Here is a 72,089-nt window from a genome sequence, read left to right as displayed (position 1 = left end):
CTATCTTCAGGTACATTTGCCTCTTCATATATGTAGAAATTGAAATAATTAATTCAGAGGAAGTACAGGGCAAACATTAACTTTAAAAGATTAGATCATGTTGTTTCTAAGGAGCCACACTCAACTTGGCCTTGCACACCTCCAGGGATGGGTCATCCACCACTTTTCTGGGCACCTTGTATCAGCGTCCAACCACCCTTGGAGTAAAGAATTTCCTCCTAACCTATGGCTACAGAGGTGAAAAAGGAAACAATTCACTGGTGACTGGAAGAAAGGAAACATTGCACCCATTCTTAAAAAGCATAAAGGATGACCCCAGGAATTAGTGACCTGTCAGTCTCACTTCTGAGAGGGGGAAGATCATGGAACAGATCCACAGTTGAGCAATGCTAAGACACCATGGAAGGCAAGGAGGTGATGCGGGAGAATCAGCATGACTTCACCAAGGAGCAAATCCTGCTTGACTAACCTAGTGACCTTCTCTGATGGCCTTTTATCAAAGGACAAGGGAAGAGTCACTGATGTCATCTATCTCAACTTCTGTAAGGCCTTTGACACAGTACTTCACAACATCCTTCTCTCCAAATTGGAAATATATGGATTTGATGGAGGAACTGTTTGAAGGACGAAGAACAGGCTGAGAAGTGAATCCAGAGAGTTGTGGTCAATGTCTCAGTGTCTGAATGGAGACTGGTGATGAGCGGTGCCCTTCAGGGGCAGTGCTGAGACCAATACTTTTCATAAGTGACACGGACAGTGAAATTGAGTGCATTCTCATCCAGTTTGCTGGTAACACCAAGTTGTGGGTTGCAGTCGACACACCAGAGGGACGGGATGCCATCCAGAGGGACCTAGACATGCTTGAGCGGTGGGGCCCAGGTGAACCTCATGAGGTTCAACAAATCCAAATGCACAATCTTGCACTCCAGTTAAGGCAACCCCCCATTACTGATACAAGGTGAGGGTTGAAAGGATTGTGCACAGATGGTAGATTTAGTCTAGATATAAAGGAAAATATGTTTGCAGTGGGAGTAGTGAGGCACTGGAACAGGTTGCCCAGTGATGTGGCTGATGCCCTGTCCCTGGAGAGTTTCAAGGTGAAGCTAGGTAAAGCCCTAGGTAAATTGATCTAACTGTGGATGTCCTTGTTAATTGCAGGCAGTTGGACTAGATGGCCTTCAGAGGTCCCTTCCAACTCTAAGAATTCTCTGATTCTATATAAACTATGCTAGTGAATACACACAAACCTTGATAGGTATAGCTCAAATCATATCTAGCACTTACATATTTCTAACCACGTCTCCCTGTCCACCAAGAATTGTTAATGTCTTGATAAGAATGCTCCTGTGACTTTGCGGAACATTTACTTTCAACAGTTTAAACTTTAAAAGAACATTTGAACAAATGCTAATTTTCTTAAGAATTACAGGACTTAAAGACAGTGTGATTCTGTCCCATATATGCTGGGATGCTGGGATCAATATATGCAGCAATATGCCTAGAAGTATGCTGTGGTCACTATGTTTACAAGAAGATAAAGAATCAGAAGTCTTACACAAATAGAATTTATTAAAGTTTAATTCTCATGAGCTTGATCTGCAGCAAAAATTTTGGAGATTAACCCAGGTGGTTGCAGAATGAGCATGCTCAGAAACAGACATAAAAACTACTACTGATCTGAATGACTCCCTGTAGCTCATGCTGTACTTTGCTGTTTATGCACAAGATTGTAAGGCAATACTTCCAGACACTGGGGAAGAAAAGAGTCCAAAGGCAATAAACAACACTCAAAAGTAATATATGCTCAGTATAATTTCTCATGCCAGAATTGTATTTCAGTCCTCTTGGGTCTATTTTGTGGAATTTGCATTGATTAGTTTTTATAGGTCTCCAAGAGGCTATCAAAAAATACTTAAAAGTGAAAGTTTTGTATTAAAGAATATTGACAAGTTTACAGTATTTTTCATGATATTATATTTTACTTATTTTGCAAATAATTTTTATGATCCATCCAACTGTTATACAACAACTAACGCATGTTTTGAAGTTGAGAATGTTAAGAGGAAACAAAGAAAACATAAATCTTAGAGACTATTTAGTTTTGAGCAAACATGGATATATTATCATAAATTATTTGTATTTCAGTTCTGAAAGCACACAATGAATGTATTTTAAAGTATGTGTTTTTAAGCCATTGCTGCTAATCAAGTTTTCATAAAACAAAGACACAATCCATTAAGTTTAACTTTTTCTAAATTCTTTCTAGTGTTCATACTGACTATGTAGTTAATAAGTATTTCACACTCACAGTAAAGGACTGTGATTTTACAGCTTTCTGGTAAACAGATCACTGAGAAAAGTCTAATTGTTCAGGAATAACAGAAAATAGAATCACAGAATCATAGAATGGCTTGGTTTGAAAGGGACCTTAAAATTCATCATATTCCAACTCCTTGATGTGAAAGGGCTTGACATCTACTAGGTAAGGTTGCCCAGGGCTTCATCCAATCTGAACATGTTCAGGGATGGGACATTTACAACTTCTCTGGGCATCCTGTTTCAGTGTCTCACAACTGTCTCAATAATGATTTTTCCTTTAACATTAACCTAAATCTCCGCTCTTTTAGTTTAAGATTATTCCGCTCTCTTCTATCACTATAAGATCATTTAAAAAGCTGACCTCCACCTTTAATAAGCAGTTCTTAAGTAATGGAAGGCCACAGTGAGGACTTCTAGGAACTTTTTCTTCTTCAAGCTGAACAAGCCCAGCTCCCTCAATCTTTTTTGTTAGGAGAAGTGCACAAGCACTCTGATCATCTTTATGGCTCTCCTCTGGACCAGCTCAAGAGATCCACATCTCCATGTGCTGGGAGCTCTTGTCCTGGAAGTAGTACTCCAGGTGTGGATTCATTAAGACAGAATGAAGGGAGACAATCGCCTCTCTTGCCCTGTTGGAAACCCCTCTTATGAATACAGCACGGGAGACTGTTAGCCCTTTGGGATCCAAGTGCATACCAAATATTCAACTTTCACATCCCTTCAGTTTAGAGAGAAAAATATCATATAAATTGATGCAGCCACTCCGTCATAGAAGGCCACTATATTGATCAGGTGAAGCCATGCTGGCTGTGTCAGATCAGCTCCTCATCTTGCATTGGTTATAACACAACAGATCCTGGAAGATATGCTCCACAATTTTCCCAGGCACAGAGGTGAGGCTCACTGGATGTAGTTCCCCAAGTCTTCCTTGCTACTTTTCTTCAAAAGAAGAGTCTTGCCTTTTTACTCTCACCAGGGACTTCACCTGACAGAAATGGCTTTCAAATACTATGGTGAGTAACTTGGCAGCCCCATTATGCAGTTCCTTCTGCATAATGCAAGGACTCCTGCATACACTTCATTGGGTCTCATACAGCCTTGTATAACCATGAATGGTTCGTAGTATTTATATGTTTTCCAGAATGCTTTCCATCAGTGCACCCTGATTAATATCAGCACTTGAGAGGATTACTTTCCTAAGAGCTTAATTTTTACTGCTTTTAAACTGAGATTTTCAGTCATCCTTAAGATATCTAGAACTCCTAAACTGACTCAAGAATTTAATATCAGACATCAAAGATACTGTTTTAATTTGAGATTTCACTTGACTCGCACCCTGACTTTGAGAATATCTACATTTTTGTAGGTTTGCTATCCACCATTAGATATTTATGTTCAGGTTGTTGGATGATTAGAAATTGTGCAGAAATGCATTTTATTTTCAGGAAAAGAATTTCCAAAAGAAAGACTTTATTTTTCCTCATTCCTGATATCATTTAATATACTACTTAGTAATAGATTCAGTAGACTTGTATTTTATTCAAATACTTTAATAGTACTTCTGAAATCTTTTACAGTCTTAAAAATGAAGTATATTAAGCAAATGGAATATATAAATATTTATGATTATTGTCGTTTCCTGATATTAATATTTTATTATCTCCAAAGGACAAATCATGAATGAAACTATCAATGATTTATTAACAGTACTCTAATGACTAGAGGCTAATGGCAACATTTGAAACAATCCAGAGTGTATTTCAAACAGCCACCAAAGTATAGGAATTACATTTAGAGATTATGGAATTTAATTCAGAGATTGTGGATTTTATTTCACTACAGTTTAAGCAGAAAATTAAGACTATTTTTTCTTTCTTATTAATTTTTGCATCCTTCCCTGTTGATTACTGGCATCATAGAAAGCAAGCCTCAAACTACTTACTACTTCCTGTCCATTCCTGAAACATTTCTAATTCACATCAAGGGAACTCAATATTCCTCCTAATTATGATCTAGCACTTTACAGAAACATGTGACAAAATCCACTCATATTGATGCTCATTGGTGCAAAATGTGAAACTTACATGCTTTTACATTTGTTTCTTAATCATTTCTTAATCATGCCATGATGTACAATTAAAAGGAGTCAAGCAATAGTAAAATCAAATTAACTCTGTCTGCATTTAAAATTTTTATCTCATTATCATAAAATAAAAAGAACACAAATAAATGAGCAATACTGAGATAAAGGAAAAGTCAAAGGTAATTCCATAGCAGAGCTAACTTTGGAAGGACTTAGAGGAATAAGAAATTGAAAAGTATAAGAAGAAAGCACAACAGCAGACTTCTGCCTCTGCTAGCATATCATGTTAATAAATTTCCTGATAGATTTAATATTCAGCAACAACTGTGAGTTTAAACTGGAAAAAAAAAAAAAAAATCCAATGCAGCTAATCTGTAACTTGTATTAAAAAAAAAAAAAAAAAAAAACTATTGTCTAGTCAACCTTGGTAGATATGTTTTCCCCCTCTCTGGAGAGAAAAAATGCTTAGAAAAAGATTTAAACTTTAGCCCCCACATATTAAGCAGAGTTAATGATCTATTTGCTTTGATGTCATATATTACTTCTAGTTTATCCATCCACTGGGTAAACGAGAGGCATTATTTGGTCACGATGATAGATTTGAATGCAGGCTGGGACATCAATCAGTGCTGGCAACTGATTAGTTGTTTGTGTCTTTGACAAGCTCTTCCATCTAACTGAGTGAAAGCTTGCTGATTGCTCTACCTTCTCTCCACATTCATTGCTCTCCACTGCCACTATATTATATAGTTAATGCTGATGGTGAAAATTCTCCTTGACAGGTAACAGTGAATTTCTCCCATTCCCTTATCATATACATTATTGTATTTTCCGTTGGGGACTAGAATTTCTAAGTGAGGTCATCTATGCTATCAGATATACACAGGGATGACTCAGTAAGGCCAACATCACAGAATCATAGAAAGGCTTAGGTTAGAAGGGACCTCTAAGATTATCTAGTTCTAGCTTCCTGCCAGAAGCAGGGTTGCCAACCACTAAATCAAGCATTATATGTGGTTGCCCCAAGTTCCATCAAACTTGGCCTTGAATGCTGCCAGGGATGGGGCATTCTCAACTTCTCTGGGCAGCCTGACCCAGCATCTCACCACCTTCTCAGGGAATGATCTTTCCCTGACATCTAATCTAAATTTTTCCTCCTTTAGCTTAAAATGGTTCCCACTTGTCCTATCACTACTGATGTTAAAAATAAAAAATAAAAATAAATAAAAAATAAATAAAATAAATTAAAAAAATCCCATTTGTTTATAAGCTTCCCTCAAGTACTGAATGGCTGTGATGAGATCTCTCCAGAACCTCCTCTTCTCCAATCTGAACAAGTCCAGCTCCTTCGACCTGTCTTCACAAGTGAGGTACTCCAGACCTCTAATAATCCTTGTCAGGACCTTCTCAAAAGCTCCACATCTTTCTTTTTTTCTGAGCCCCATAGCTGGATGCAGAACTCTACACAGGGCCTCAGGAAAACAGAGTAAAGAGGAACAATAATTTTCCTCTTCCTGCTGACTACCCTTCTTTGATGTAGCCCAAGATAATTCTGCTCTTCCAGGCTACAAGCACACACTGTTGTCTCATGTTAAGCTTTTTATTGAGTTCTTCTCTCAGACTGTAGACATACTGGAACTGCCGTGACACAAATACAACACCTTTCACTTGGACTTGTGAGCTGATGGGAACCAAATGAAGTTCACCTTCTGAGCTTTTTCATGTCCTCTGATGATATCTTATCAGCTACACCACCCAGCTTTGTGTCTCTTCAAACTTACTGAGGATGTACTCAATCCTATCATTTATGTTAGTGATAAAGAGTACTGATTTCATGGTGGACCCCTGGAGGACACCTCTTGTCATTGGCCTTCATTTGGACATAGAGCCATTGACTACAACCCTCTGACTGCAAACTTCCAACCAATTCTTTATGCACAAAATACTCCATCATTTAAACTCTTCTCTCTCTGATTTAGAGAGGAGGTTGTGATGTGGGACGAAGCTCTTAAAGAAGTCCAAGTAGACAGTGTCAGTGTCCCTTGATTTGTCCACGTATGCCAACACCCCATCATAGCAGATGAAATAAGTATTCTGTATAATTAAATTAAAAAGAGGTTGAATAATGGCATAACACGTGTATGATTGGTTACCAATTAGGACTAGGAAGCTAAGATCTAGTTATGAAAACCAGAAAATTCCTAAAAATTGTGCAATAGGAAGGTTATGCAGCAGGGTACCTGTGCAAGATGTGAAGAGCACAAACAAAATTTTAGTTTTCTCAAGTGGCTACAGGCAAAATTCAGGAATCTTGACTGAGATTTTCAAAGCTGCTTGCAGGACTTACTTAATTCCTATCAACATTTTACAGCAGTGGAACAGATTTAACAGATAACTTCAGCATTTCTACATTATCATATCTATAATTTTCTGCAACAGATGGAGAGAATACATTAGCTGAAGTGTTTGAGGAAGTACAGAAAATACAAGTGTTGACTTTTTTGAGTTCTGACTTTGTCTTGCACATGTTCAACATGTGTGATTAAGTACTGGGAGGAATGGAACACCAGTAATCGAGACCAATGATGTTTTAATCAGTTATAAAGTGCTTGTTGAGGACAAGACAGCAGCAGCAGGTTGTGAAGATTCTTTGATGCTTGTGATAAGAAGTACAAAGTGTATATTTACACATAGTTGGATGATAGCAAGTAATATTTGGAATAAGCTTTTTTGTTTTGCTTTTTTTTCCCCTTTATGGTAATCTTTCCAAGACTTACACCCAAAATATCAAAATCTTTTTCATATATGGAAGCATAGACAACACTGACAATAGACCACAGTTAAAAAAAGAGAAAAAAATGTCTTACAAATAATTGAGTATTCAAGCAAAAACAAGCACAAAAAAAACCCCACAATCTTTGCAACATCTTTCAGATGCTAAAATCAGTCTTATGAATAAAGTGAATAATATTCCATTTATGCAAAGGTAAAACTAAAGGGAACAACAAAAAAAGAGAAGCTCAAATCCATATATGCAAAACCTTGCAAAGAAGTGCATGACTTTTAAAGATAAGTCATAATTTAATGCAAGATCACACTTAGGTTTACAGTCCTGTTTTCACCATAATAGACACACGCAAAAAATATTTCACAATTAGTCACAATTAACGTGCCTTCTTATTCCAGGCACATTTAGAAAAACAAGACTAATGCTAAATCCTCTTTTGTTGACATAGCCTACCTCACAATTTGCTTGCTTATATTCTGGTTGTTCTACTATTGAAACTGAAAAAAATAAGATCTTTGTGAAGAGAAAACTATCTGATGGTGATTTCTGATTTACCACAGTTCTTTTTAATATATTGGATTATTGAAGGCTGCATAGCCCTTCAGAGTAGATGTTCTCACTAGATGATAGATTTATACAGACATTTTATGTGATGAGCTATTTGGACATAATTATTTGCTCTAGTTCATTTAAGATCCAACAGAAGGTCATGAAAATAAACTGACTGCAAGAGCTTTAGAATATAAGATCCCATTTCGTAAAAAAAAAAAGAAAAAAAAAAAAAAGGGGACTGAAAAATAGCAAAGTAATTAATGGTCAGGAAAAGAAATCAACTCTTGCCCTGTATCCCTATTTTGCACAGCATTAAATAAATAGACAACAGTCTACGTACTTTCTGTACTTTCTATATTTTCTGTATTCTGTCTCGCTGAAGTCCAGAAACTCAAACATTTGTGTGATAGTTTTTTCTTAGATCTATCTTTAATAAAATGTGGCAATGATTTTATACAAGACATTATTTTCCATTAAATGTTTGGATATTTTCGATTTTGACTGACTCTTATGTCTTTACTGAAAGAAAAGAAGGTTCTTGAATTCTGCAGGCAATGTAAGAATCACAGAATCACAGAATGGTTTGTGTTGGTTGTGACCTCGAGGGTCATGAAGTTCAAATTCCTTGCCACAGGAAGCATTGCCAGCTGCTAGATCCAAATACTAGATCAAATTGTCCAGAGCCCCATCCAGCCTTGCCTTAAATGCCTCCAGGGGATGGAGCATCCACAATCTCTGTGGGCAACCTTTTCCAGCATCTCACCAATCTTTCAGTAAAAAACTTCCCCCTGATATCCAATCTAAATCTCGCTTCCTTGAGCTTAAAACCATTCTCACTTGTCCTATCACTATCCGCCAGTGTAAAAAGTTGATTTCCTTCATGTTTATTAACTTCTTTTGTAAGCCACAATGGAGTTTCCTCACAGCCTTCTCTTCTCTGAATAAACCCAGCTCCTTCAACTTATCTTCACAGGAGAGCTGCTCCAGCCTTTGGATCGTATTTGTGGCCCTCCTCCACAGACCTTCTCCAAAATCTCCATATCTTTACTGTGCTGGGGACTCCAGACTTGGATGTAGTACTCCAGTAGGGGCCTCATGAGGGCAGAGTAGAGAGGGATAATCACCTCCTTTGCACTGCTGGCCATTCCTCTCCTGATGGAACCCAGAATACCCGTGATCCTCTGGGCTGCAAGAGCACACTGCCTGCTCACGTCAAGTTTTTAATCAACCATGACCACTAAGTCCTCCTCAGCAGGGCTATTCTCAGGGAATATCTGGGATTACCTCAACCCAAGTGCAAAACCATGCTCTGCTTTATTGAACCTCCTTAGGTTTACAGGGGCCCATCCTTTGAGTTTATCAAAGTCTCTCTGGATGGAATTCCTTCCTTCTGTTGTATCAACTGTACTGTTCAGCTTGGTGTCTTCACCAAACTTACTGAGGGTGCATTCATTCCTATTATCTATGTCATTGATAAAGATACTGAAGAGTACTGGGTCCAAGACAGAGTTTGGGGGACAATGATTGCTACCAGCCTCTTCCTGGACATAGAGCCACTGACCACAATCCTCTGGCTGCAACCAACCAACCAATTCCTTATCCACCAAGTAGTCCACCCATCAAATCTTGATCTCTCCAATTCAGAGACAAGAATGTCGTGAGAATCATGTGATAGATGACATCACTTGTCATCCCTTTGTGCATCGATGTCATCACTCCATCACAGAAAGCCTCCAAATTGTTGAAGCCATGCTGCCTGTCTTTAATCTCCCACTCATCCCTCATATGCTTTAACATTTCTTCCCAGAAGATCTGTTCCATGAACTTCCCAGGCACAGAGGGGAGGCTCACTGGCCAGTGATTCTTTGAGTTCTCCTTCCACTTTTTCTTGTAAAGGGGAGTGATTTTTCTCTTTGTACAGTCTGAGACCTTTCCTAACAGCTACAACTTTTCAAATATGATGGAGAGTGGCTTGGCAAGCACTTCCCTTAGGGCTCTAGGATGCATGACATCCAGCTCCATGGCCTTGTGTACACTCATTTTTTTGAGTCAGTGCAATGGTTTTATGATTTATTGTTACAGGTACTCCACATCATAATATCATGTAGTGCACTAGAAGTTAAAGAGTTAATGCGCCAGTTCCATGGACTGCTGATATTTCTGGGTATGTGGTTCTGAGAAAAGAAGAACTCTATACCCCAGGGAACTTTGCATTTCCGTTTTCAGTTCAGAAGGAAAGATAAAACTTTTAACAGATCACAAAATGTTCTCTCTTTTTCACTTTCCGCTCATCTTGGCAGTATGTGTGTTCCCTAGATGACCTTCGGCATCAGAATAAGGCCTTTGGTTTTTGGACACTATCTCTCATCTTATTTGATTTGCTAGCCTTGATTCTAATTATATTGTATTATATTGTGTTATCTTACATTTCTGTACCTTATTTAGTAAATCAGTTTTCCTCCTCAGATTGCTGCTGCTGTTTTGTTTTCAGACCCATCTCCCTACCTTTTCCCCTTTTTACCCTTTCCCCTTTTCTGTTGGTCAGCCCACTCCATTAGTCATAGAACGAGGCTGAACCAGCGCGAACCAGCCTGTAAACCATTAACAGTCAGGCTTGGACTTGCTCTACCCTTACAGTGAGGAGGAGTTTTCTCCCCCATTTCCTATCTAGAGGTTCAGGTTCAGGGATGTGAGGTTCTGGAAATTGAGAATCCTGGCTGCCAGTGAAGTCTGAAGCAAAGAACTCATTTAGTACCTCATCCTCCTCCTGTGGTAGCAGTTGTTCTTTCTCATTTAGCAGAGGTGGTATGCTTTCTTTGGCCTGTCTTTACAGGCCTTTATGTACCGTAGAACCCCTTCTTGTTGTTTTTAACTTTCCTTGCCAAGTTTAGTTTTATCTGTGCCTTGGCATTCCTAATCCCATCTGTGGAAGTTTGGACAGCATCCCTGTATTCTTCCCAGGCGACATGTCCTTGCTGCCACTGTCTGTACTTGCCCTTCTTTTCCTCAATTTGGCCAGCAGGTCCTTGCCAAGCCTTTCTAGTTTTCAGCCTCATCTGTCTGCTTTCTTATTCTGAGAGATGGTTTGCTCTTTTGCTCTCAGAAAGGCATTCTTAACAAGTAGCTTTGTTCCACTCCTTTGCCCCTAAGTTCTTGGGTAAGTTATTGGTTTCCTGATCAAAACTCTTGGTGTCTCGGCTAACCTGAAATGTACTGGCAGACTGGAGACTAGCAAATGCAATGCCCAAAAAAGGGCCAAAAAGATTATCCTGGTAGCTACAGACATATCAGTCTCACCTCAGTGTCAGGGATGGTTATGGAATGCAAAATGAGTGCCCTAATTGACCAATTAAAGGACAACCAGGGGATCAGGTCCAGTCACTATGGGTTTACGAATGGTAATGGAATGTCCTGTTTGACAAATCTGATTTCATTCTATGACAAGATGGCCGTTTAATGGATGAAAGTAAGGTTGTCTGTCTGGTCTACCTGGATTTCAGTAAGACCTTTGACTCATCTCAAGTACTGTGTTCAGTTTTTGGCACCTCAGTACAGAAAGGACATTGAGGTGCTAGAGCAGATCCAAAGAAGGGCAAGAAGGCTGGTGAAGGGCCTGGAGAAGATGCTCTATGAGAACAAACTGAAGAAATTGGGGCTGTTTAGTCTGGGGACTTGAACCAGAAAGTTATCATCAGTGGATACCAGGAATCAATTTCCTTCTCTGACTGCCAAATGCATCTCAGCCTGGCGACCTCCTCTCTCAGTCTGATCATCTGCTCAAGAAGATGATGCAGTTGGGCCCATGTGCACCTATGACACCCCTTGCCTGCTTTGGTCCTATGGATGGCCTCTAGATTCCAGAGGTCTCCAGGGTCAAAGGTCTGGGCAGCCTTCCCACTCCTTGGGAGATCTGTCTGGGTATATGTGTCAGCCCAGAGAAGTTATGGGCCTCTCCATTGCATTTCTATGTCTGCCTGTCTGTCATGCCAGATAGTAGCCATGGTGACACTAATAGAGAGCTTTACCATAGCAGCATGGGATGAGAAGAGCAGTGAGCAATTCTCACCCCCTATCTGAAATCCCCATGCAAACTGTCCACACAAACTGACACACACCTTTCTCACGTGCCATGCTCTGCTTGTCTGCCCAGTTTGTTGTGCTCTTGGGTTACTCTCCTTCCTGCTAGCCACTTTTCGATGTGCAGGAATTGACCCCGCCTCTGTTTTCATCAAAAAGGCTGTTAGTAGCATTTTTTCCAGGCTTGAATCCCCTGCCGCTGTTCCTGGTTCTGTCTCTGATGCGTTAGGGTGCTGCTGCCATGAGGCATGCAGTGGTGCCAGGCTGCTACTCCTTGACAGGGCTACCCCTCAGCCTTTTGAGGCAGTTCCTTGCTTCTGTGCAGAATGTGCTGAGCTTGAACTGCTACACTTATGTGTTTTGCATACTTCCTGTGTACTCTTGAATCCATTTTATTTCTATTTTCAGCCTCTGAAAACTCCAATTACATTTTTTAACAGGAAAAATATGGCATAACTCAAGCAGTTGTTTCATTTTACATTCAGTCAATATTGGTGTCTTTATACAGTGCTTAGATAGTCAGCTCTGACATTCTTTGTAGTAGTTGATGTGAAGTATGAGGAGACGTGCAGATTTTGAAACCGGAAATGATATGTACAAGTGTCTACCTGGGATAACTTAATGTCATCATCTGTTGAAAAAAAGTTGTATTGATTTCTTTTGTATTGACTTCTTTAACAATCTCCTAAGACACTGAATTCATGCCATATAATACTTCCTACATTCCAGTGCACTGCACAACATTACACAGAAATTGGACACTTAAGATTTATTATTCTAGTGTTTGTACAAAAAAGAATAATATGAAACTGAAGGGAAAGCACTAAAATGTGCCACAAAGAAACTGCTGTTTAAATTACTAATTGACTAATGTTTGCAAATTAACAGTGTCACTGTCTCTCTATACATATCCAGGTAAGGCATTATAAAGTGATTTTACAGTCATTTTTAATCCAACTTCAGTTAAATTATCATTCTTCTCTATTGTATCTTATATGAAGGAATATTTATGACTTTAAATTTAGAATTCATTTTGGATAAAACTGAAATTCCATTAATCACTTTTACTGGCTCTTTTAAAATCTGCCTTAGGTTTAAAAGCTCTAGGACAAAAACCAGAAAGAGAGCCTTCCTTTTATAATAATCGTATGGATTATCTACTTAATAATCCATATTTATTAAACTATACTTATGGAATGTTGAATGTTATCAGCTACTTTGGTGATAGTACTTTGCTTAACTGCTGTTAATAAATTAATCCTCTGCTGTTCTTTAGTAACATTATAGATCTGGTACTGAGAGGAGAGGCATTTAGAATACAATTTTTTCAAATGATCAGTACTTTTATTATTTTGTACTGTGTATGGAACAATTAGAAAGATTCTTATTATAAGGAAAATAATAATAATAATGTATAGTGAGCATTGAATAAGAAGAGTTATGCAATCATTTTAAAGGTTTAACAGGAATGAACAGGGTAATTTATTTGAGTAATTATAACTTTCACTAGTTTGATATCAGGTCAGTGTTTTGTTGTTAACTTGGGGATCTAAAAGGAACAATAAGAAAATACTTTATGTACAAAACATATTTACACATATAAAACAAATAATGTATAAATAAGCAATAGCACTGACAAAAAACAACAACAACAACAACAAAACCACAAACCATATGTATTTATACTTTTATTCCTGGCTGCTATCAACCACTACAAATTAAATGTTTAAGACATTGAAGTTCAAAAGCATCACAATGATGATTCAGTTAACATAAACAGCACAGGAATACAATGCAGTATTAATGTTCAGAAAGATAATTGAGAATTGTCTCTCTCACTGGGATGACTGGCTGCTACCTTAGAACCACATTCTACATGAAGTTTAAGAAACTGAAATTTGTTTCAATTGTTTGACAGAAATAGGCCTGTGTTTTCAAAAATTGATTGATGCTGTAGTAGTAACACAAATACCAAGGAACCATGAAGCAGCTCTCACTCCTGTGAAAAGTTAACTAAAAGTAACAACAGTCTCTATGAGGAATAATATGTGGCAACGAACTCTGATAACGAACTGCATGGTGAGCTAGTTGGCACATCTTTTTTAAGAGATACAAAAGCTGAAATCCTGCATGCTAATTTACAACCATAATGTACATTTCAGCCAGTGCATATCAGAAAGAAACACAGACAGCAGTGTAGTTGCAAATTTTATACAGTTTATCGTAGCCATTTTTTGTGAATGACATTTTCAGTTTAATGTCTTTGTGAATGGAAGAAACATTCTCATGAAGAAATTGCTATCTAAAAGTTAACCTCAATCACAGTGAAGTCAGTAAAATTCAAACTCTTCATAATAAAATCAGGGAGCTATTGTACACAGTGCAAACGAAGAATTGCTGAAAATTGTCCCAGTGCTTTTATTCATGACAGTATATTTGCCATTGTCTCTGTCAGTTGCTAACACAAGTCAATCAAATCATAGACACTCCTTTTGATAGATAGATTCTGAAATACTTATTGAAAGGGTATTTATCATTTTCAGTAGAATTACACCTCTGAGTAAAGTCTATTTCACTAAAGAATCTCCTTCCAGCTGTAACTCTAGCTGTAATTTTCCTAGCCAGGAACAAATCATAGATAACTACAGCACTCACTTTCCTCCTCCTTCAAATGTAGAGATACTTTATTTGCCATTGGTCCAAGACATATTGTCAGTCAAATCCTTCACAATGCCTAAACTCATTCTTTTTCTAAATCCCACTCCATGTCAGATATCCAGCTGTGCTGTTGTCAAAATTGTCAGGAGGTATCTAAAACAAAAAGATCACGTTGCAGAAACAAAATTTTTCTATGCTAACACTGTCTCATAGAGAAACGTAACAGTTATATCTAAGTCCTCCTTCCTACTGCCTTACTTGTGGAGTAAACATTTATTAAATATAATTCTTTCCCATAGTGTTAAAGTAGCTACAATTTCTGATATCATTAACAATGAGAAAAGGGATCAAAACTTAAAAATATGTATTTTTCTTAAATCAAGAAGTGTTTTTTTTCTTCCTATTATAAGTTAAATTTAATGATACACCACTTCAAAAAAGGCAATTAATATAAAAAGTTGAGAGATTAGAAAAGGTGATAATATACATCCTCGGGGTACATACTAGTGGTTTTGATGCTTTTTGTACAGTTTAAGTCTTTACATCTCTTTCACTTATGGAAGAACAAAGGACAGGTGTCATTTGATAGGTGCAATTTGAATACTGTAAGAGAGAGATCACGATTGATAGTTTTAGGAACAACACACCAATTATGCTATGTAAGATCATCATGAGAAAAATGGGAAAAAAAAGAAAAAAAAGTATAAAGACTGCTTTTACTTCTTACTGATATAGAAGAAAGAATCAGAGAAAAGTAAAACAAGTCAGAGAAATCTAAATAAACTATGAAAAGCCTGGACTGAATGAGCAAGAAAAACAACAACAGCAACAACAACAAAAGGGCATGTATGATGAACAATCCAAAGAAAACCATATTTTGTTTCTCTTTTAATAGCAAGCAAATTACTTAGCAATGGCTGTTCAGTATCAAAAAGAGATCAAAATTTAATAAATACCTGATTGTCATTGTTGATACTGTTGAAGGAAGTCATTGTTCCTTGATCTGGGTCAGAGTCAAGGCAAATTCACATCACTGTTAAGGGCATGACCTGCTTGCTGATAATCCAGCACAAAGTCACATTTCTGTTAAAGTTATTTATATGCACACTATCTATCATGATAATGTACAAGGACTTCACCTGAAATTGACAGCAATTAAGAAGCTTGAAAAAGAGCTGCAAAACTCTAAGGAATTCAGAGAAATGTGATCAAATTAAGAGTGTAGGAGACCATCATTTCTCTCAACAGTGCAGCTCCTGTGATAATTCTAAATACTGCATTTATGAAATACTGAAGAAGACTAGCTCAGTTCCTGAAAAATCTGTTTTCCATGCAGTGTTTGCTTTTGTAACTGCTATTCCAGAGTTAACTGTTCTACTACAGGTAAAATTGAGAAGCTTAACATAAGGGCTTGAAACAGTGTATTTCTATGATCATGATTAACATTCATTTGGATTGTTAATGATTAATTTAAATGGACTTTACACAAGTAACATCTGACTCCATCAACAAAAGGATCAGTTTTGCTCTAGGATGACTATCTCCTGTAAAGCTAGAAATACAGAACTTCAAGACAAACAGTTTCAGGTTCAAGTGAATCCAACTCACCTTACAAAACAATTTCTTATATGAAAAGGTGTCTGAACTTCCAACTAAACCTATCATTATGTTTGATGGGATATCTGTGCATCTTTCTCAAGATGCTTAATCCAGAGTATTGAAACTGAAAAAAAAGAATACTTTTTCTTCTGCCAGGTTCCCATGGGAAGATAATGCTGCCTCTAACCATGTATTCACAATGTAATAAGTTGAAACAGATCTCAGGAGAACACCTAGTCTAATCTTGTTTGAAGCCAGTCTAATCAGGTTAGGTAGCTCTGAATCTTACCCCTCTGCATATTGAATATCTCCAGGGATGAAAATTTTACAATCTCTCAGTCCAATTTTGTAAAAAAAAAATGCTTTAAGGAATGGAAATTTCCTTGGAATTTCTCAGAATGAAGCATTTTACTTTTTTGTCTTTTCACCACACATTCCTAATTAGAGACTTGCTCTGTTTCTTCTGGGTCCTCCGGTAAGATAGTTGTAGACAAAAATAAGATCTCCCAGATGCCATTTCTTCTCTAATGTGCATGGTTCCAGGTCCTCCAGCCTTTCTCTTTCTGGACCCTGAGGGCATTAATAGGCCTTTAAAGACCCTGGCTCACTTCACGCAGAGCTTCCTTCACCCTTACTCAAGGCCACTTCCACAGCTCAGTCCAGGTCCACCAGTTCATGTCCCAGCAACACTTCAGCAGTGCAGGTCTCTAATACCATCTCTTGCCCTAACTTTTCTGCTCTTACCTGATGGCCATGGTATACTCACTAATTTGACTCATCTCTACTTCTGCCTGAGTATGTTAGTGTCCCACTCCTCCTACTTCCTTTTTTCTTTAGCAGGTCCTCCTCTACAGTACAGGCTTAAGTCTTTGCATCTAGCTTTTCCATTGGTGCTAAGTTTCTGGGATTGATGAATTTGGTTCTCTGAAGGAGTCAAATTCTATTCAAGAAAGATTTGCAACTGCAGACACTTGGCTCTTACTTCACTGGCCATTTAATCCAGATCTCCTTTAATTGGATCACTGACTCCCAAGGGCTACAGCAGCCAGGGTAATAATTTGAAGACCAGACAAGCCTCATCGGCCTTTTCATTACATCCTTCATCAAGATTATGGACAAACAACAAACAGAACTGAATTGTCCTGCCATGTTTCCATGATAGTAAGTAGGTTATAATTTCCTAATTACACCATGATTTTCATTTCTTCCTGCTTATTTCTCATGCCAGGTGCATAGGAATAGATGCACCTCAGCTTGGCTATTGGTCTCATTACGTTATTGGAGGAGCCTTCCCAAAAACCTCTAGGGCAAATCTGAGGTTTTTCCTCGCTGCTTCTTAAACTAACAGTGTTCTCTTGCCATAGCTACTGTCAATGTGCAATATTTATACTAGCGTGAACACTACCACTAGATCTGGAGGGGGAATGACTGTTTACATGGGTTGACAGTGATAGGACAAGGGGAAATGGTTTTAAAACAAAGCAGGAGATTTAGGTTAAATATTAAGAAGTTTTTCACTCAGAGGTTGGTGACAGACTAGAACAGGTTGCTCAGAGAAGTTGTGGATCCACCATTCAAGGCAAGGCTCTGGGCAGCCTTCTGTGCTGTACCACACATTGTCTCACATAATTTGTACAGTCTTGTCTTCTTTGTGCTATGTGGAGAGATGTATGCAGCTTTCCTTATTACTCAGAGACAGCATTAGGAGGCACCATCTGTTTATCAGGTTTTGCCATTAGCTTTGGTGCTTCAGAGGTAGTTTATCAAAAAGTAAGCAAATTTGCTCACTAATAACAAAAACGTATAATCAAGAATAACCTGAGGAAAAAAAATGGAGAAAAAGGAATAAAGGAAGAGAAATAGAAAAGGAGAAATGGAGAAAGGGAGAGAAAGAAAGAAAGAATGACAGAAGGACAGAAGAAGAAAATGGACTTCTGGGGGATTATATATGTATATTCATAAAAGTATACGTACACACAAGTGTGCTCTCCCACAATTGGCTCAAAGTTCTGCTAGATATAAAAGTCAGCTGGACTAAAATTTACAAATTGATAATTTATATTTTCAGACAGTGAGCACAAGAGCATTTAGGTTAGACTAATTTTCAATGGTGTGCATGCTGGGACATTTGTCTCTGATCAATTAAAGTGAAAATGTGTCAGATGCTATTGAAAACTATGAAATAGGGGTTACATGCATCAACACAGACAAGATAATGAATCAGTTATGGAATCATAAGGAGTTAGGAAGAGATATACCAGCCAAAGGGGGAAAAAAAAAAAAAAAAAAAAAAAAGGAAGATATGGCTTAATTAAAATTTGACCTTCAGTTCTATTTGTGTGTGTGTGTATGTGTGTGTGTGTGTCTTTTATGTCCTGTGTCTCATTTAAATATTTTAAAATAATGATGCAGAAAGATCAGCAGTTACTGGGAGGCTTTTGCACTTAAAAATAATCTATCCACACATCTCTGCCTTTTAAATAATATTATCAGGCATTGTGAAATAAAAGCATATCGATTGACCCAGTAGTTCTGAAATGTAATCTCTGCTTGTGTAGCAACACCTTCCTCCTATTATGTCTTCTCCATTTTCCTCACCTAAACCCTCCAGTCAGTCCAGGAAAAACTTCTAGTAGAACTGTTTGCATGTCATGATGGTTAAAGGTCACTGCCCTGGTAAAGTTAATTTTCTTTTAGAGACTCATATGATGTTCTCTTTTGGATTTTTGGTGAAACGCACTATCTGAATAGTTGCAGAGTGGTACCCATATGGAGACAAGGACTTTTCTACTTGTGCTGCTTTGACAATGAGGAGGCAAGAAGCTGGAAGGATCACAGTAGGACAGCTGACCCAACAGACCAAAGAAATATTCCATACCATATGACATCAGGCTCAGCAATAAAAACTGCATTAAAGAAGGAGGAACTGGGAAGAAGCTCAGACTGCATTTTTCTTCCCAAGAAATTGTTATTGTACAATGACTCCTGCTTTCCTGGGAGTGGTTGAACATCTGCTTGCTGACGGGAAACAGTGAATAAATTCCTTGATTTGCTTTGTTTGCATGCACAGCTTTTGCTTTACCTATTAAACTGTCTTTACCTCAACCCATGAGATCTCTCACTTGTACATTTTCAATTTTCTCCTTGATCCTGCCTAAGGAGAGAATGCAAATGGCTGTGTGATACTTAGCTTACTGCCCAAGTTAAACCATAACAAATGCTTGCAGTGCCCCTGCTTACCTATATTTCACTCAGCTGTACTATCACAATTTGTGCTCCTTTTTTTACTCCAAAGCACCAGATGAAAAAGCATTACATTAACACTTCAGTCCTCTCTCGTGTATCTCTATCTAGTTCAACACGTGATAATCAGTCTCAGGAAGCATAGTAGGAAGTACAATTTGGGAAAGGTTACTTCCATCTTAAAAACTTATCCCAGACAGAATCACATGATTAGAAGCTCAGTAAATGTATACAGCTGCTCTGTTTTGAGAAAGAAAAGAAAAAAAAAAAAAAAAAAAAAAAAGACAATATAGCACTCAGTCACAACATGAACTGCAAGGATTAAAAAATAAGAGTGAATTCATGAAGATACTTTTCAGTAGGAAGAGAATTCCTTCAGAACAATCCACTTGGGAAACAGGAAGCCAGGACAAAGCTTTTCTTTTAGAGCTTTATCTTAATGACAGGAGGAGAGATATCAATATCAATCAGAAATATGAGGCAAAAGTAGAGGATAATGTAATAGAAAGATAATAATCATTAATCCTCCCCTGTAGAATCACAGATAACGATCTAGTTACTTCTACATTACCAGTTCCCTGGGGCCCTCACTCTATTGTGCTACAATATACTAGACTATGTGCAAGGAAAGAGAGGCAGAAAAAGTTGGCTAGTGATAGGGAATCAAGCTCCTGTAGAAATACAGAATCTCTTGTAAGATCAGTATTCAGGAAGATCCTTAGATCCTGCTTTTCACAGTATTGTAAATTTTATCATTTTCTCCTTTTGTTGAGGAAAAATAAATAAAGAAAGATGGGAGATATTTCCTCTTCCTTTGAAAATTTTATCATGATTTTTCAGATAGGCTGGAAGACTGTGGAACATAACACATTTTCCCGTTTTCTTCTCACAAAAATTTTAAGTATAAAAAATAGATAAAAATAAAAGGATTTGATAAGACAAAAATATTAATGACATTTGCCCTGTTATTTGTTGTCAATTTGGTATGAAAAACACATAAGCTTTGCTAGTAAAAGTCCCAATAAAACGCACGAAAAAAGTACCCAGATGTTTACACAAGTCTGAAGATTCACAGAGGAACTGAAAGATAGTCTAGCATTGATTTCAAATAGACATCAGCTGAACATTTTTTTTTGACTGCTCTGTGAGATGCTGGAGAGCTTTGTTTGCACACATTCCATGGCTGTTAGCTATCCATCAACTTTGCTTCCCCAGTTCTGAGACACGTGGCAAAGGTCACAGGTTAACTGAATTCCAATTGACTTTTGGATTATAGGAAGCAGAGTCGAGGTAGAATATTTAACATAATTTGACTCACTATAAAAATAATAGCAGTAATAATAATAATAATAATAATAATAATAATAATAATAATAATAATAATAAAGATAATTTTTTATTTGTCTTAAATGGAACACATACTAACTCCTTACAGCAATTTTATATGGAAACCTAAATTGGCAAGTAAGAAAAAACTTCTGTTACGGACAAACTAGAGTCTTCTCACTTTCCTGGCAATGATTTTCCACTGTTTGACTACTCACAAAAACCATGATACTTTCCTTCTGACTTGAAACTGTCTTTTTTGTGGAGGTTGAAAATTAGTTGCTGCTTGGAGTTATTTCTCTGCCAATACCTAATCCAATTACTTAATATGTTAAAAAACAAAACAAAACAAAACAAACAAACAAACAAAAAAACAATCAAACAAACAAAAAAAAAAACCATGCAGGAGTCTCACATTCAGGATTCTTAGCATTACAAATTATTTTTTCTGTCTAAAGAATTATCTATTTATGATAGTGGAAAAAGGCTATGTATGACCTAGAAAATTATACCATTACTAAAAATCATGTTATTGAAATGTTAGGAAGTATTTGAGTTTACTTATTACAGTATCCTCACTGATTTATGCTGAACCTCAATGTTTTCATTAAAAAACTCTCTGAATAAATTTTTCTTATCATCCAATCTAAGCCTCCCCTGATGCAACTTAAGGCCATTTCCTATTGACCTGTCACTCATTTCCTAGGAGAAAAGGCAGACCCTGGCCTCACTACAACCTCCTTTGAGGTTGCTGTAGAGAGCAATAAGATCTCCCTTGATCCTCCTTCTCTCTAGGCTAAATAACCCCAGTTCCCTCAGTTGCTCCTTATTAGATTTATCTTCTACTCTACACCAGCTATGCTGTCTTTTTTTTTTTTTTTTTGGACACATTTCAGCACCTGATTTGACAGTACCTCTTAAGACTGGTTTACTAGACCTGGGATGGGCACGAGGAAAAACATGTAGTTACACGTTTACCATAAACAATGGATTTGAGTCCACAATGATAGACTGGAAAATGAGGCAAAATAAGACTAACACTCTAACTTAACGTTTCACCTCAACTGACTTTTTCATTCTACACAAAAAAAAAATGAAAGCAGGTATTTCCATTTTGTTCCGGCTATGCAGATTAGAATAAAAAGACTGGAAATTAAATGTAGCACATTAGATTGAAACATGAATGTTGACTCCATCCTGGTTTATTAAGAAACAATTACAGTTTTCCAAGTAATCACAGAATCATAGGGTTGTTTGAGTTGGAAGGGACCATTAAAGGGCATCTTCTCAACTCCCTTGAAATCAACAGTAGCATCTACAGCTAGATCAGGCTGCTCAGAGTCCATCCAGTTGACTTTGATTGTCTTCAAGAATGGGGCCAACTCTCTTAGCAACCTGTTCCAGTGTTTACCTTTATCCTAAGAACCTTTTTCGTTATACGCAGTCTAAATCTTCCCTCTTTTTGTTTGAAATCATATCCCCTTGTCCTATCACAACAGAACTTGCTAAAGAGTCTATTCTTTTCTTTTCTATAACCCTCCTTTAGATACTAAAAATCTACTATCACATCTCCATGAAAGATTATTAAAACTCCTTGAGACATATACACTGTTCAAGGGAACTTCATGTGAAGTTCCCGTTCATGTGAAATCATGCGAGTAATTTGTTTTACTGAAAGTTAAGAAAATATTTCAAGGTATTCATACATAGATGATGATCAGTAGATAAAAGTAATAATTGAGAAAAGTAACAACTTTGGATGTTCATTAGCTGGAGAGTTTCATTCTATACAAGGTACAAATAAAGTGACCTTTTCACAGGAACCAGAGTAGAAGATGCTGGCATGAATGCTATATATAATATTTTGTAGTCACTTCCAAAAAATTTCTGAGAGCACTTCACAAGCAGCTTAGTAAAACCTTCTCGTCTAATGTATCTTATTATTAAAATTGCATAGAATCTTACTGGCCATGGGAAGAAAATCATTCAACATGCTTTTATCATTATTTGTAAGCAAACGTAAAAAATATTATATGTTGTTGATTTATATTCTAGTGAAAATCAAACAAGGATGACCTATATCATGAAATTATACTCTAATTATGATCTCTAACAGGAAGTTTGCATAATGTGAATTATTTATTTTCAGTACCACAGTGGTGCCATGACTGATTATATAGTGAACATAGTAGCTGAAGAACAGTGTTATTTTTGAAGATGAGAGCTGAACTCTGACTGAGGCTGAATCTTATGCTCTTACATGTCCAAGACCTTATGGGAAGATGCATAAAGATGTTTAAAGATCTAGCTTAAGATTTTGATGAGTCAGTATTTCATGAAAATGGTACAATTTGCAGTGCTGGCGTAAGCTAACGCAATGAAAGAAGCAAAAATGGTAGAAGCATTACAGGTAGGGATCACTGAACAATTCAACAGCTTAAGTTCTAAGGAAGCTTTCAAATGGTCATGGGCTGACTTAGAGCTAGACCACAGCCCAGACTAAGAACAAGGAAGATAAACGTTTTAAGTAAATCTTGAAAAAGTGTGACAGTAAAATAATTTTGTTCTGGGGGCTACACTTTCCTCAGTAAAACAACCTTTGCAATTAGAAAACTGGCCATTAATAATGGGGGAAGTGACAAACTGGTACATTTAGTGACTTGGAAGATGGAACACAAAAATTTGGCAAAACTAAGAAAAAAATGAATAATAATAATAATAATAAAGTCAAATTAAAACAAGTCAAAAGTCTTACGTCTGACTGCCCCACAGATTGCTTATGAGAAAAGTAAGGTCTTTCTAAAGTTACTTCACAATTAGCAAGTTAAACACAATTTTTTTATGCTTCAGAAACTTTAGATTACAACTACTTTGTAGAGAAAGAACCTGCTGTTTCCACTGCAGGACAGTAAATGTCCGATAATAGAAGTGGAATTCAAAGACTCCATGTGAACCTATGAATCTATTTTCCTTTTCTTTTACCATACAAATTGGAAGATGTTTCATTCTTTTGGCATTTTGGCATAATAGAAAGTTTGATTTTCATTATTATAGGACAGTACGGTTCATATTTTTAATATATATTTCACTGAGTAAGACTCAGGGAGGTAATATAAAAAATGGTGGGTTTTTTTTGTTGTTGTTGTTTTGTTTGTTTTGTTTTGTTTTTTGTTTGTTTGTTTGTTTGTTTTCCTGATAGACTGGAACGTCCCTTTTGCCATCTCCAGGCAACTGGAAGAGAAGAAGGTTATCAGGATTAGAGGAGCAGTACTGTGATGTCATCACTAGCTAGGTGGATGAGGGGAGAAGAGTGGATGTAGTCTACCTTGTTTTCAGCAAGACATTTGATACTGTGTCCCATAACAGCTTCATAGTGAAGCTGAGGAGGTGTGAGGTAGATGAATGGGGGTGAGGTGAGTTGAGAATGGTTGACTGACTCAGAGAGTGGTGATCAGTGGTGCAGACTACACCTGGTGGCCTGTATCTAGCGGTGTTCCCAGGGGTTGATGCTGGATCTCTTCTTGTTCAACATGTTCATCAGTGACCTTGATGAGGGGATAGTGTCCACCCTCAGAAAGTTTGTTGATGATACGAAGCTGGGAGGAATGGCTGACAAACCAGAGCACTGTGCTGCTATTCAGCAAGACCTCGACAGGCTGGAGAGTTGGGGAGAGAGAAACCAGCTGAGGTTTAACAAAAGCAAACGTAGAGTCTTGCACCTAGTGAGGAATAACTGCATGCACCACTATAAGCTGAGGGATGACCTGCTGGAGAAGAGCTCTGCAGAGAGGGACCTGGGCGTCCTGGTGGATGACTGGTTGGCCATGAGCCAGCAGTGTGCATTGATGGCCAAGAAAGCCAATGGCATCCTGGGATGTATTAAAAAGAGCATGGCCAGCAGCTCAAGGGAAGAACTGGAGAGGTTGTGGAGTGTCCTCCTCCAGAGACATTCAAGACCCAACTGGACGCCTACCTGTGCAGCCTAGTCTAGGGAGCCTGCTTTGGCAGGAGGGTTGGAGTAGATTATCTCTAGAGATCCCTTCCAGCCCGTTCAACTCTGTGATTTTGTGATAGCTGTGTATTATTATTATTATTATTATTATTATTATTATTATTATTATTATTATTTACAAGCAGTTAGTGAAGGGAATTCTAGCTAACATCACATCATTAGTTTCTGGAAAAATAACATTTCCTTCATCTATGTTCTGATTACATGCAAGTATGTCTTTGTGTTTTATGGTTTCTACACCATTTATTGGAGTGCAAAGTTTAGAAATGATTATAAGATTATAGAAATGATTATAATTAGATTATAAGAAATATAGATATGAAAGCTTTGCATGAAAGGTAATTTTTTTTATTACTTTCCATGGATCATATGGTTACCAAAAATTCTACTTCAATTACACTGAAATGTCTTCAGTTAAATTGAATCTTAAAGTCAAGAACAGCAGAAAATTACTTGCTTCTTACGAGAGAGTTTGAGTTTGAATTGTCTTTTGAAGTTCTGTGCCTGGATTGCCATTGTTACCTGAATCAGCTTATTTAGAAAAAATTTGAGGGACTTCACAATTTATTCTAATGTATCCCTTATGCATCTAATCTATGAATTAGGATGCATTGTAAATATTATGGGTTAGAAATACTTTCTTTATTGTTCTATTATTGTTTTAAGTCTGCAGATTAGGAAAAAACAGCAAGATGCTGGAGTTAGATTCTTGGTGAGGATGCTACTGCAGGAGCAGCATTTGTTAACCAGACAGTGATCACAGGGTTACACTACTGTGGCGTTTTGTTGTTTTGTTTTCCTTGTTTTCCTTTTTTTTTTTTTTTTTTTTAAATGAAAGATAAATAGGAAAAAAATATATTTCTGCTATATATGTAATTGTTATATGAATTACTATATATTACTATATATACTTATGTACTTATATATATAAGTTACTATATGCATTTATAATATTCAGTGAATATAAGATGAGAAATATATTTCTTTCCAAAGGAATATGATTTTATCCTGTATTTAATCATTATTTTCTGAAAATCAGAATGCTTTTAACCATAACAATGAAAAGTGGCTTCACACAGCTCACAGCACTACAGATTTCCAAAAAGTTTTCTTTTGAAATAATAACAATCTATAATACTATGAAACATTACTTAATATGGAAAAGCATGGTCTGCTTACTTTCAGTACAGGCTTTCAGTAGTCTCAGTAGTCTTTTTACTTGTCTTCTTTTTTTTTTTTTTTTTTTTTTTTCTTTTTCAGTTCTCTCCTATGACTGCCTTTAGAGAAAAACAAGCACATTTGTAGATCTCAGAATTCAGAAGAACTCCTGTACTATTTTCACATTTATGCAAGTTAAAAAGGTGAAATCCAAAGCATTGAGAATCAATTCATATAATTCAAAAAAGGAGTGATCTTTAGAACAAGAAAGGATCTTTTAATAACTGCCACAGAATGACAGTTCAGAAGCATGACTCTCCTTTCTAGTCACATGGCTCTTTCTTCCCATGTTTCATGTGGCACCTTCATTAAAGAAAAAGAAAATAATGACTTTTAAAACTGGTTTTATCTCCAAGGAAAAAGATAAGTAGTCTCATCCAATGAAAATTTACACTTCTGATCAGAATTCTTCATCTTTGAAATGTCTTGCTGAAAAAGTGGGTTACAAAACAGTTGCATACATGTTTAGGCTGAAATCTTACCATATTTTACATACTTTATTGGGTCAATTTTTACTGAGATCACTGTAATGTTTGTTGAAATTTATGCCATCATACAAGGGGAAAAGTGTTTTGTTTTATTGACTCTTAGTCTTTTACCCCTCTAGTTCTAGCATCTGTAGGTCATTTGCAACTTGAAACTGAAAGCATCTCTGAAGTATTTCCTGGAGAATTTGAAGTGGAATGGCAAACAGGCACTTGTATGTATCTTAAAAAGTTATTGTAAAATATGGAAATACTAGAGCAAAATAAGCACAAAAACACAAGAATTGTGAGTATGTGGAGAAAATAAATATATAATAATATAAATATTATTCAATATAAAAATATTTAAAATATAAAAATAAATATAAATAAGACATATTATTTTCTTAGATATTCAAGCTCTCACTCTTCAGAGACATTCAGAGTGATTTATAATTCTTTTACAGATTTTTTTCTATGATAACATAGAACTTATAAAGATAAATAATTTGCCAATGCACGTTTTATCTGCAGAAATTTAATGTATGAATGTTATACATGTGCAATACAAATCATGTGGTAGCATTGTATATGTTTCATTTTTAAGATATTTTTTGAAAACTGACATTTACTATCACAGAATCACAGAATGCCAGAGATGGAAAGGGACCTCAAAAGATCATCTAGTCCATTCCTCCTTCAAGAGCAGAAACACCTAGATGAGGTCACACAGGAATGTGTCCAGGCAGGTTTTGAATGTCTCCAGAGAAGGAGACCCCACAACCTCTCTTAGCAGCCTGTTTCAGTGTTCTGTTACCCTTGCTGTGAAGTTTTTTTCTCATATTTATGTGGAACCTCCTATGTTCCAGCTTGCACCCATTGCCCCTTTTCCTATCATTGGATATCAATGAAAAGAGCCTGGCTCCATCTTTCTAACACTCACCCTTTACATATTTATAAACATGAATGAGGACACCCCTCAGTCTCCTCTCCTCCAAGCTAAAGAAACCCAGCTCCCTCAGCCTTTCCTTGTGAGGCAAATGCTCCACTCCCTTAAATATCTGTGTGGCTCTATGCTGGACCCTCTCAAGCAGATCCCTGTCCTTCTTGAATGGAGAGGACCAGAACTAGACACAATATTGCAGATGTGATCTCACCAGGGCGGAGTAGAGGGGGAGGAGAACATCTCTTAACCAGTTAACCACATCCCTTCTAATATACCCCAGGATGCCACTGGCCTTCTTGACCACAAGGGCACAGTACTGGCTCATGGTCATGCTGCTGTCCACCAGCATCCACAGGTCCTTTTCCCCTGTGCTTCTCTCCCAGATCTACAACACTTCTTTAAGTAATTAATTAAACTAATTTGTTTCAAAAGCTGTTGCTAACAAGTGAAAAAAAAAAAAAAACACAAAACAAACACAAGACTATTACAAGTATTAGGTGATAATATCCACAAGCACTGCCTGTTTGGGTTGTTTCTGTCTATTTCCTGCTTGCTCATGCTTCCATATGATTTAACAATCTTCCTTTGTGAGCAGCTAGATAATAGCCAGAACAGCGACAACAGCAGCTCCTGGGCTTTAAGTCAATACCATCTTGTCTGGTCACACTCCTATCTAAACATTCTTCCTGCTGTTTCTTTGTCCTGACTGGGTTGCTATCACCTGTTATTTCTCTTCTAAATGAGTTCAACTCATACTATTGTAAGTAAAATCCACATGTAAGACAATATCACTTAGATTTTTTTTTCCATCTCAAATAGAACAGTCCCTTCAGATACTGAATATGTGTTTGCGTGATTGAGTGACTTAGTTATCAATGAATACCTCAGAAGAAAAACAAAGTATTCACATTTTTTAATGAAATGTCATGCATAGCCATAATAAAATTAAAAGTGAAATGTTAAAAAAAAAAAAAAGAATCTAAACAAATAAACAAAAAGATAAACAAAAAGTAGAACAGACAGATTTCCAGTCTTTTCAAAGCAGCAGAAATTTTTAACAAAAAACAAATACATCAGCTGCAAGTCCATTTATTCAACATAAAAATAATATTCTTTGAACACATGCATTCTTCTAGCAGGCCTTTTGTTTTGTTCAAGTATCAGGATTTTTGTTCATTTCTTCATACTTGCCACCAGAGAACCATCCTAATTTGTAAAACTACAACATTGTCTTATGATCACTTTCACATTTGTGTAATTATGTGATTACGTTCCCCCAAAGAAACACTCCTGGACACCAACAAATACACTGTGTGGGAGTACTGGAGTATTTTTAATCTGCTTATTGACATATATCTCCACACTGCATAAGTATCACAGAATCACAAAGTGGCCGAAGCTAGTTAAAGCCTCTAGAAATCAACTAGTCCAGTCCTGCATCAAGCTGAATTGATTGAGGTCATTGTTATGCAGTTTTAGATACCTATAAGGATAGAGACACACACATCCTCTCTCAGAAACATATGCCAGTCTTCTATCACTCTTTCATAACTGCAAAAAATCTTTTTCTTCCATTTAAAATAAACTTCCTGTTTTTTGGCTTGTGTACATTGCCTTTATTTGTTATAGGTCATCATCAAGAATTATCAGATTCTGTCTTTTCTACTTCATCCCCATCAGTTATTTATTAACATGAGGAAGATCCCCTGAGCTGCCTCCTCTTCATGCTAAACATTCTCAGTGTCTCCACAATGTCACAAAGAACTCTAATTTGTCCTATTTTTTTTTTTTTTCCCACACTGTGTGTGCTCTTGACTAACAGTTGCATCTATAATGGTCATCCAGATTACTTAATGTTTCTGTCCTGCTCATACTTCCTTACTTGTCTGCATACACTTGTGGTAGCCTGTTTCACCAATTATAAGCTTGCTCTTGTCCATATTACCCAGCATCCTTCATTTGCTACACCAGACCTCCACTTCCTCCCTTGATTTTCAAGTGCACTGAGATTAACCTAATTCTAAACAGTTAATGTGTTGCTCCAGTGCCATACTGTTAGCAGCATCATAGTTTCTGTTTCTTAGGCAGGCATATCATTTGTCAGTTACATATCCATCTCCCAGTGTCGGTCCAGCCCTTATTGTGGACCTTTTGAATGATTGCATTTTTGCTACATGACTCCATGTAAGTTTGCAGAATTTTCAGTTTGAGACTATTATACCAGTCAAGACCTTGAAGGGATTTATTTTTATTTGTATTTTTTGTATGTTCTTCTCAATCTAAATAAGGGAAAATTGTCTTACTTCAGTTTTGGAAGAAAAAGGGTGCTTACAGAGGCAAAAAAATCATGTTGTGAGAGAGCCTGAATGATACGTGAATCAATGTTGAAACCAGTAGACATTCAAAAATATAAGATTTGCTATGGCTTGAGGATTTGGTTCAATGATACTATAAAACAGTAAGTACATTTCATAGTTATCCTGCAAAACGTGTGATATATTGATGATATCATCATATGGAGCAACACAGCAGAGGAAGTTTTTGAAGAAGGGAAAAAGGATAATCCAAATCCATCTAAAAGCTAGTTTTGCTATAAAACAAAGTAAGGTCAAAGGACCTGCTCAGGATATGCAGTTTTTAGGAATAAAATAGCAAGATGGATGTTGCCAGATCTGTATGGATGTGATTAACTGTTGAAGACAACACTGAGAGTAACAGGTGTTGGATCATGCAAACATTGGGATACACATTTAGTAAAGCCATTTGGTCATCCAACACTCTGAGATCTGACAATTGAGCTGGCTCTGCCCAGACAGAATTCTCATATATCTTAGAAGGAGATATTGTCTTGTAACACACATAAAAATCCAGCTGGGCAAGACAGGCTGGATTATTCCTACCTTAGGGAAAGGCAAGCCCATCTATGGGATTATTTTTGCTCAAGAACCTGGCTATACTTGGTGAGTAATGAAGATAATGAAGGAGAATGGGGAAGGCTGGTTGTATACCACAAGCGTATGTGATGTTGGGTGAGAATAGACAGTAATTTGAATTGTATCTTAGTTGCTACATAGTATCACTTTCTACCACTACCATGATTACTTTATAATCAAAAGTATTAAAGTCGGAATGACCCAGATTGAAGAAGAGAGAAATCTGTTGAAAGCAGAATTGGGCTTTCATCAGTCCAATAAGTCCCAAAGGATTGTTGTGGCAGATAGAACATGATAGAACACAGATAGTCATGGACTGAGTGAACTCCACAGATAATTTAGAGGGGTGGCCCATAGACTACTGGAATAATATCTGTTTGTATATATCAAAAAAGAAAGGAAGAATATGGCAATTAATTGAGAGGTGTGAGGAAGTTTGAGACTTGAGTGTGACACAAATGATACGGAATAATGGGTGCTTATTGTCTTTTTTTCAACTGGTACAGAGTTGATTTACTTTGTCTGGTATGATTCTATGTTTTGGCTTTAGGAGAAAAGCAGTTTTGATAACACACCAATGTTTCGGTTGTTGCTGACCAGCCATGCAGAGACAAGAATATTTGAATCATTCTATCAGCAAGTGAGGCTGAGGGGGAACAAGGAGATTAGAGGGGACAAAACCAGGACAGCTGATCTAAACTGGTCAAAGGGATATTCCATACCATAAAGCATAATGTGAAAAAAAAAAAAAAAAAAAAAAAAACTTCAAAAACTGATGAATTGGCCAGAGCACACAGTCTCTGCGGACTAGCTGGACATTGGTCAGCAGGTGGTGAGCAATTGCAGTGTGCATCACTTTTTTTCATAAATATTTTCACAAGTATCATTTTCCCTTTCTCTTCATTTACTGACTTGGTAAATAGTTTTAATCTCTACAAGTGAATTCTATATTGTTTTTTCTTGATTCTCTTCCCCCCAGCCCACTGGGAGGAGGAAGGTGAAAATGATGGTGTGGTAATTAGCTGTCTATCAGGTTCAGTGGCAGTAACAGCCCACACTGTCACTGAATGCAAAATCGGCATATGAAATAAAAATTTGAATTCAGTCTGGTATAGAATGTGTATCCAGTGTCCATGGTAGAGATTGGAGCCTGTGACAAGCAAAAACACAACTAAAAGATAACTTGACTCAGCTTACAAAGATCACTTCCACTGACTATTTCACTGCCTTTTTCAGCAACACTTATTGAAATATAGTTGAAATTCATGCAAGTTTTCCTTGCACTTAAAAAAAAAAAAAAAAAAAAAAAAAATTAAGAAAGGTAACTGCAGATATAGGAGAGAAGTATATATAGTATGCTCAAGGGAAACCTTATTGCTCTCTACAACTAAATTAAAGGAGGTTGTGCCGAGGTGGAGATCAGCCTCTTCTCCTATGTAACCAACAAAAAGACGAGAGGGAATGGCCCCTCATCAAGTTGCACCAGAGGAGATTCGGGTTGGGCATTTGGAAAAATTTCTTCTCTGAAAGAGTGGACAGATAGTGAAACAGGCTGTCCACAGAGGTGCTTGAGCCACCGTCCCTGGATTTGTTCAAGAAACATGTAGATGTTGTACTAAGGGACGTGGTTTAGTAAGGAAATATTAGTGGTAGATGAACAGTTGGACTGGTTGATGTCAGATAACTTTTTCAACTTTGGCGATTCTATGATTCTATAATTCTCTGCAGAACTTTGCTTCACATCTGTACTGATGTCCAAAACCACTAAAAGTATCAATACTATTGTCATAATATTTATTCATTTACCTTTAACATCTGATAAGGTATAAATTCCTGTAAACAGGAACCAGAAATTTAGTGCTTTTAAATCTTATTGATGCTTTCTAAGCTCTTTATAATTAAGTGATGCTTTGCAGGGAGGTTAGATAAGTCACAACTACAAATTTCCAACCAAACTGAAAGAAAATGAGCCTGTAAAGTTCATAAGATAAAGTGGTTAAGGCATTAGTGAGTTATACTGTTATTTTATGAGGGGGGTTAAAAATGAACACAATATAAATGAAAAACAAGATATCAATCATCCCACTGGAAATGCTAACATAATAGTTCATAATACACATATTATATTTTAATCAAGCTATAAGCTGTGGAGTTTTTATTATTATTATTGTTATTTTTTAAAACTGATAATGAAGTCTTGTGTTAGAATCAAGCACAACATCTTACAGGACTTTCATGGTTGGATAGAAACTTTTAACTTCTTTATTAAAAAAAAAAAAAAAAAAATCTGGGAGGGAAATGGTATATAGTAATTTCAGGCTTTGGGGATATAGATAAATTAAAGGAAGGCCATGTCAGGGAATGTTTGGGGGATATTTTCTTTTTTAGGGAGAGGAACTGCTGTACCAAGCATCACTCTGTGTAGCATTGAGAAACAATGAGGCAAAAAGTTATTTTCTAGTGGTCTACCAATGCATAGATAGGACCTTGCTTTAGTCATGAATGCAAAAGATCAGACAGAAGAGAATGAGAAATGCACAAGAAATTCATGAGAAATCATGGGTCAGTTTCATTTCTTGCTATTAGAAATTCACATAGACCATAGGCCATCTCCTGGGAGCAGTACACTCCCAGGAGTGTAATGTTGTCTTAAGTTTGATTTCTGCATGTGAGTTCTCATAATTCAACATCTCCGTGTCCTTACATTTTAAAGACTGCAGCATTTGGTACATTCATTGTAGAAGAGAAGTAGTAGTGGCATGTCTATGACCTTGCAATCATTTACTGTAAGGTATGCTTAGGTGCATTACCTTCTTATATAACTATTTAGATCACTGACAAATATTTATTTATTTATTTAAATTATCGTTATCAATAACTAGATGAATGTGATTAATGTTTCTGTCAAATATGTGGAAAAATAATATATTACTAATAGTTTGACAAGCTGCAAATGCAGTATAATTTTGAGAAAAATATCTAAATTATGCTTGTCTCCAAAGAAAAAGTATAAGGTGAGAATTGAAACTCATGAGACAGTACTGTAAAGATAAGAGAAATTAAAAGATTAAACAGATGAAAAGTGAACAAAGAAATCTCAGCTGATGTTGGTTGAGACAGTCTGGGAACCTCAATGTGAAAAATCAAAAGCCAAATAAAAGATAGCCTTTGCACATTTTTATCATGATTATATGCAGGTTAGTTGAATTATAACCTGAAATCATCCTGACTTAAAATAACAACATTAAAGACTGTTTTCAAGTTAAAAAGGAACTACCAGAACATTTAATATAAACTTTTCTGTTTATTTATACATTATTGAATAAGATCTATTATAACCTTCTTGTTGAAAACAAGGACTGTCTCTTTAGTTCTGAAATGCAGTCAATACAGTAGGGGGATGAAAGCATTGAACACAGCCCTGATGAAAATTACTTGGAGGTTCTTGGCAATGTGCCTTTGCAGCCCAGAAATCCAACTATATCATAGGCTGCATCAAAAGAAGCGTGGTCAGCAAGTCGAGGGAAGTGAACCTGCTCCTCTGCACTGGTGAGACCTCACATAGAGTACTGCATCCAGATGTGAGTCTTCAGTACAGGAGACACATGGAACTGTTGGAGTGTGACCACAGGAAGGCCACAAAAGTGATCCCAGGGATGGAATATCTCCCTTTTGAGGACAGGCTGAGAGAGCTGGGGCTGTTGAGCCTGGAGAAGAGAAGGCTCCAGGGAAACCTAAGAGTGGGATTTCAGTATCTAAAAAAGGGGCTCTAAGAAAGAAAGAGGCAGACTCCTTAGCCAGTTCTATTGTGATATTGGACAAATATAAATGGTTTTAGAATGAGAGGGGAAATTTATATTGAATGTAAGAAGTTTTTTAAGATAAGGGTGGTAAGGCACTGGAACAGGTTGCCCAGAAAGAAATGGTGAATACTCCATTTCTGGAGGCATCAAGGTCAGGCTGGACAAGTCTCTGAGCAACTGATCTGTCCGTAGATGTCCCTGTTGATTGCAGGAAAGTTATTTTTGTTATCTTCAAAGGTTCCCTCCAATTCAAACAACAATATGATCCTATAATTCCATGATTCTATTAATTGGTAAACATATTTGGAAGGGAAAAGTCACAGGACCTTTCTCAGCTCAGTTTTTACTATTTCAGAAATAAAGTTCACATCATTATCTTCTCTGCATTGGTGATCTGAACTAACGTGTCTATTTTCATGTCATCTTTTGTAGTACAAATGCCTGTCAATTGGTATGTAGACTGGAAACTGAAAAATGTAACTTTTTTAGGGGAACTAATGAGATAGAAATAGTTATGAACTTTGATTGCTCCAGGTTTATATTCAACTTATATTGTTAAGTAAGACTTGAAAAGGTACAAATCTTTAAAACGCAATGTTCTTCATCATCTAGTCAACATTATATCATTAAGAAAATGGTTTTTATTTTATGATTTTCATTTCCTCACCAGTGGGATCTAAAGTTAGTTACAGAGTTGGTCAAAAGTTTGTGTCTTAAGGTATTGAAGGCCCTCCTTTTGAGTTGTGTGGTTCAGAGTGGACCCCTTTCCTTTGCAAACTCATTGAACCAAAGAAGTAAGGAGCACTGGTGCATCTGAATCCACTCCTACTCCCAAACGTGCACAGAATTTATGCCTAAAGGATTATATGTGCACAATGAAAGATATAATCTTAGAAAAGCTTTCAAGGCTTAGCAAGCTATTAGTCACTTATTTAGCTAAAACCTGTATGATCAAGGAATGTCTTGACATAAAGGCATAGGGGATCTCTATTGAAGATGTAACCTAAAGAAGCATTTACTCTCAAGAGTGATTAGGCACTGGACCAGGTTGTTCAGAGAAGTTGTGAATGTCCCATCCCTGGAGGTGCTCAAGGCCAGGTTGGACTGGGGCATCCTGACAAAAATTCTTTCCAAAGCAAATGGGTTAGAACTATGTAGATGACTATTAAGTGCTCTTTCTAGCCAAGCCATTCTATCATTCAGTGATCTCGTAATTCAGCCTGTTGTTGTATAGCAGGACTGAAGATGTTCTTGGGATGTTCACTATTTATGAGGTAAGATGACTAACTCAAAGCCATATTTTCTGGAGCTTATTCAACTGGCCTTCCACTGTTAAACAAGACACCTGTTCAGCAGTTCCTCCAGCACTAACTATGAGCCATTATTTGAGATCCCTACCTGCTGGAGCAGATACTGTATCACTATCTGCTGGGCAACACCCTTGCTGTAATGTTATAGTTGCTATGTGCTTGAGCAAGGTCTCAGTTGCCACAGTCAGTGTTTGAGCAAGGCAATGTCAAACTGAAGGTGGAAAAGGGTAGGAAGGAAGTACTCTAACACAAAAGAAGAGAAAAAGAAGCCTGTGGATTTGGTGGCAAATCCTGTCCTTCAGGGACTTATGCTGAAATAGTCCCTGGAGAGTTACAGCCCATGATACAGATCCATACTGCATCAGTTCTTGAAGAACTGCAGTCTGTCAGAAGACTTCTTGGACCAGTTCAGGAAGAATGACATCCCATGGGAGGGACCAAGCAAAAGGCAGGAGAAGATCATGAATGAGCAGCAGATGGCCAACTCTTATGTAATGACCACAGCCCCTCTCCATTTCTTTGTGATGATCCCAGGGCAGGAGTTAGAAGAGGATGGTGGAGGGGAAAGTGATTATAGTTTAGTTTCTGACTGCTCCAGTCTGCTAGTAATACAAAACAAATTACTCTCCCTACACTAAGTCTGTTTTGCCCATAACAGTAACTGGTAAGTGATGTCTGAGTATATATGTAATTACTTGAGCTATCTTTCACCATTTTTTACCTTTTGTTCCTCTTATGAGGGGAACTTTACCTAGCCATCAGTGTGAAATGATTACTGGTGATTTCAGTGAAGACCTTGTTTGGACCAACTTCATGGCAGAACCTTGCACCGAAGGACCCTTCACTGTAAAGAATGGAGTCCCTGAGGAGTAGTGCTGATGCAGTTTGGGCAGAGCCAGGAGTGACAACAGCCAAACCCACCATATGTACAGGGGCAGTCCATTCAGAGCATGGTAAACAGGATGGGCAAACAAGCATGACACAACAGAAGGGCATAGCCCAGCACTTCACAATGGGTGTTTGAGCAGAAGGGATTGGAGAAGGGATGGGCAACTTGGGGAGCGTACAAAGAATTTGTTAGGATGCAGGGAGAAAATTAGAAAGGCAAAAGCTTTATCTCAACTTGACCTCTAAGGTAAAAGAACAAAAAAATTTTAATGAATATATTAGCAGCCAGAGGAGGCCTAATTTCCATCTCCTATTGGATGCAGAAGGGACAACTGAAGATATGGAGGCTAAGATTCTCAATGCCTTCTTTACATCTGTCTTTAATAGTCAGGACAATTATTCTTGGGGTACTCAGCCACCAGACCTGGGGGTCTAGGATGGGGAGAAGAATAAGACCTCCATGAGAAGCTGGAACAATTGTTGGCGCAAAGCCTTTTCATTAGCACCCATTCAAGATATAACTTGCTCAACAAGCTTTTGAAGTTAATGGTTAATTACCATGAGTGCAGCAGTAAGAGAATGGACATGCTATTCCTCCTGATGAACAAAATGTGGGCACCCCGAAAGCTAACATCACCATGACAAACAGGACATGATGCCCCTGATAACTGGGGAAGGCAGGAGTGCCCCTGACAACGAGATGATGCCACAGTATGGAGAGGACAAAAACCTGAAAAATTTCAAGGAAGAGCAGGTAATCCCCCACTGAACTGCAACCATGCAGGTCAGCAAAACATTACTTACTGACTTGCTGCCTCCCTATGGACCAATGAGACACTGCTGGATCTTTGGTTGTTCCTTAGGCACAACCTGCACAACCTGACTATCCCTGCTCTGTAAACTGCTAGAATTTCTCTCTTTACTAACTTCCCCATCTTCCCCACATTCCTTAGTAGCTAAGAATTTGTAATAAATCACTGGACAGCATCCAACCTCATTTTTGCCATAATCTTCTTCTGGGTATATATATGTCAAACCACCTTCTTCAATAATTGGATCAAGACACTCGCATAATTCAGGAGGAGATTGTTGGAGACCTGCTACTCTACCTGGACTGTCAAAAATCCATTGGGCCAGATGGGATCCACTCTAAAGTGCTGATGCAAGTGAAGAAGGTGATGGCCAAGGTACTTTCCACCAGGGAATCTTGAAAGGTAGGTCCTGCCTGATCAACCTGAGCTCCTTCCCTGAGCAGGTGACTTGACTGGTGGATGAGGGAAATGCCATTGATGTAGTCTACCTAGACTTCAGGAAAGCCTTTGACTTCCTTCCCCAAAGGACTCTCCTGGAGAGAGCAGCCCGTGGCTTGGACAGGTACAGTTTTTGCTGGGTAAAGAACCAGTTATATGGGCAAGTCCAAAGAATGGTGGTGAATGGAGTTAAATCCAGCTGGCACCAGTCATGAGTGGTGATCCCCAGGGATTAGTATTGGGGTTCATATCCTGCTTAATATCACATTGGTAATTTGAATGAGGGGATCAAGTGCACCCTCAGGGTTACCATCCTGAGGTGCAAGTGCACTCTGCAGGGTTACCACCTAGGTACTGAACACTTGTGGACTTGAACAGGTGTGGGTGGTGCCTACAGAGCTTCTCTGGGCTACTTGGTAGTGTCTCCCCACCCTCTCAGTAAAAAATTTCCTTTTAACATCTAATCTAAATCTCCCCTCTAACACTTTAAAACTATTTCCCCTTTTCCTACTACTATCTTCCCATGTAAAAGTCAGTCTTCTTCAGAAGTGTAAGCTCTTCTCAGGAACTGGAAGGCCACAATGAGGTCTTACCTGACTCTTCTCTTCTCCAGACTGAACAAGCTCAGGTCTCTCAGCCTTTTTTTCTTGGAATGGTGTTCCAGTCCTCTGATTATCTTCATTGCCCTCTTCTGGCTCCATTCCAACAGCTCCATGCCTTTCTTGTGCTGAGGGCATCAAATTTGAATGCAGTACTTAAGATGAGGCCTGACATGGTCAGAGCAAAGGAAGGCAAAGAAAAACAACCAAACAACGACAACAAAAAAAGCTTTAATACACTTTAAAAATGAAATTCTGTTCAGGAAAGTGTGGGATTTTTTAAGGTGCACTGACTCAAATTTAATTCCAAAGCTCTCTTTTGTCTTTTAGACGAGGATAAATTTTCTAAGTATTTCCCATTTGCTTCTGTATCATTTCTTTCTGTTTGTAACTCTCAGTGTGTTAGTATCGCATTACACAACCTTTGCCACATGAATTTTCCCTAATCTACATGTAATCTTGCCTAAACAATAATTTCAATTTTACTCATGCTAATGTATGCATATGCAGAACTTGAAATCAGAGGGATTTGAAGTGTTATACTAATTATATTAGACTTGGATCCTATATCATGATCTGTTCACATTCTGTACTTAGTTTATCTGCATACTGTGCCTATGCAAATGCAGTGAGTTTAAACCAGTGAAATATTATATATTCACATAGCAATTTCTGACTTTTTTTTTTTTTTAAGAAGGTGACTTCTTCAATAATGGTATTGCCTGTGATGGCAACAGCAATTGTCACATTCTGAGAAGAGTGTGACACTAAAGAGTTTCCAAGATCTCTCTGATGATGTTGCTGGTACCCATCACTAAGACTCCGTGCAGTGTGCACATGGAGACAGGCAATTGGTCTCACCAAAATGTCAGGCCAGAGTCAGGCTACGCCAACTAATTTTGTGGCAAGTTTGAACAGCAAGAAGTTGTATGCAAACTACCCTTCAGGAGCAGCAGGAACCAAGAAGTGCAAATTGCTTATGTGGCAGGGAGAGGGCAGTTTGTGAGGGTGGTTTGCATAAGAAGGGCAGAACACTCTGCAGGTAGGTAGGTTGCTGGGTTCTCTGCTAGGCTATAGCCATGATAGCCTCCTTAATGTATTAAACAATTCTCTGTAATGCCTATGGCAGCCAGGTGCAGTTGTGGTGATGACACCAATCAGAAAACCATGTCTCTTTTTCTATTCTTCCAGTACTAGGTAGGACTAATGCAATCACCCAGAGAGTGTTCAAGGCAATTCATGTGACCATCCCGATTTCAAGCTGTACCTTGTGCCTGAGGCTACCTTCTGAGATGGAGAGAGAGAAAGAGAGTATCTATTGGAGTTGTCCCTAGCTAAATGAGTGGGTCTGCATGGTGGCCAAGCTTCAGGAGGGAGGGAGTAGACTGAGAGGAATATGGGAGACCAAGGAGGTGATAGTTTAATGGAACTGTGCTCCATTTCTGGTACAGACTTGCCAACCTCGCATGGCCATTGCTACTGAAACAAACCAGAATCTGATCTATATCAGGATAAAGTCAACAACTTAAGGTACACTGAAGAGTGGAAGCAAGATACTACATAATGCCATAAGAGGAGCTTCCATATGCCCATTCAGTTTCCAATAGGCATGAAGCTCTGGGGATGGTAGACACAGGAGGCTATGGAAGATGGAAGAAGAAATGCTATCCCTGCAATTTCTCCCACCAAGTTCAAATCAAAATCATATCAAATGAAGCATCATTATGAGTGCTGTGACTCTCTCCTGAAGGGAAGAGAGGCCGCCTACAGAACACACCCTCTTTACAGAGAAATTTGCTGCATTCTTGGGGCTAGCATTTGGGATGTCACCAGTAAACTTATGAATTTAGTACAGCCTTTGGATTATTACCCAATCCTGATCTTTCGTATGACTACCAACAATATTATAGCTGGAATGTCTGATGTCAGAGCCTTAGGAAGATCACTACAAAATTCAGGAGTATGGGTAATGTTTTCATCAAACGTTTTGGTAATAGGGACATAGATGGGAAAAAAAAAAAAAAAAAAAAAAGAGAGAGAGAGACTGGCTGCAAGACTGGTGCATCAGTCAGAATTTGGGATTTTATAATCATGGAAGATCTTTCAAACTCAAGATCTGCTGGGGCATGACAAGATCCACCTATCTCAGTAAGGGAAATATTTATTGGCCCATAACATGACCAAACTGAGAGAGCTGTGAACTGATATTGATAGGGGAAGGGAATGCCATGCCAACATCATGACTGATGTTAAACTAAGGGGTGGTACTGTACTGATGGACCGTAGCAAGGCTAATGGGAACATCAATGTCAACTCAGTGAAGACTGAATATTCAGGAACACATCTGAAATGTTTGTGTCTCAATTAAATTATTGGAGGAGATGGTTCAACATGTATATGTATGCAGATGCAGAGGAGGAATAAGGCAGCAAGAGACCAAATGCTGTCAGCTGATTTATGACAAATTCTAAGCAGCTAGGGAATGCACAGAGATTGGGAAGCTAGTGATAGTAAAGAGAGAAATCCTAGCAAAGGGTTTATAAAGTGAGGATAGTCACCACCGTGGATCCAGCGACATCTCCATAGGGAGGCAGCAAGTAGGTCAGCAATATCTCATTGACCTGTACAACTGCAATTCAGCAGAGGGGGTACCCGTTTTACCTCGGAATTCTTTGGATTTTGGTTGCCAGGGGAAGCAATTGTTTGTCAGGGGCACTTCTGTTTGGTTCACCAGGGGCAACAGTATATCCATAGTACATGCCCCTCCCACTGGATAATTGGCAGTTCATCATGCAATTGTTGCATGGTCATCATCTCCTCTGAGACAGCCCCCATAAGTCTGCTTGAATGCCCAAAATAAGGAACAGCTGAAGAGGTTTCTCCTGGTCACCCAGCTGTGTCTGTTTCTCTTACCACTGTGCTTGTGGTAACAATTAATCCCAAAAGCCTGCTAAGCAGGTTATGTCTCAGATGGGTGCTGCTGAACAAGATGTAAACCAAAAATTGTTCCAGCTTCTTACAGCTTGTGTACCAACATACACTGCATGAGGAATATACAGGATGAATTCAAATCACTGTTCCTTTCCCAGAATTAGGATGTCATTGGTGTGAGATTTGGTGGAATGAGACTCAAGTGCTAGGATGTAGGGTTATCAGCTATTCAGAAGGTAGGCAGGGCAGGCAAGTTGGAAGTATATGAAGGAGAGAGAAAAATGTACAGTTCTTGCTGTTAAATGTGATGCATTTTAGGCAGTCTCTTGGTGAGTATGGGGATGGATAGCAAAGCAGCTGCTGTCACATCTGTTTACTAGAAATCATGCACTCCGGGCAATAGCATAGATGGATTATTTTATATGCAATTTGAAGAAATCTCTGGATCAGATACTCTCATCCTTATGAAAGATATTAGTTTCTCAAATGTAAACTGGAAATACCATACTGCCATGACAAGCAAGTCTGAGAAATTCTTAAAGCAAGTTGTAGATAACTTCCTATCACAGTTACCCTTGTTAGGAAATGTGTCCTCCTAGATATGTTGTCTGAGATTACAGAGGGCCTGTAAAGAAATGACACTAGGTGGCTATTCTGACCATAGTGACCAGGGAATTAGCTGAGTTTAAAAAATAATAATAATCATGGAATGAGAAAGAAGGACAGCAAAATTACCACTCTGGATTTTTTAAAAAAGTAAACATCAGCCTTGAGGAGCTAGATAGCAGAGTCCCCAGGTAATCTCATCTAGAGAGTTTAGGGGTACTCAAGATTTGGTTACTTTTCAAGAACCACCTTTTATGCACCTCAGGAGCACGTAATCTCATTGTACTGCAGGTCAAATAAGTGAGTCAGAAGATTGCCTTGACTGAAGAGGGAACTGTCCTGGAACTAGAGCAGAATAATAGAATCATAGCATCATACAATATCCTGAGAGGACTCACTAAGATTAAATCAATCAAACCCTATGTATGGAAGCACTGTCCAAATGGTTTTTTAACTCCAGCAGACGGCTTGCTAAGACTACTTCCCTAGGAATTCTGTCCCAGTGCATGGCCATCTTTTCAATGAAGATCATTTTCCTCACATTCAATCTGAGCCTCACTTGCTGCCTCTTTCTCTGGTCACCAGAGAGAAGAAATCACTGCTTCTCCCTTCTCTTGCTATTACAGTGAAGCTGTACAGTGGTGAGGTCTCCCTTCAGTCTGCTCTTCTATAGGCTGAACAAAGAAAGTGACTTCAGTGTCTCATCATATGTCTTCTCTGATTTATTCAACATACTTGTACTCTCTTTTGGATATTGTCTGTCTCCTTCTTATTTTGTGGTGCTCAAACCTCACAGGAGGTGAGGTCATTAAAGCAGATAGAACAGGACAGTCATTTCCCTTCACCAGCTGGCAGTGCTGTGTGTGATTCAACTAAGAGTATGGTTGGCCTTTGTGGCACACTGTTGTAGAGTTCATAATCTCATGGACTAAACTGTCCTTTTCTATGGGGCTGCTCTCCAGCCTCTCATTCCCTAGTCTGTATATATATAAAGTGTTGCTCCTTATTAGTCAAAGAATTTGGCATTTAGTTATGTTAAACTTCATGTGGTTAGTGATTTCCCATATGATCTCTGGAAGCAAGATCAGGCTTAACATGGAGATTACAGAGCCACAAATTGTAACTGCAGAGAGAAAAAAAGAAAAGCCAAAGTACAGCTTGAAGTAGCACTGGCCACTATGGTGTCAGACAACAGAAGAGGCTTTTTAATGTATGTCAACAGTAACAGGAGGTCAATGGAAAACACTGGACTGATTCTTAATTGAAATAGTCACCTACCATGTAAGAGTGAGGAAAGACATTTATTGCCTTTTTCACTCAATTTTTAATATTAATTTATAGTCCTTGGAGTATGATTTGGGTAGCACTGACTTCATATTTGTTACAACTGTAAATATAAGAGATCGGTAGTATTACTGAATGTTCACAAGACCATGCATCCTGACAGCATTCACCCCAGAATACCAGAAGAATTAGAAGATTTTATAGCTGGATCCTTGTCAACAATCTATCAAAGGTCATGGGAGTCTAATGAGGTCCCTATTGACTGGAAAATAGATAATATTATACTGAATTAAAGGAGGGTGTGAAGATGAATAAGCAGGAAACTACAGAACTGTTTAAATGCAGTCTGTAGAAAATTATGGAGAAGATTATCCTAGGTGATATTGAAAGGCACAAAGAACTAAGCTATTATCAGGCATAGTCAACAGGAATAGCATGAATGAACTAGATAGAATGGAGCATTGGACAATCAATGGCATGAAATTCAATAAAGATAAGTGCTGCATTCTGAACTTGGGACAAAGTAATGGTGGGCACAGAAACAGACTGGCAGAGGGGTGGCAAAAAAGCAGCTCAACAGAAAAGGACCAGGAAGTGTTGATTGACAGCAGGTTCAACACCACTCAGTAGCGTGCATTAAACAAAGCATAGCCATCCAGTCAAAAGAGGGGATCTCCCATAATATTCAACATTAATGTCGCCTCACATCAAATACCATGTGCAGTTCTGGGCTCCACAAAATAATAAAAATATATTAATATACTTGAAAGCATGCTGAGAAGGGCTACAAAGATGATTAAAGGACTGTAGGAGAGGCTGAGGACACTTGGCTTGTCTAGTCTGCAGAAAATAGGGGTAACATTTGATATCATTACACTCTACAACTTGCTAAGGAGGAGAAATGGAAAGGAAAGTGCTGATCTATTTTCCTATTCTCACTGATAGAGAGCATGGGAATGATAAAAAGCTGCATCAGGGAAAGTTCAGACTGGATATTAGGAAGATTTAATTGCCCTGAGAGTGATCAAATACTGGAACACATTTCCTTATGAACTGGTTGATGCCTTATTCTTATCAGTGATTAAGCATTTGGATATTGCCCTTAGTTGTATGCTTTACTTTTTTTATTATTATTATTATTTTTATTTTTTTTCAACCCTGAAGTGGTCATGTTCTATTCTGCAATAGAACATTCTACCCTACCCTACCCTACCCTACCCTATCCTATCTTATCCCATCCCATCCCATCCCATCCCATCCCATCCCATCCCATCCCATCCCATCCCATCCCATCCCCATTCACACCTAGCTTAAAGCCCTCCCAATGTCAAATACATTGACAGCAGTTAAGTAATCAAAACCCATGATATAAAACTTAAATAAATAAATAAATAAATAAAATCAGCACATAAACAAGTAAAGAGCTATCAAAAAGTAGAAGAAATAAAGTAATTAAGAAGAAAAAAATCCTGAGATTTTCATAAGATAAGGTCTTCAATGTCCTAGAAAGGTCAGCAATGAAGATGTCACCATAGATAATGTTCTGCTTGCAAAAATTCTTGACTCATCTTGCTCATGTATTAATTTTATTAAAATTTTGTCCAGTCTAGATGGGTTACACCACTGATTTTCATATGCCAAAACAAAGTTACAAAATTATACAAACACTTCACATGTTCTGTTGTAAAAAGATATCCACAGAGCCAAGAGCTTACATTTGTGTTACAAATATGGAAATAACCACCTGCTCTGTTGATTCTTCATGATCAGTTTCACAACAAATTAATTCTCTGGTGTGCAGCAATATTATCATTGAATCTAATGGGGAAAAAAAAAAGAAAAAAAAGAAAAAAAAAGAAAAAAGGAAAACTAAAAACAAGCAAACAAACAAAACAACAAAAACAACAACAACAAAAAACATGCTTACCTTGAAAAAAGAAAATGGACTTTAAACACTGATGTTCATACAGCCCTTTATCTGTCCCAAAAATCTGATGTGTATTCTGCACTATTAGACAATAAAAGTAAACATATAAACTCTAAATGGAGTGATAGTTACAAAAAACATATAAAATCTACATATGACAATATAACTTCCTAGATCAGTAGATCTAGACAATAGTGGTTTACTGGAATCGGTGAAGCAAAAATGATTATTTTAAGACTTTAAACTCAAGCTGTATTGTTATCTTTGATATATGCTATGGAGTACATTTAAATATTTGATTTTTACAAATGAATAACACATCCTGCATATCTCTCCTTAGGTGGTTTTACTGTCAATACTTTTTTCACAGGTCTAGCTTTTTCATGACAGCTCTAGCTGTCATGGCTGAGTAAAATTGAATTTAACATTGAATTATGTAGTTATAGCCTAGTAGTGAAAAAAAAAAAAAAAAAAAAAAAAAAAAAAAAAAAAAGGAATTCTTGCATATTAGCAAAAGCTTATAAAGTGACAGAGAAGAAGTAGTAGCACTGAGAAAGATTAAAAAAAAAAAAAACAGAAAAAGTAGCAGAGAGGTAGGAGTAGCACAGAATTACTCTATACTGTCTTTAACTGGATACCCCTCATTTTAGATACTTACTGTTAACACTCCTTCTTTGAAGTAATGTGTATGTATACAGAGCTAACAGATTATTAGACTACTATTGTTGTGTTTTGTGTATATGTGTGTGCGTGTTTCCCTCAAAAGAAGTTACGTTGTGGAAAATGTAATTTTACATCACCAAAACATTTTAAATTAAAATCTTTTTTTGAATATTAACATTAGGCTATTCATTATGCTATTAATTTAATGAACAATTCTACATGCAAAATTGAAGATAGAATCTGATTTAAAAAAAAAAAAAAAACAAGCTGAAGTACTATTTATTGAAAAAAATAACAACAACAACAACAACAAAACAATGTATCTGGAATTCATTTTCTGGTATCAGAAATTTTATTTTTTTTTATATAAGCGGGTGAGCTTTCTCATGTATTTCAGTGGCATTATTCCTCTGATATAGCATGACCTTAAAGAAAGGTAGCATCTGTATATACATCTGTGAGTTTTATTATAAGTTTTACTTATTAGTTAACATATACCAAAGTCTTGTAGAAAATAAAAAATATCTGAAATTCTACAAACAGTTATTGGCAGTACCACTGCTGATAATCCAGTTTTAGAACCCTGAATGAGAGTTCAGAATTTAGAACATAATGTACTCATTAACATTCTGTAAATCCAAACTAACTTATGTTTTTTACTTCTTCTATAAATGAATGGGATAATCACACATATTAAAGAAGATAATAATTCTAAAACTGTTAATTGGAAAATCTGTGTAGTCATGCTGAAAAAAAAAAACAAAAAACAAAAAACAGACAGCTGTAAAGCTGAAATAAACTTTATTTCCTATGATAATAATCCAGGAAAACACATCAAAAAGGCTCAGTACGTCTATAAGGAAGGAACTGTTCCCATTGTGTCTAACTTGGAAAAAGAGGATGGGGGAAAAAATATGTATATATGTATGTATGTATACACACACACACACTACTGGTATAGGAACCTCAATAAGAAATACATTCATATTCATATTCATATTCATATTCATATTCATATTCATATTCATATTCATATTCATATTCATACTATGTTTATATGAACATATGTTTTGTAGCATGTGTGTGTGTATATATATTCTCCCCACACTGACCCACATTGTCCTCTCATTTTTGATGCCTTATGGACTTCTTATTTCATTATTCTGTTTGTTGTTGTTGTTTGTTTTTGTAGTACTACTAGTAGTAATAGTAAGTAGATATTCATTTTATATATCTAAAGATTGACATCTTCGTTTACACAGTAAAATAGTTTGGGATTTGTTTTGGTTTATTTTTCTTCATTATCATTTTTTAAAATTCCAATATGTTGAACCACTTCAGAAAAATTCTTCAGATGACTTCTGACAGTACTGCTGTATATGAACTAGTGAAGAATGATTGTTCTGGTATTAGTTGAGATACAGTTAGCATTCTTCCTAGTAGCTGGTGTGGGGCTGTGTTTTGATTTAGGATGAGAATAATGATAATGATGAGGATAATGGTGATATATATATAATTATGATGTTTTGCTGAACAGTTCTTATACAGAATCAAGGACTTTTCGACTTCTCACGCTATCCTGCCACTGCGGAATCTGGCAGTGCACAAGTAGCTGGAAGGGAGAAGCCAGGGCAGCTTGTTGGGGCAATAGGCGGGGTTGAGGGTGGTACAAGAGGAGTAGGGATAGGTTCATGGGTTTCCTGGGAGGGTTCATAGGTTTCCGGGGCGTTTGCGTGTCACGGTATATAAGTGCTTGTTACACAGCAATAAATTGGCTATTGGCAAAGGAATGCTGGTCGTTCGGTCCGTCGTCTGTCCCCGTGGCAGTTGGCAATGTTGCACAGTGACACAGCTGACCAAAACCAGCCAGAGGGATTTTCATAGAATCACAGAATCATAAAATCATAGAATGAATTGGGTTGAAAGGGACCTTAAAGATCATCTGGTTCCATTGTCCACTGCCATAAACAAGGCTGTGTGAGAATCCTTCTTTGTTTTCTGGCTCAAAGCTTGCTTCCTGAGGTATTTCTTGTGATAAGACTCCGATTTATTGAGGAGGCAAGTGATGGATGCCACTGAGTGACAATCAACATCACTTTGTGGACATTTGAAAGCACCTTCCTCCAGAGCTGTCTGCCTCCGGAAGGGAGTGCTCAGGAGTGTTTACTGGCTGAAGATCTGGCCCGTGACTAAGTAGCTCCAGGTTGGTATGGTAAAATTAGGAATGATATTGTGCCCTGTGAAAAACAGGATGCAGGTGGGCAGGTATACATACCACAAAGAACCTCCTCTCTCTCCTATAAATTGGAGAGAGACAGGCTGTCACCCCCTAGATCAGGCTGCCCAGGGCCCCATCCAGCCTGACCTTGAGCACCTCCAGAGATGGGCCATCCACAGCTTCTCTTTGCAATTGGTTCCAATGCCTCAACACTTCCTAAGAATTTCATTCTAACTTCTAAGCTAAATCTCCCCTCTTTTAGTTTTAAACTATTTCCCTTTTTTCTATCACTATCAGACTGTGAAAAAGTCAGTATTCCATATCAAATAACATAGTGTTGAAAAATAAAAGCTGTGCGGAGCTGAAAGTAAGAAGTGACCACTGTCTGGAAACTGTCTCAGCGTCCATCAGCGGGGGGTAAGCAATTGTGCTGTACATAACCTTTTTCTGCTCTTTAAAATTTATTATGTTGTTGTTGTTATTATTATTATTCCTTTCATTTTCTGTCTTATTAAACTTCTTTATTTCAATCCATATGTTTTACCTTTTTTTTTTTTTTTTTTCCCCAATTCTCTTTCCCATCCCAATGTGTGGTAGGCAAGAGTGAATGTTTGCATGGTTCCTAGCTGCCTGCCAGATGAAACAAGCAAACAAGCATAAATGCAAACTTTTCTTTTCTTTTTTTTAATTTTTTTTTTTTTTTTTTTTTGGTATTCTAACTTCAATTTCAAGTAACACATTTGTTCTACTTTTTCCTCAAGTACAAGCTGCTTGAAAATCTTTGTGTTTCTTCTGGTTATGAAGAAAGTATGGTATGTTTTGTTGTTTTGTTTTTGTTTTTGTTTTTTTAATCCAACTTTTCCATTAGCTATTTAATCCATGCATTTTACCTTTTCAGTTTTCCACGATTACATTGTGATCTACCACATAAGCCTGTTCCTTTTTCATCTGCACTATCTTTGAGGTGTAGAGAAATCCAATCAAAACTGATCAATAAGATGACCAAGTTTTCTCTGTCTTGGGTCTTCAATGTCAGATCTGATGGGAATATTAAAGACATATTGTTTGTTTATTATTATACATTTATGTATGTGTAAGAATATTTCTCACATAAGTTGTTCTTCATGTATTGGTGTTTTTTGTTTTCTTGTTTGTTTTTCAAAGTAGACTACATAGAATTTGATTCTGCATATTAAGAACAATAAAGTACTTAATTACTAGATACTCATATAATGCACCTAAATTCCAGTCTGCATTTAGAAAATAAAGATATTTTCACTATTCTTCTGTATAAAAAGTAGGTATCTAGTGGTACCTGGATCCTAAATTCAAGCATAGTAAAGACAATTCTCTTCATGTAGAAAATATAAAATTTATAAAAAAGTCGCAAGAGGTAAAGTAGATGTTTTTAATGCTTTTTTTTTTTTTCAGATAAATTTTTCAGAGACAAGGTAAACTACATTTCTCAGTTACAGGAGGAACTGAGAAACAACATGCTTAGAGAAATGTCTCCTGTGAATACTGCCGGGTAGTACTCTGAATGTACTATGCAAAGGTCAGCTGTTGTCTTTCCTTCGGTGGTTAGTTCTTTTTTCTACAAAACAGGAAAAAAAAAAAAAAAGGCGAAGTAAAATAAGTAAATAAATAAATAAATAGTGCTCTACATAAGTGGTTTCTCTTCAACCTTAGATGTAGAAGCAAGGTGGTGGCAGCAGGGGGGCTTGCATGTATTGCCTCTTTTGGAAGAGCCAGAAGCTGTTCCATGTTAGAAAAAAGCCAACTCCAGCTGGCTCAAGAAGAAACATACAACTGGCCAAAACTAAGCCAGTGAGTAATATTGGTTGTGACTACTGAATTAAACACAAATAATACTTCTGTGCAACAGCAGATGAGAGATAGAAGTGAGAAAGTCAGGGAACTGCTCAGCAGGTCTCAAGATTTGTTCAGAAGGGGAGCAGGAGGTGCTCCAAGTGTAGAGCAGAAATTCCCTTCAGCTCATGGAGAGGCTCACAGTGATCTCCCTGCAGTACATGGGGCAACTCTCTGCTCACAGGTGAGCCCATAATGGAGCAGAGGGATGTCACCTGAAGGAGGCCATAGCACATGGAGACTCCCCATAGGATCAGGCTGAGAGACAGAGCTGCAGCCCATGGATAAGAACACGCAGTGGAAGAAGTAATCTAGAAAGAGCTGCCATCCATGGGAGACCTATGCTAGAGGAGATGCTGTACCACTGCATCCTGTGGCACGGCCCTTGCTAGAACCCAAAGAACTGGAGTCTGTGGAAAGCTCACTCAGATCAACTTGGGAAAGATGAGATTCCAGGGCAAAGATCCCATCTGGAGTAGAAGAGGGCAAGGGTGAAGGAGTATCAGCAACATGGGCTGACCACAAGCCCCACTCCCTGGTCCTATATACCACTCGGGGAGAAAGTAAAAGAGGGTAATGGGGCAGTGTTTTTAGTTTGCTTTTAATTTCTCACTGCTCAATTCTGCTAGTAATTGGCAATACATTAAAGTAATCTCCCTATGCCTGAGTCTGTTTTTACTCATGACATTTTCAAACTTCCATAGACTATCCCATATTTGCAACTGAAGAAGAGATTTCATTAGTCACAGGCATCGATATTAATATATTTCTATAAGCCAGGTGCTGAGACAGTAATACTTACAAGCCGCCACTAGTGCCATGAGACATACTGATTTTCTCTGTAATCTTGAAGATCAATATTACAAAAAAAAAAAAAAGCCCTACCAATTAAGTGATGCTAAACAAACCAGCAGGTTCTACATTGTCAGACATCTTGTTAACATTAGAGGTGTGTTAAGCTTGTGATAAACTCAAAAGAGAAACGTAGTAGAAAGTCACTCATTAAGACTCCATTAAGAACTCATACCTGAAGGACTACAAGGTGTATTTTCTCATGTCTATTAAGCTGCTTGAAGGGATCATTAAGAAAAGGATTTCTCCTAAAGAGCAGGATCAATCTGAGTTGGCCTGGTATAAGGTTTATACTCATTAGAGTACAAATGCTTTCTTCTTTTGCAAGTACTTGCAGAGGAACTTAATCTCTACATACTATATAACAGTGACTTCAACAAATCTGAAGGGCCTTAACAATGAAAATTAAGAGAAGATATATCAAGATAGCTGTATGTCTTTCCTGTTCTCACTGTTTAGTATCATTTTTTCTTCAGAAGTGTTCTACTGCATATAAAAACAGTATTTTTGTATCAACATAACCAGCAGATTAAATCAGAAGTTTCTAACTTTCAAAGAAGGTACCAGTGAAAACTATATAGGAATTTTCTATTCAAATATCTTTTGAATGAAAAATATTTCTTAACAGAATTAAAAGTATCTGTATGAAAAGAAAGACTTGAAATCCTGTTTCTTAACAGTGCAAATGTTGCTTGTATCTACTTTCAAAAGGTCAACATTCTTTTTCAGATCTCTCTAGTATTCAACATTTCACTTTCCTTGGAAAATGAATTTCCTTTCTAAGGTAGAGAGGAGGTGAAGAAATGACAATATTTTTACCATTGATAATGCACCAACATATTTCTAACTTGAAACTAGAAGCAGGTAGTATCCTTGGTTATTTTCCCAAGTAGCTCAGCCTGGATCAGTCAGGAAGCAGAGAAAAATTCATATCAAATGATTAAAGCTTTGAAAAATTGTTGGAAGCAAGATTTACCATGGAATCCATTATACAGTTTTACCATACACATTAGTAACAGTCAATTATTTTCAAAAGAATCACCATCCATATATGTAAAGAGAAAAAGGACTTAGTTCTTTCTACAAGGATTTGGTCATATAAAATTCCTGCTAGATTTTACAGTTACTGAAGGAAGTTTCAAATACTCTGCTTATGTGTAAACAACTGGATAATACTTCTTTCAAATAGTGGCTAAAATGACTTGCTGAGAAAGAACTGACTAATAGAGTACTTTCTACCAAAATATTTGGTAAATCTAACACTATAACCATGAACACATAGACAAGCTGGAGCTGCGGAAATTTCAGGCAGATTCTCTGGGAGATTTTAAATAGAGACTTCTTAGACAGACTGTCTAAGAGTTACTTATAGTATCCTGAGACATAGGATACAGTGTCATACACAAATAATACTTCTGTATGCACATCAACTCAGTTTTCATTGCTGTGGAGTTTTTTGTTTGTTTTTTAATTATTATTATTTTACATAAGTAACACCAAAAATAATGCTTCCTATTTATTCCATGGAAAATACAACAGACAAAAAGAGCACAAAAACACTGTTTGACAGAGTAAATTCTCAGCAACATAATACTATTTTTTTACATAGTCTCCACCATTAGCTGTGCATCTTCACCAGCAAAGAACAAGAGTCTGCATACCACAACTGTAAAAACCTACACAAGCAAAAATGATCCAATACTTAACGACTATGACAGCACCTTTGCTAGGAAAATGTTGCTCATGCATTCCATCTTTCATCCGTGAAGAGAGGTCAGAAAATGCAAAATCAGACTATACGCTGGTAGGACAGTCCAGCCAAGATTGGAACTGTGTTCCATGGCTTTCAAATTAGTATAGCGTATGGTGTTACTGTGTTGCAAGAAAAAAGCTATCTTCTTCTCTGGCCTGACTCTGGAAGCTTAAGGTTTCAGCTTAGTCAGTATTGTAGTATAGCAGTTAGAGCTGATGATTTGTCCAGGTTCCAAGAAATCCAGAAGGATCACCTCTTTTCTGTCCCAAAGAGTGCACATCACTGAGGTGTGCATCTTGAAATTTTTCTTCAATGTGGAATTCTCATGCTGTCACATGGACTGTTCCTTTGACTCCAGCTCATAGCAATGTATCACCACTGGTAATGATGCAATCCAGGAAATAACCTTGTAGTGGCTCAATAGATCTTCACAGACTTGCATACGATACTCTTTCTGTTCCTGTGTGTCCCATTTGGTGCAAACATTGCAATATTCCATATTTTGCTATAATTCCATAATTATGCTACCATAATTTCCAAAGCACTGAAGTCAGTATTCAGCTTCATATACCTTTCCTGGTTGTAATCTACTGATTTATGTAGATGAGCTGATCCAGATGTTCTTCATTCTATCTGTCCAGAATGTGGTTCGTCTTTCACATTACTGTCATCACTTCTGTAACACACCACCTCACTGTGCTAGCATCTACTGTTTGCTCTTCATAAATGTTCAGCAAGAACTGGTGCAATTTTTTCCACATGGAGGAATTCAGTGACAGCCCTTTGCTTCATGTGTACTTCCATGTCAGATGCCATTTTGTCAGACTTCCCCTCTGCTGCCATCCATTGCGCAGCAACGAAATGTAATGGAACACTCAACCTCTACTGCCACCATTAACATCCACCCTTGACACTGTGGGCCAACATTCCAAGTATCTCAGATATATCTTTCAGTCACCTATAGGGTTTGCTTTTCTCTTTATTTTTATAAAGTAGGAGTGGACTGCTGTACCAGCTGTGGTCTATTTCACCAAGGTATTATTGTCCTTCAGCTGAATATTAACACAGATAATAAAAAGACACACAGTGGAGAGTGGTAGACAAAGATCTGCTTGATTCATGCAGGGGTTTGCAGATTTGGGTTTGTTCTCATTTCTAACATTTTTTTCTCCTCTATCTTTCCTATTAAAATGGGTGAATGTACTTTTTAAGTTCATTGTCTGTGTGACTCAACTCATATGATAAGAAAATATTATAAGTAGTTTGTATTTTTAATGACTAACAAGATACAATGAGAGAGGGAAAAAAAGCTTTTTTTTTTTTTTTTTGATGTGCAGACAGTACATTTTTCCTGTGAGCTGTGGCTTTATGGAGAGAACAAAAGAGTGAGCAAGAGGTGGTTGGATCAGAAATGATTGGATCATTTTTGTCAAATTAAATTCAATTAAATAAGAGCAGGTGCTACATCAAGCATGCAGCAGAGATTATTCAGTTTCTTGCAGGTAATGAGGTTAGTTTTGATGGAGAATTTGAGGAAATCAGGCCTGGTCATTCATCTGCTGAATTATCTTTTAAATGATTCAAATTTTCCATGCAGAAAGGCCCAAAACAGAAGTAAATCGTGTATACAATTTGCAAGAGAGCATACTATAAAACAACGTTGTTAACATAATGAATAGTTCCAGAATAAATTGTGGATGCAGCCTGGGGGGGAAAAAAAAAAAAAAAGAAAAAAAAAATCTCCTTTCTGATCTGAAATGTTATGAAACAAAGGATATGATCTGTTGTGGAACTATCCAGCCACATACATCATCTTGCAAGTCAGTTGAGAGCAAGTTGTTCAGGCACTTTTGAATTGGAAAAAATATATGAGCTGCAGAATGCTGTTTGTGTCACAAGCGAGCCTTAGTGAACAAGTCCCTCTAGGCTTCAATGCTGAACATCAGAAGGTGTCATTCACTAGCAGATTTTTCCTTCAAATTGGAAATGAGAAGGAAAAAGAAAAGATGACATCAGTAAGGAAAAGGAAGGCCAGAGATGTGATGTGTACTTCATTGTTCTTCTTACACCATTTTAGCACCCAAAGGCATTAATAATAAAAGGTTCCTGTCATGCCTGTTTTGTGCAAGCACAATTTAGGCAGCTGGAAAACATGTTTTTTTTATAGTCTAATTTACCAAATTAGGAAGGCTTTTTCACGAGTATCTGTACATTCTGTCATTTGATTACTGTGGTTTTTGATTCTTTTTTTTATTAAACATCTTAAAATATCTAACAAATAGCTTTCTTTTCATATCTTCTTACCAAGGAGAGTTTTTAGCAAAAGAGAAAAATAAGACACTTGAAATTCTGGTAACCAAACTCACTGCAAGAATTCTCAGTAGCTTATGTTAGCAATTCACTAAGACAATAATTATATAAAAATCATACGTAGTGCTTTATCATATCTCCAGAGGTTCCTTCCAACCCCTAGAATTCTGTGATTATATGATTTTACGTTGACATTTAAATGACAAAGTGTATTCTTCGAATTAATTTTAACTGTTTTCCCAAGAGATTCTTAAATTCTTGTCTGCTGAACTGTGACGGACAATTTCTTCTTCTTCTTCTTCTTCTTTTTTTTTTTTTTTTTTTTTTCAATTATTTAAATCTGAAAATTTTGAAGAAAACATTTGTAAGCAAATCAGTCATCTAGACTCTCTTCAAAATCAGTAATCATCCGCTGCATTTTGCATTGAGGTTCCTAGGTAGTGGCCTTGACTCCATTTATTATCAATGAAGAGAAATAGGCAGTTCAACACAGTAATTCATTTAACTGTAACGCAGATATCTGACAAAGATGAATTGCTTCCTCAGACAGAACTGTTTTATATTTAGAGTTACATTACCTCACACTGACTACGAAAGGATAATTCTTTCAGATTCTGGCTTTCAAAATCATGAATTTTGAAATCTAGCAGAGAGCAGAACCTTTTATTTTTATAGATCAAAGGAAAATTTCCTGACAATATACAAATTATGGTTTCATTCTCTTGGTTCATAAAACACATTTTCTTCTGGAAGATCATTTTGATAGAATAATTAAAACACTCATAGATGTTTTTAAATATAAAGATATTTTAAAATGTGTTAAAATCCTGAATATGGTCATTGCCAACTCAATCTGCAGTATCATTTCTCTTCTGGACAGCTTTTCCCTTGAGCATTGCACTACCATGTTTCTCTCTACAAAATGGTATTCAGATTTTGTTGTTTATTGATTTGTACTAAAGACAGGAGAAACAAAACATAAAGATGTTGATTGCAATAAAGTGGTTTGATTTCCATGGTAGAGATATCATAGAACACATCTTCAATTGGGAAAAACTAACATATTTTCCTGGTTGCAGCTGGGATGGAGTTGATTTTTCCTTCACAGACTCTGGTATGATGTTATGCTTTGGCTTTAGGAGAAAAACAACTTTGATGACACAAAGTCATCAAAGTCATCAAAGTCATGAATAGTGCTATGCAGAGTCAAGGACATTTCAGTTTCTTATGCTGTCCAACCAGTGAGATGGCTGGTGAGAGGCACAAGGAGCTAGGAAGAGATGGAATCCAGACTGCTGAGCTAAACTGGCCAAAAGAATATTCTATACCACATGACATTGTGTGAAAAAAAAACTAGAAAACTGTAGAGAGTTGGCCAGAGGGGGCTGCCACTGCTTAAGAAGTAGCTGAGCATTAGTTGGCAACTTGGTGAACAAGTGGTTACATACTGTAACATTTGTTTTGTAAATATTAATCTATCTGTATTATTATTATTATGATTTTTACTTTTCTTTTATTAGTAAATAGGCTATTTTGTCTCAACCCATGAGTTCTACTTTGTTTCTTCAATTATCTCTACCATCACACTGACAAGGAAGAATGAGTGCAGTGTGTGGTGCTGAGAAGTTTGCTGGTTTAAAACACAACACCTGTTTCATGATAATCTAAAAAGATATCTCAAGTTTGTAAATAATATGGCATTTTATGATACTTTTACTGGATGTGCATATTTTTAGTTGGAAAGAGTGATAATAGGTGGACTGCTGGACTGGATGATCTTAGAGGTCTTTTTCAATCTTGGTGATTCTATTATTCAACTGTGATTTGGCTAGCACATTTCTTTTCTGATATTAATTTACCTAGTCAAAACTCTGTAGCTACTATTAGAGTGCAAAACTTGATGAATAATTTTGTATAGGTAGTGAAGCGACCTGATCTTTTGAATTAAATGGTGGCAGTAACCCTTTCTGTTGTCATTTTAAACAGTTTTAAAGTTTTCCCTATGAACATATCAAATTCTATTAAAAAAAAAAAAAAAAAAAAAAAGTTAACTTCCAATAAATATTCTTTGATGTATGGACATTTTCCTATATTTAAAAAAATAAAATGAAGATGCAGAAGCAAGAAGAGAAGGAGACAAAAAGATTAGTATTAGAATAGCATAGAATAGCTTAGAATTTATCAACATAGTACAGTTCTGTAACTAACTGAATTTCAGTGATTAATATTAAATTGAAAATTATTATTTTTACCATTCTTCCTATTATATTTCAGATTTTGATGCTAGATTGTATAGTCTACCTTTCAATTTCTTCAGAACTGTTCTTTAAAGGCATCTTTTTTAAAATAATATTTTTTTCTACTTAACAGAACCTTCAGTATCTTTCTCTAATTAAAAAAAAAAAAAAAAAAAAAAAAAGTTTTAATCTCACTAGTTTGTTTCAACATTTTTTTTTTTCTCATAATTATTTCTTGAGAAGTATATCCACAAATAGCCTGCAGGCTGTAGCTAAATCTGAGATTTTCTGCTTTACCATTTTGACTTTTTTAAAGAGTATTTTCTAATATTGAATTCTTCTATATTGTCCTCCAGTTACTCTGCTCAAGCTTACAGTGTTGCCTGGAGCTTTTGTGGGCAAAAGCACTTGGTCTTGTTGAACTTGTACTTCATCCCACTGGCTTCAGCCCAGCTGTGCAGATATCAGATTGCTATGTAGGGCTTTCTTACCTGTAAGCAGATCAACACTTCCTCCCAACTTGGTGTCATCTGCAAACATGTACTCAATGCCCTCATTCAGGTCATGAGTAAAGATACTGAATAGGACAGCCTCCAGTACTGATCACCTGGAAACATCACTCTTGACTAATTGCCAGTTGGATTTAATTCCATTCACTACCATGTTCTGGGCCTAGGCATCCAGCCTGTTCTTCACCCTGCAAACAGTGTACATGTACAAGCCACGGGCTGCCAGCTTCTCCAGGACAGTAGGAGACAGTGTTAAAGGTGTTGCTGAACTCTAGGTAGACTATGTCAACAGTCTTTCTATCATCCACCGGGCGGGTCACTCTATCTCAGAAGGTAATCAGGTTGATCAAGCAGGATATGACTTTCATGAACTCACGTTTCCTGGGCCTGATCCCCACAGTTATTCTGCTCATACCTTCTGATTACACTCAAAATGATCTGCTTCATACCCTTTCTGGGCACTGAGCCAGGCTGATAGGTCTGTAGTTCCCCAGATCCTCCTTGTGACCCTAATTCTAGACGGGAATCATGCTCTCAAGCCTCCAATCCTCTAAGATATACTACAAAATATATTTTAAATTTCCCCCTTTAAATTTCAGCATCTCTTTCCTTTATCTTTGAGTAGCTGCAGTACACAGTATGTGTTTTATGTTTACAAAAGAAGACTATTACAGTACCATCGAACAATGACATCAACTGAATATTGCTTCTGAAAACACCCAGTTTTCAGCTTGCAATTCATGGAACACCCACTTCCCTTTTTCTTCTCTTTATGTATCTACATTCACATCACAAATCACAGAATTGCCGGGGTTGGAAGGGACCTCAAGAGATCATTAAGTTCCACCCCCTCTGCCAAAGAAGATACCTCACAATACTCCATCACTCTTACCATGAAGAAGTTATTCCACATATTTGTATGGAACTTTCTATGTTCAAGTTTTAGGCTATTGCTCCTTTTCCTATCACTACACACAACCTCCCTTCATATATTTATAAACATTAATCAGATCACTTCTTAGTCTTTTTTTCCCTGGGCTGAACAGATTCTGGTTACTAAGCCTTTCCTCATATGGGAAATCCTCTAGAACCTTTATTGTTTTTGTCACCCTTTGCTGTACTACTTCTAGGAGATCCCTGTCTTTTTTGAATGGGGAAGACCACAACTGTACTCAGGACTCCAAATGTAGCCTCACCAGGGCAGAGTAGAGGGGAAGGATAGCCTCTCTCAATCTGCTGTCTTCAGACTTTTTAATCCACCCCAAGATACCACTGATCTTCTTGGCCACAAGAGCATACTTCTGGCTCATGGCTAACCTGTTGCCGAACAGAACACAGATTTTTCTCCACAGAGCTCCTCTTCAGCAGGTCATCCCCTAACCTGTACTGATGCATGTGGTTATTCTTTTCCAGGTGCAAGACTCTACATTTGCTCTTGTTAACTTGTCAGGTTCCTCCCTGCTGAACTCTCCACTCTGTCTAGCTCTTGTTGAAAGGTAGCATAACCTTCCAGTGTGTCAGCGACTCCTTACAGCTTTGTATTATCAGCAAACTTGATGAGAATGGTCACTATGCCTTCATCTAGGTCACTGATGAAGATTTTGGATATCAAACCCAGCAGTGACCCCTGGGAACACCACTAGTTTCAGTCCTCCAATCAGACTCTGTGCCACTGATGACAACCTTCTGAGCTCTGCCAATCAGCCAGTTCTCAATCCAACTCATTGTCCACACATCTATCCCACAGGTTCTAAATTTCATAGGAAGGATTTTGTAGGAGATGGTGTCAAATGCCTTGCTGAAGTCACAGTACACAACATCCTCTTCTCTCTCCCCATCCACCCAGCCAGTGCTGATGTCACAGAAAGCTACCAGGTTCTTTGAGAATGATTTTTTCTTGATGAATCCATATTTACTACTCATGATTACCTTATTCTCTTCCAATTGCTTGGAGAGGGTACCCAGAACAAGTTGCTCTACCACATTTCCAAGGATGGAGGTGAGACTGACTGGCCTGTAGTTTCCTCCTTCTTGCCCTTTTTGAAGACTGGAATGACATTGGCTATCCTCCCGTCCTCAGGCATCTCCCCCATTGCCAAGATCTTTCAAACATGATAGAGAGCAGTGCAGCAACCACCTCTGCCAGCTCCCTCAACATGCCTGAGTGTATCTCATTGGGGCCCACGGATTTGTGTGTGCTGATTTTGGCTAGAAGCTTAGTGACTATCTCCTTTTCAATCAATGGGAAGTCGTCCTTTCACCAGACTCTGTCTCTTACCTCTGGGATTCCCAAGGAGAAGTCTTTGTAGTAAAGACAGAAGCAAATAAGGTATTTAGAATCCCTGACTTCTCAGCATCCCCTGTTACCAACACACCTCATTTATTAGGGGACCAACATTTTCCCTAGTCTTCCTTTTACTACTGATATACTGAAAAAAAAATCTTTCCTTTATGTACTTCGCAAGATTTAATTCCTAAGGAGTTTTAGCCTTCCCTTTACACTCCTGCAGGTCCTGACAACACTCATATATTATTCCCAGATAGACAGGCCCTTTTTTTACATTTTGTGCATCTTCTTCTTTCCTTTTAGTTTATCCATGACATGACATCCTTCCTCATCCACACAGGCCTCCTACCACCCTTACCTGATTTCTGACTGTTTGGGATGCACAGATCTTGAGCTCAGAAGTGATGTTTAAGTGCCAACCAGCTCTCATGGTCCCCTTTACCTTCTAACGCTCTACCTCCTAAAGTAGGTCTTTAAAGATGTCTAAATTGGCTCTCCTGAAGACCAGGGTAGCAATCCTACTTATTGTTTTGCTTCTTCCTACACTCTTCAGAGATCTCATGATCTCTGCATCCCAAGCTGCTCCCAGCTTTCACATCCCTGACCACCCTTTCCTTGTTAGTAAAAAGTCAAGTAGCACATCCCTCCTTTTTAGTTTCTCCATCACCTGAATCAGAAAGTTATCTTCCATGCATTGCAGGAACCTCATTGCAGGGACTTATTCAACAAATATCAAGATGATGAAAGACCCCTGTAGGAAGAACCACTTACCTGGGATCAGAAGATCACTTCCAACTCTTTGTAGAAATCCTCATCCACTTCCTCCTCCAGATCAGGTGGCCTGAACTACACACTCACAACAGAATTACCTATATTACTCCCTCTGTTTAATTCTTACTCACAAGCTCTCCACTTGTTCATCATTCATCCCCAGGTAGAGCTTGATAGATTGTAGGTGCTCTCACAGAAAGAGCAACCCCACCACCTCGCCTCACTAGCCTGTATTTCCTGATGAGAATGTAGGCAGCCCTAACAGCATTCTAGTCATGTGAACTGCCCCACCGTGTCTCCATGATCACTATGAGATCATGGTCCTATGACATCACACAGATCTCTGGTTCTTCCTGTTTGTTTCCCATGCTATATGCATTGACAGGCACTTAAGAGAAGCAGAGGGTACAGATGTCCACAGAGTGTTGCAAGAACATTTCTGTCTGGCTATTGGTGATGTTATCTTCTCTGAGGAGTCCTCACAAGATCCTAAGGGACAATTGAGAAGTTTTTCCGTGCAGTTTCCTAAAATGACAGCATTTTCTGTCACAAGGAACTCCATTCCCTTCCCCTATGAAATCTAAGCTCCAGTAATCAATCCACCCCAGAGCATATTTGCCTCATCTGCTCAGTTGAATTCCATCTAACATCCACATACTTCATCTCTGAAAGGCTTGCCCAAGATCAAAGTACCCCATGATGCCAGGACCTCAGCCAGGACCTCAGCCAGAACCTCAGCCAGTAATTTTCCTGATCAGTTCTCCTCCTTCTCCCCAGGTCCCAGCCACCAGCTGGGAGGACAGAGAATACTACTTGCACTCTCAATGCCTTCAACATCTTTGCAAGGGATGCAAAGTCTCTTTTAATGTTCCATAATTTCCTTGTTGCAGCTTCCAGAGACCCTACTTGAATGACAAGTGGGTATCAGTCTTCTACTTTTATCAGATGTAGTAGAGTCTTCCTAAAATCTCTGACACATGCTTCTGGGACACAGCAAACCTCTCTGGAGAGGTTATCTGGGCAGTAGATAGGAGCCTCAGTGCCTCACACCAAGGAATCCTCAATTACTAAGACCCTTCATCCTTTTTTGGGTGGTGCTAGTTTAAACATGATTCCTTGGTTAGCTCTGCTCCACATGCTTTCTGCTCCCTAGGCTCTGATTTTCTTTCTCCACTGGACCCAAATTTGCATTGGCCATTTGGGTAAAATGCAAACATTATTAAAGTCACTTCCTTTTAAAAACAATTCAAGAGCCTCTGATGAGTTAGTTCAGCTGATTGTGTGAATGCTCCCTGTACTGATTCATCCAAATGGGCATCATTAGCAAAAATCTACTATTTGAAATGTTCATGTTAATCCCTTTTTGCTTTGACAGGTATAGGTTAGTAAATGATATATAGGTACTGTAGAAAGTCAGATCATAGGAGAAGGCAATTTCTGCCAACAAAACTGTTAGCAGCTTCTGTGGGAGAAGTGGTGTGATAATTACTTTGTATGTGAATAATTGATTGTGGTCTCATATTAGGAATCAGTATCATCCAGTGTTAAAGAGTCATCACTGAATCCAACTCCTGACTCCGTACAGAACCACCCAAAATTCAAGCCTTATGTCCGATAAAATTGTCCAAACATTTCTTGAACTCCAGCAGCTACAGTGCTGTAATCACTACCCTATGCCCAACTATTCCAATGCCCAAACTGCATATTGGTGAAATTTTTTTCCTCATATCCAGTCTGAACCTTTCCTGATGCAGTTTCATGCCATTCCCTTGAGTCCTAACTTTCCTTGAAATATAATAGAATTGAAATAAATGAAAATTTAATTTAATTTAATTTAAAAATACAAACTTAATAAAATAAAATTGCAGTGATCCCTATGTATCATTATTTGACAACCATCTGCATCAAGTACCACAATGTCTGGCATAGGTTTAGATAAAGGTTAGATGAAGGTGGGGTAGATAATTTTTAGCTTAAGATCATTTGGGTGAGGAACCTGAGGATGTAATTTATTGATGAGAAATGGCAAGATACAGTGAACATCTACAGTGAAGTGTAACATGCCTCATTTCATAAATGCCTGATAGTCACATCAAAACTAGACAAATTTAAAAAACTGAAGCGTCTTAATTGACAACAGTGAAGAGGGGAAATTTTCTAGGCACGTGCACTCTTAGAGCATTCAGATTAAGATATTCTTATATGAAATACAAATAAGAGAAGGCATACATAGGACTCCAATACCAATCTCCTCCTGATTAGATGATTTCCACAGTCAAAATAAAGCTGAACCACTGCATACTTCTTTGCCTTTTTCCTAAAGGCATGGAATATTCAATTATGAAGAAACAAACTTCAACAGAGTGATGTCCTAATGAATGGCCTTTCATCTGGTAAGAGGATGGCTTATAAATGTTTAATACACAAAGTTATTGACACAGATCTGAATACAAATTCTTAATTATGCTTAATTGGCATTTACTTGGAATTCACACCACTTTTCACAGCATAATATGCATTGACATAATTACATATACAAGTTGTTGAGAGCTTTGATGCTATACACATCTCAAAAAATTCCAACTCAGATATGTTGATTTATTTTTATTTTTATTTTTATTTTTATTTTTATTTTTATTTTTATTTTTATTTTTATTTTTATTTTTATTTTTATTTTTATTTTTATTTTTATTTTTATTTTTTGTCTAGCCTTCCCTTCATGTCCGGAACTAAGAAGTAGTCTATGTCAGCTACAACCACTTTTGGCCACAAAAACAATTTCTGTGCCTATATGAGTTAGGATATGTGTTCCTACATAACTTTCATACATGCATTTTTTCATACATGCATTTCAAAGAAATTTTTCTCAGGAATATTTTCATGAGTATATCTTTTACAGACTTTATTGAAGGAAAAAACATAATTAGCATGAATGCTCAGTTAATATAAGCAGTTAAAATGGTAATGTGAAAAACTGATGTTTGTGTTAAATCTATCATTTATTTTCAGCATTTAGACTTAATGGTCTATAGAAGAATTAACTGAAAGTGTAATAATTTGTTTGCTACTGATGTTTTTATCAAATATATCTTCTTGTCATGATAAATGTTTTATCTTCACAGTTTGCACTGCTATGCATGCTTAAATTACTATTAAAATACTGTTAAACAAACAAACAAACAAACAAACAAACAAACAAACAAAAACAGAAGAATACTCCAGAAATAATGATTTATAGTTCCTGTCCATTTGCTTCTGAGCTCAATTGGGATTGGTTATTTACAAGAATTACTTCTAACAGTCATCTTCACAAATTTATATTCCTCAACATACAATTAGAGAGGAAGAAATACATATATAAGCTACACTAAATTCTTTCCATGTAATATAACCACAAGCCCAAAAGTTAACTGCTGAGAGAAATTACTAAGTGTGAACTGTCTTCCCCTAGAACTGCTTTGTATATGCCATTACAATGATTTAATGAGAAGTTAGCTTAAGAAGAGTATTTTCTTAATTTTTTTTTCTCTATTTGTTTCACTTAGCTTTCACTCATCTTACATAAAGAGTAATTGTTCTTTCAAACTATTTAGATAAGTGATGCCAACTACATCTTAAATTCCAAGGGAGAACAATGTTTACATTCATGAAGTTTGAATATATTTATTTCTGTCATAGAAACACATTGACACGGAGAATGCTAAGGCAGATTGCTTAATACCTGAATTTTGGTGTCTCACCCAAAGCTTCACAGGATTGAGAAGCTTGAATAAGTATTGAAGGAAAGTGAGAAGACTGTGGGAAATGCGCATTTGCAAATACATGCTAGAGGAGGGGAACTAGACATAGCATCTGCATCAACATACAGAAATTTAGAAGAAATACCTAACACAGACTCCTGCAAGCATAGTTGTGGGAGCTGTCACTCAGGATAGCCAGAAAGAACCTCAAACTGCTGTCAGAATGGAATAAATCATGCCATCAGCTGAGGTTTGAGTGTCATTTAGGACTTGATGTGTGTTTCTTATTTTTGCAAGGGAATCAGATAGTAAATCTGAGCCACCCACCAAGGAGTATCTGAAAGTAAATCTTACCTGAATTAAATAAGCTTCATTTCAATGTAATTTGTTATTGTTGCAGAAGAATATCATAGTAATAGAGAAGCTTTAAAGCAGCAAACTCATAATTCTAGAGCAAAACCTTAATTGAACTGTGAAGTATAATTGCAGATAAGATCCATTTTTCTGTTGACTTCAATGAACTTCAAATTTCAACTCAGTTTTTATTAATTATTTGAATATATTCAATTTGCAGTAGACTTTTTACTATTTTTTAAAAACTAAAATTTTCAAAAGTCAGTCTATTACTGTCCTATATAGCCAAATGAAAAGTAGGCCTAATTATATGGAAACATACGTAATCATAATTCCAAAACATCATAGATTATAGATGACAAGCACACTCTTTTTCCATGTGGAGCTATATGCCATATAAACTTACCATAGAACTCCCAATATAGGAAGTGTAGTATCTTCAAATGTAATTTTGAGCTAGTAACCACAAAGCACTTTGCATTTAAATTAAATAGTATTGTACTACTTGTATTGGTTTATCATGGCTATTTACTAGATAATCTGATAAAAGTTGTTTCTGCACAAAGAGAGGCACATAGAATAACAACAGCAGGTCAGAGAATGCTGGTAATCTGATAAATAGAATGGAAGATTTCCAAGGCAACAATGGGAATGAGGAGCAATATCCCAGCCAAATTTAGTGCAAGGTGGTCTAAGGAGAAACAAGTGTTAGCAAATAGAAGGGAAAAGAACAAAAAGTATTTGAAAGCAGTAAGCAGGGGCTGATCAGGGTCTCTGTGTAGACATGACCAGGATTGACATTGTCCATCCTTTCTTTTCACTGATATTGTCTGTGTGAGAAGCTCTGTCCTTGGTACATGTGTGTCTATGAAGAAGTGGATATGGCCATGGAACGGGGCTATAAATCATGACCTATGTGTCCATGGTGCCAACAAATGGAACAAGTGAAGGTTTATGTCTTGGTGTGTATGCAACAGCAAAGGTGAAACCTGACCAGACAGAGAATGACGAGTGGAGTTGATCATCATCAATAGTACAGGTGCCACTCTGGCTTTACATAAACTGGGAAATGTGGTTATATTTAGGAACTTCAAATGTAAATGCAAATGAGATTTCATTTGTCACATCCTAATGACACATTTGGACAAAATAAAGATATGCACCAATTTGTTCATAGGCCATGATTTTCATGGGAAGTTTTAAATGTATGTTGCAGATGGAGAATGTCATACACTCTAGACACTCAGAGAATCAGGATCTACACCCCAAAGTGACACACACCTACAGTAGTGCTATATTCAAGCTGCAGCAGAATTTTTGTTTCAAGACTTACAGGCTAGCTGAATTTATAATATAGGAAAAAAATACAAACTGTTCTGAATAAAGACTACTTATGGGTTTCAAATTTTAATTTTAAAAAGTTCTGAAAATTAAAAATACATGGAATTTTAGGTGAAGACCCAGAAGAATAGAAAGGAACGAAAGGACAACAGACAATTACATTTCCTTTGTGAAAGGGTTGAGAAGAAGAGGGAAAGACACTGGAACAGCTGTGGAAGATCTTTTTTTCTCACTTAAACCATCTTGAAGTCTATGTAATTAGAGACGGAGTAAATAAAAAGTTATAGCACAGACATTCAAACTTCCTATGGAGAATAGTATACATAGTGCTATTAGGTACCAAGACACTGAACTACTTAAATGATCCTTTAGATAAAAGAGTGCACATAGAGTCAGATTTTAGCAAGAGAAATACAAAGCCAAAAAAAATGAAGACAAATTGTTCATCTGAGATGGAAGCAAATGCAGTGCAGAGATTATATCAAAGATGACACCCCTGTAGTGTTCAGTAGACAAAATTTAGAATGAAAAATGAGAATAGAATGTGTCTGCTTTTAATCACATCACCCACAAACAAAATGTTATTCTAGGCAATGAGCATGCAGTTACTAATTTTAGCTTGTTTGCTTGTGATTCAATCTAACTCATAGTCATGGTTCTCTTATATTTTGTAACTTCTATGTATAATATAAATGAACATGTTTATTTATAGGTATGTAAGTGTATCTACATATATATATGCACACGTATGATCTATGTAGATTGTATATATTATACAGATGTTATGTGATTTACCTTATTAGAAGTTACAAGCTTTATCCTTCCATGATGATTTTGTACATTCCACTGTGCAGTGATTTTCAAAACAATGGTTCATTTTAAAGCTGATGTACTTATAAATGTAATCAGTTAAGAGCTAACTTAATGGTTTAATCTAAATCTGCAATATTTTTCTCTGTAGTTCTATGGTTATTCACAGTACTGATGTGAAAGTAAACGGAAGGGGAAAGGAAAAGGGAAAGAGAGACAGGAGAGAAAGGGAAAACAAAGAACAAAAAAAAAAAAAAAAAAAAAGAGGAAAAAAAGAGAAAAAAAGGGAGGGGAAAAAAAAAAAAAAAAGGAGAAAAGAGAATATAGAACAGAGAAAGAACTCCACTAGTGTTGCTAGAATTTCCATGGTATTGTACAGACAGAAAATATATGATGCCCTAAACAGATTTTCTATGATTCTTATCCTAGAAACTTAGATTCTGAAAGGTAAGCAACTGTCATTTATGCAGGTTAAGACAGTTCAGCACAGGCAGCAGAACAAAAATCCACATTCTGGAGAAGTATCATCTTCTTGTAATACCAAACCCATGTTATTCTTCCAGGTCAGAAAACTATCAGTTTCTTACCAATCTGCTGTATTAGAAACTGTTAACATTTGCTCTGAACTCTACTCTGTTTGATTTATGACATGTATATATAAGTTATCTGTTCTGAGATTTACTAAAAAAACACCTACTGACCAATAATAGATCAATAAAATTCAGCATTATTATAAAGCATATTCTACACTTACAGCAAAACTGTATGGAGTATAACACTTAGAAGATAAAATCTAATTAATTATGTAGTGAGAAACAGATTTTAAAACCTACATACTTGCCAATACATTCCACATATTTTTTCATATGTATATAGATAGGTTCTAAGAATGCGTAAGTCAGTATGTTACTGCTAATGCCAAAATGTACTGGAAGCAGAGATGGCCTAAAAAACTTATTCACATAAGCTAGCACTTACTTGAAAGGAGGGACTTTAATGGAACTGTATGCGTCACTAAGTGCTTATCAGCATGATCTAGGGCTCCACAATCTGTCCTTTTAAAGAAAACTGCTTCTCTGAGTTTCAGGTGGCACATTATGCAAGTGTGTATGCAGCACCTGCAGCGCATGATGTGGAGCAACATATGCTTGTCTTATGGCACCATTTATTTAGAAATAACACACAACATGTCTGATGATAAAAAGAACAAAGCAAATAAACACATTTGTTTTCAGAACAATCAAATATTTTAAATTCAAGTTTTACTCTGATATTTTTGACTTTTTAGTTTCTGGGTGTGTGTGTGTGTATGTGTATGTGTGTGTCTGAGAGAGAGGAAAAGAAGAAAGATATGCTTCTTAAGTTCTTTAGAGCACTTACTATAAATCAATACTTAAATCAAATATTTAGGTCAAGTCAGATTCTCTGAGAACTTTCAGTATACAGTTAACCATTATAAATCCAGAATTCTGTGCTCACCTTGGATGTTAACACCAAAATCAGCAGTAGAAAATTATTGTGGACCTCTGTTTGAAATGCTGATTGTTACTATATTCATTTTTCTCTGAATTTAATTGCTAAGAAAACTCTACCTATTCTATTTTGCAGTCTGTGACAGAGAAAGACCCCAGACCTCAGAAGATCGGTATAATCAGTATACAGACTCTTTAGGACCATTAGGCATATTACCAGCATGTAACTAAAGTGTAAAATTACAAGTATGTGAATTATTTAAAATACTGAAGTGAGAAGGAAGATCAGAAATTATCTCTACTGCCATTGATGAACCACAACTTACAGCAATATAAAGGTCAGATGAGCTGCTAGTAGAAGAACCTTAAAGTATACTTAAATCCTCTAACACATAAAGGTCTTGTTGTAGGCAGTTAACTGCAAAGAACAAAGTAGTATATATGTAAGAGTGAAATTAGCAATGTCTTCTACCTCACTTTTCTCAAAAAGCAAATGATATCAATTGTACATGTAACCAAATGCAGCAAGATAGTACTACCATGCATTCAATACTCAATGAAAGAACTTCATCAATTCTCATGCAAGAAAAGGCAATGATATACAGAGCAGACCATGGATGAAAAAGGAGGTTTTGGGGATAGAACTGTGAGCTGTGTAGCTTGTTCTTAAAATGAAAGAGCAGAAAGGTCATCTTATGGACTGGAGATAAAGATCTGTAGGGAAAGTTGCATTCCTTTGGATGAAAAGAGTATTTAGGCACTGGAAAAGGTAGCAGAGGGAAGTGGTAAAATCATCATTCCTGGAGTTATTAAGAGTTGTTCAGATGTAGTGCTTATATACATTGTTTAGTGGTGTACTTTGTAAATGGTGATTAAACTTGATAATCTTATGTGTCTTTTCCAGCCTAAATGATTCTATATACTAAGATACTTAGACAGAAAAATACTAAAATGAAAAGATATAAAGCCCAGAAAAAAAAAAAAAAAGTAAAATTGAAAGGCAGCAACACAGCAATTTGAAAATAGAGCCCATTTCATGTTTCAAAGCCAAAACTTCTCCAATTGACTTGCAAATCACTAATCATCAGATCAAGTCATTGAATGCTTACACAGTGTAAATTTTTAAATTTTTAAGCCTTAAACCAATAGTAACCCTTAAACCAATAGTAACTCTTATATTGGAAAAAAAAAAAAAAAAGAGAGAGAATTGAAAGTTTCTGCATATAACAAAATATCTCCAAACATATCTCAGCTAGTAAAGATTGACTCTAGCAGCAAACAAGATTATCACATTATTACACAGTCACAAAGTGCCATATTTAACACATCTAAATAGACTAGATTCAGATCAGATTGCTTTGGAGTGCTGAGTAGAAATAGAAGTTCTACTGTGTTACTATTTTCAAGAAATGATAAATCAATGAAATTTATCATATCATGGTGTGAATTGTGTCTATTCTGTTTTAAGAAAGAAGGGCAAATGCTCTTTCTCTACCTTGAGTCTGCCATTTCAGAGTCTGTCTTTCGATATGCACTTTGTCACTTTGTGACAGCTGTTTCCTAGTTCAGCTATATAATAACCAGGAATAACAGATCCTATACAATTCAAATATATCACTTTTTCCTACCGCTTTTGCTCTCATGTTAATCATAGAATCATAAAGTGGCTTAAGTTGGAGAAGACCCTAAAGAGCATCTACTTCCAACACTTCTGCCATAAGCACGGTTGCCTGCCACTTGATCAGACTTCCCAGGATCCCATCCAATGGCCTTGAATTCTCCAGAAACGGGGCATCCACATATCTCTGGGTAACCTGTTCCAGTGCCTCATCACCCTCTGAATTAAGAATTTCTTCCTAATATCTAACCTAAATCTACTCTTTTTTAGTTTAAAGCCATTCCATCTTGACCCACGTGCAACACCTTGCACCTTGCCTTATTAAACCTCATTAGGTTCTCACGTGCTCTCTTGAGTCTGTCCAGTTCCCTCTGAATGGCATCAGTCCCTTCTGTTGTTTCAACTGCATAACTCACCTTGGTGTCACCCGCAGTCCTGCTGAGGCTACTCTCAATTCACTGTCTGTGTCATTGATGAAGATGTTGATGAACACTGGACTCAAGGTGGACCCCTAGAGGACACCACTCATGACTGACCTCCACCTGAACATAGAACTTCTGACAAAAAACCACTGGCAATGACAATTCTACCAATTCTTTATCTATTGAATAATCCAGCATTCAAAACCACATCTCTCCAATTTAGAGATAAGGATGTGGTGCAGGACATGTCAAAGGCTTTGCAGAGGTCCAGGCAGATGACATCACTTGCCTTTCCTTGTCCACTAATGCTGTCACTTCATTACAGAAAGCTAGCAATTGGTCTCAGACACAATTTGTCCTCAGTGAAGCCATGCTTACTCTCTTGGATCACTACCTTGTCTCACATGTGCTTTAACATCACTTCCAAGAGAATCTATTCCAGGGTCTCCCCTGACACAGGCATGAATTCATTGGCTTGTAGTTCCCCAAGTCTTCCTTTCTCCCTTTCTTCTGTATGGAAGTGATATTACCTTTTCTTCAGTCATCAGGGACTCTGCCTGACTGACATGATTTTTCAGACATGACAGAGAGCTCTTTGTCAACCAGAGCAGCCACTTCCTTCAGAAACCTGGGATGAAAATCATCCAGCCCCCATAGTCTTGTATACATTCAGTCTCATGAGGTGATCTTGAACTTGTTCTGCTCTTACACTGGGAGGCAAAAGGTTGTTATCAGTGGACTCCAGGCATCTCCTGGAATGCTTACAGTTCACAGTATGTTTTTTTGTTTGTTTGTTTTTGTTTTTGTTTTTTCCAGCAGACATCTGGAGAATGAGATCCCCCAACAGGATGAGAACCTGTGAGTGTGACACCTCTTGCAGTTGAATCAAAGTCTTGTCAACAGGCTTCACTTGATCAGATGGTCAGGTAGCAGATCAGGATCACCTGCTGTCTTTTATTGGTCCAGTTCCTAATTTTAATCCACAGGCTCTCAACCTGTTAGTGACTGTTTCTCAACATCGGCTCTTCGCTGTTGTAAGAAGCTGTTCAAAGCTTGTTCAGTGGTGCTCATCCAAGACATAATCTGCTCAGTCAAGCTTTTGGGGTTAATGATTACCTTGCACATAGTGGTAAGAGAAATGTATGCAGCTCAGTGACAAGGAGAAACCTTTCTCAGCTGTTGCTATTTCTGGGCATTCAAGCTGACTTTTGGGGGTTGTCTGGGAGGAGAGGGCCATTACACAGTCAATTGCACACACCTAGCAGCCCACCATGCAACAGTCAGGTGATCAATTGCAAATCACTCAACAGGAGAGGAATGTACTATGGACATGCTGTTGTCCCTGACAAACAAATTATAAGTACCCTTGGCAACTACCACAACCCCTGACAAAAACAAACAAACAAACAACAACAAAAAAAAAACATAAATTCCTCTGACAACTAAAGCAAGCCCTGACAAATTAAACAGAAGTGCCCTGACAACCAACTGCTGCCCCTAACAACTAAAACAATATTATGAAGAGGATAAAAACCCGTAGACTTCTGAGGTAGAATAATGACTCTGTTCTGCTGAACTGCAGTCATGTGGGCCAATGAGACACCATTGACTGTCTTTCTATCTCCTTATGAGCCAATGAGACAATGCTGGATCTCTGATGGTGACTATCCCCTCTTTATAAATAGTTTGTCAGGATTTTTCTCTTTACTATGGCTAACTTGTTCATCTTCCATGCATTCCTTAGCTGCTTAGAATTTGTAATAAGTCAGTTGGAGGGCATTTGGCCTCTTTTACTTCACTAGTCTTCCTCTAGGTATACCTATGTTGAACCATTTCCTCCAATAATTGGAGTGAGACAGCTGTCTATCCACTTCTTAACACAGAGGGCAACTCCACCATTTCTTTTATCTCACATATCCTTCTAAAAAGCTTGTAGTCCTCAATCATGTTGTTTCAGTTATATGAGTCATTTCACTATTTTTCTGCGATAGTAATAAGATCATAGTTTTCCAATTGCACCATGGTTTCCACTTTCTCCTGCTTATTT

General features: G+C 37.3%; 1 long non-coding RNA gene across 4 annotated transcripts; it reads right to left on the bottom strand.

Annotated features, from left to right (window-relative positions):
- Positions 1-37,657: 37,657 nt before the first annotated feature.
- LOC149913027 (uncharacterized) lies at positions 37,658-62,048 on the bottom strand. Of its 4 annotated transcripts, XR_016462016.1 has the most exons (6): positions 60,286-62,048; positions 57,210-57,415; positions 52,140-54,144; positions 48,588-48,735; positions 44,817-44,897; positions 37,658-38,196 (listed from the first exon to the last, which is right to left on the bottom strand). It is a non-coding gene; the product is annotated as an uncharacterized LOC149913027 (long non-coding RNA). The 4 variants fall into 4 exon arrangements; XR_016462013.1 differs by lacking the exon at positions 57,210-57,415; XR_016462014.1 differs by lacking the exons at positions 37,658-38,196; positions 57,210-57,415 and adding an exon at positions 44,478-44,707.
- Between the last annotated feature and the right edge of the window lie 10,041 nt (positions 62,049-72,089).

Source organism: Phasianus colchicus, chromosome Z (genome assembly GCF_987193195.1).
Source record: "Phasianus colchicus chromosome Z, bPhaCol1.hap1.1, whole genome shotgun sequence".
NCBI classification, from domain to species: Eukaryota; Metazoa; Chordata; class Aves; order Galliformes; family Phasianidae; genus Phasianus; species Phasianus colchicus.
The sequence above is the reverse complement of the archived record's forward strand: the minus strand, read 5'-3'. Positions and strand labels throughout refer to the sequence as shown.